This window comes from Bufo gargarizans, chromosome 4 (genome assembly GCF_014858855.1).
Source record: "Bufo gargarizans isolate SCDJY-AF-19 chromosome 4, ASM1485885v1, whole genome shotgun sequence".
NCBI lineage: Eukaryota > Metazoa > Chordata > Amphibia > Anura > Bufonidae > Bufo > Bufo gargarizans.
The window spans coordinates 372,234,271-372,306,359 of NC_058083.1; positions in this window are offsets into that span (position 1 = coordinate 372,234,271).

Sequence of the window (72,089 nt, forward strand, 5' to 3'; positions counted from 1 at the left end):
ATAGTTTTATAGAGCAGATTGTTACGGACGTGGCAATACCTAATATGTATACTTTTTCTTATTTATTTAAGTTTTACAGAATAATAGCATTTCTGAAACCAAAAAAATGATGCTTTAGTGCCTCCATAGTCTGAGAGCCATAGCTTTTTTTATTTTTTGGGCGATTGTCTTAAATAGGGTATCATTTTTTGCGAGATGAGGTGACGGATTGATTGGTACTATTTTTAGGGTCATAAGCCGTTTTGATTGCTCACTGTTGCACTTTTTGAGATGTAAGGTGATGTAATAGCTTTTTTGGCACTTTTTTAAATGTTTTTTATTGTGATATATTTATAGAGACGGTCATTACGGTTATCATGTGATATATTTATAGAGACGGTCGTTACGGACGCGGTGACACCTAATATGTGTATTTTATTTTTTCATTTTTTATAGGAAAAGGCAATTTCTTTTTTTAATTTGCATTTTTATTTATTTATTTTTCATTTTTATTTTCACTTTCTTTTTTTATCAAGTCCCTCTTGGATCATGAAGATCCAGTGGGGCTGATGGCTGTACTATACTTTGCAATGCTCTTGCATTGCAAAGTATAATACTATTAGATGCCCTGTAGGTGGCAACAGCGGATGCTTTTGCAAAGCGTCCGGTTGCCATGGCAACCATAGGGTGCTGCCATCGCAGCACGGCAGCCCCGATGATTCAGAGAGAGAACTCCCTCCCTCTATTAACCCCATGGATGGGGTGTATGGGGTTACAGCAGAGTGTCAGCATAGAGCTGACACTCTGCTGATGGCGGCGGCTCAGGAATGGAGCCCCCATGACACACATCAGGGATACCGGGCCAGCGCTGGAAAGGGGTGGGGGGGGGGGGCGGGGGGGGATGTACGGCCGATCTGGCAGAACACTGGCGACATTGAGGGAGGCTGGGGCAGGAGGGGCGGGGAGAATGAATGGGGCGGGGAGGGGACGGAGGAACGCATCAGGAGATGAGCACAGAAGAGCAGGAGATGAGTGGCAGGTGGACACAAGGGGGGCTTGGTGCACAGATCGGGGGGCACAGATAGGGGGGGCACGAGGACACTATCTGATTTCAGGCTCTGATCTGCAGAGCGCAGATCAGAGCCTTAAACCGGCATTTTAACACTGCCACAATCCGATCGGATCGATTGCCGGCAAGGGGCCACTCTGATTGGTTCCTTGCTGGCATTACTGCACTGTATGCTGTCCGTGACAGCAGCAGGACAAGGGCAGAAGCTTTAATATAAGCGCTTTGCAGCGCTTGGATTAAAGAGCTGGTTTGACGTTTATAGACGTGATAGCTGCACGGGGCATGTGCAAATATCACATATATAAATGTATTGCAGTCGTGAAGGGGTTAATATCTTTATCAGCGAAATTGCAGAAGGCCTCGATGGTAAGGTGTGTCTTTTTGCTGATGACACAAAGATTCCTGGAGGGATACAGCAAATGGAAAAGGATTTAGGAAAACTAGAGGAATGGTCAAGAATCTGGCAACTAAAATTTAATGTTGATAAGTGCAAGATAATGCAAGGGGCGCAAAAAACCCAAGAGCCGAATATAAAATCAGGGATACAGTCCTAACCTCAGTATCTGAGGAAAGGGATTTAGGGGTCATTTTTTCAGAAGACTTAAAGGTAGGCAGACAATGTCATAGAGCAGCAGGAAATGCTAGCAGAATGCTTGGGTGTATAGGAAGAGGCATTACCAGTAGAAAGAGGGAGGAGCTCATGCCGCTCTACAGAGCACTAGTGAGACCTCATTTGGAGTATTGTGCGCAGTACTGGAGACCATATCTCCAGAAGGATATTGATACTTTGGAGAGAGTTCAGAGAAGAGCTTCTAAACTGGTACATGTATTGCAGGATTAAACTTACAAGGAAAGATTAAAGGCCCTTAACATGTATAGCTTGGAAGAAAGACGAGACAGAGGGGATATGATAAAAACTTTTAAATACATAAAGAGAATCAACAAGGTAAAAGAGGAGAGAATATTTAAAAGAAGAAAAACTGATACAAGAGGACATAGTTTTAAATTAGAGGGGCAAAGGTTTAAACGTAGTATCAGGAAGTATTACTTTACTGAGAGAGTAGTGGATGCATTGAATAGCCTTCCTGCAGAAGTAGTAGCTGCAAATACAGTGGAGGAGTTTAAGCATGCATGGGATAGGCATAAGGCCATCCTTCATATAAGATAGGGCCAGGGGCTATCCATAGTATTCAGTAAATTGAGCAGACTAGATGGGCAAAATGGTTTTTATCTGCCGACACATTCTAAGTTTCTATGTTTCAGTTAGATTCAGGTCTGGGCCATTCCAAAACTTTAATCTTCTTCTGGTGAAGCCATTCCTTTGTTGATTTGGATGTATGCTTTGGGTCGTTGTCATGCTGAAAGATGAAGTTCCTCTTCATGTTCAGCTTTCTAGCAGAAGCCTGAAGGTTTTGTGACAATATTGACTGGTATTTGGAACTGTTTATAATTCCCTCTAGCTTAACTAAGACCCCAGTTCCAGCTGCAGAAAAACAGCTTTTGGGAGACTTCAGATGTGTTTTTGAAAAATGTAACCTGGCTTGGATGCTTTTCTTCATAAGAAAAGGCTTTAATCTTGCCACTCTAACCCATAGCCCAGACATATAAAGAATACGGGAGATTGTTGTCACATGTACCACACAGCGAGTACTTGCCAGATATTCCTGCAAGCTCCTTTAATGTTGCTATAGGCCTCTTGGTAGCCTCCCAGATCAGTTTTCTTCTTGTCTTTTTATCAATTTTAGGCCTCATGCACACAACAGTATTTTTTCACGGTCCGCAAAAACGGGTCCGTAGGTCCGCGATCCGTGACCGTTTTTTCGTCCGTGGGTCTTCCTTGATTTTTGGAGGATCCACGGACATGAAAAAAAAGTTGTGTCCGCCTGGCCGTGCGGAGCCAAACAGATCCGTCCTGAATTACAATGCAAGTCAATGGGGACGGATCCGTTTGACGTTGACACAAGATGGTGCCATTTCAAACGGATCCGTCCCCATTGACTTTCAATGTAAAGTCTGGAGTCCCTTTTATACCATCTGATCGGAGTTTTCTCCAATCCGATGGTATATTTTAACTTGAAGCGTCCCCATCACCATGGGAACGCCTCTATGTTAGAATATACTGTCGGATATGAGTTACATCGTGAAAACTCATTTCCGACAGTATATTCTAACACAGAGGCATTCCCATGGTGATGGGGACGCTTCTAGTTAGAATATACTACAAACTGTGTACATGACTGCCCCCTGCTGCCTGGCAGCACCTGATCTCTTACAGGGGGCCGTGATCAGCACAATTAACCCCTCAGGTGCCGCACCTGAAGGGGTTAATTGTACTATCATATCCCCCTGTAAGAGATCAGGGCTGCCAGGCAGCAGGGGGCAGCCCCCCCCCACAGTTTGAATATCATTGGTGGCCAGTGTGGCCCCCCCTCTCCCTCCCTCTATTGTAATAATTATTCGTTGGTGGCACAGTGTGCAACCCCCATCGGCCCCCCCTTCCTCCCTGTATTGTAATAATTATTCGTTGGTGGCACAGTGTGCGCCCCCCATCGCCCCCCCTTCCTCCCTGTATTGTAATAATTATTCGTTGGTGGCACAGTGTGCGCCCCCCATCGCCCCCCCCCCCTTTCTCCCTGTATTGTAATAATTATTCGTTGGTGGCACAGTGTGCGCCCCCCATCGGCTCCCCCCTTCCTCCCTGTATTGTAATAATTATTCGTTGGTGGCACAGTGTGCGCCCCCCATCGGCCCCTCTCCCTCTATAGCATTAACAACATTGGTGGTGGCCAGTGTGCGGCCTCCCATCTCCCCCCCCCCCAATCATTGGTGGCAGCGGAGTTCCGATCGGAGTCCCAGTTTAATCGCTGGGGCTCTGATCGGTAACCATGGCAACCAGGATGCTACTGCAGCCCTGGTTGCCATGGTTACTTAGCAATAGTACAATAGTAAAAGATTCATACTTACCTGGGAGCTGCGATGTCTGTGTCCGGCCGGGAGCTCCTCCTACTGGTAAGTGACAGGTCTGTGCGGCGCATTGCTTTCACTTACCAGTAGGTGGAGCTCCCAGCCGCACACAGACATCTCAGCTCCCAGGTAAGTATGAATCTTTTACTATTGTACTATTCACAGAGAGATAGAGACTTACGGATTGTTCTTGCAATACAGAGGCAGTTGTCTATTATGCAGAATGTCCATGTGGCGTTATTTATATAGGGATAACAACGAGAGCTCTAAAGATCAGAGTTTTGGAGCATACACGAGACATAAAAGTGGCAGGAGAAATAAGTGATCTGGATAAATTTAAAAAACTTAAGCCCATTGCCAAACATTTTAGGTGGGCCCATAATAGATTATATAGATCTGGAACTCCAGCACGTCAACAAGTATATCTGCAAGAGCATCCACTGAGCATAGCATTATAACCATTAGGAGATGGTCTAATGAGTTTAAGTATAGTGGAGACCATTCAATATAGTGGTCGATTAATGTGACATCTATGATCTGGACCATTGAAAACCGTGGAGATTATTCAAAACAACAGCTTGGAGATAGAAGTGGTTAAATGATTGTGTCTACGTGGACTTTTATGTATTTATTGGGTTAGTGATTGACATGAATTTATGTCTTTATAATATTTATGATATTGAATCAGGCTTTTTACACTGCTTTAGTCTTAGGGCTTATATCATTACTATCACTTATTTATAATCTTGTTTTCACTAATCATGTTCAATTATAATAATATTTTGCACTGTCACTTTAAGTTTCATATTATATTGGTATGTATGTATGTATGTATTATGGCATCATTCGCACTTTAGGTTAGTATCCATATTGGGGACATATGTCATTAATTTCACTATTGGTGGTGACATTATGGTTTTGCACTTGAAGTTGCCACTTTAGGAATACTTTGATATTGTTAGAAGTATTATATATTTTTGGTTCGTAGTAGCATTTGTATACAGTACCGTTTAAGATCTGTTAGATGATTGGTGGAGTTCCTGCTTTGATTTGTTATGGCCTCGGTTTGTTTATCTCATTCCTAGGCAACTGATTTGGGCCCGGCATATACAGGTTGGTGGAACGCGTCACCAGGGTGTGCTGCATGTTGGTCACGTGGGAGCGCCGTGACATGTCCTTGTGGGGTGGGCTGGATCGCTTGATATGCATTCCACTCCTCCCCTTGATGATGTCAGCGCTTCTGCGGTGGTGTGACGTGCAGTACCCAGTGGTATGTGCCACATACTTACCACCTGTTTTCTTATTATCACTTTTGGCACCAAGTGGTGTTTAAAAGGACACTATCAGTATGATTGTTAGCCGCCTGACGAAGCAGGAAGCGAAACACACGTCAAGGTGTTTTCTGGCCATTTTGGGTTTTTTACCCCTGTCTACAGGTAGGTTTTTGTGGGTGGGAGATTTTTGGTTAATATGTGACTGAGGTAGCCTCTTTTTATATTATATTCAGAGAGTTTAGTGGACGTCCCCCTCTTTAGGATATTTAATTAGTTTTGTGTGCTACCATTATCTAGGAGTGTAATAATATTCTATTTCTCCTCCCCTCATTTTACCTTGATCTGACATGTTTTACATCTTTTTAGGTGCATTGAAACCAGTGGTCAGTGATTCAGTACAGCCATATTATTTTTTCTGATGTTTTGTCCAATTTTTATGTCTTTGTATTATGTATTTGATTATCTATATAATACATTGATGATATATTCATATATTTCTTTGGGTAAGGTTAGAGTTGAGCGGACACCTGGATGTTCAGGTTCGACGGGTTCGGACGAACTTCACAAAAAAAATTGAGTTTGGGACCCGATCTTGACTCCGAACCTGAACCCCATTCAGAAAAATGTGGTTAAGAGAATGGCAAGTGCTCTGCAAACAAATGTGGATAGGGAAATGACTTAAAATAACATAAACTACATAAAAATAAAAAATAATAATCTTTATCTTGGAGGATGAGGTCCATATGGAGTAGGAGGTACAAGAGGCGGTGGAAGTGGCAGTGTAGGTGGAAGCGGCGGTGGAGAATGAGGAGCCTACACAGCTTTTTATTTATTTGTATTAGGTACACTCCAAAACATTGGGAAATATAACCTGTTATAACCACCTCCAGCCATGCTAAACAAACGTTCAGAAAATACACTGGCTTCAGGGCAGGCCAGCACCTCCAAGGCGTAAAGGGCAAGCTCAGGCCATATGCCCAATTTGGAGACCCAGAAGTTAAAGGGGGCAGACCCATCAGCCTGTGCATGTAGGCATGTGTACACATACTGCTCCACCATGTTGCACGTCCCCGTGATGTCCACCATCCAATTGGATATCTTCTCTATCAACTTTCAATGTTCTTTTCTGCACCTACCATGTTGATCACGGTTAGCGGCGAATCAGGGTTCCACGTCGGAGAGGGAGCGCGAGAAAAGGGAGACCACATCCAAGGGAGGTCAATGGCTGCAATGTGATCAAGCTGAAATGTGGGACAAATTATTGAAACCGAAGCTTCCAAGTAAAGGAGGGGGCGCGTGGCAATTACCCACTCCCGACTTGGTGAGGTAGCAAAGATAAATAACAATGCAGGACTCTTAAGATGCCCTGTTATTGCAATGATTATAAAAAAAACTTAGAAGGAATGTCACTGGGGTACTTAGGACTTGGAAACGTTAGACAGGAGAGGCCCTGCTGCCGCATTGTTAACTCTAGATAACTTCTGCCTGATCGCACGTCCCTGTGACGTCCACGATATCAATAGTTAGGTGGACTTTGCCACGGATGGTGTTGCGCTGTGCACACCTGATTTTGTCCCCCACTTGGTTTTGCAGGAAAGTTTCTCCGAACTAGACAGGTCACTCGCATGACCTTGATTCCATGTGGGGTCGAGGACCCTTATTGTCCTCCACATCATCTTCCAACCAGTCTTCATCCCTGCCCTCCTTGTCGGTCTGCAGATTGCAGAAAGTTACAGCAGTTGGCACCTGTGATTCTTTTTCATCCAAGATGTGCTGCGGTGGTCCTCCCATGTACTCATCTTGAAACATAAGTGGTTGGTCATCGGTGAACTCAATCTCTTTCACTTCTGGGGCAAGGCTAGGTGGATGGCCCTGGGAAACCCTGCTAGCAGAGTCATCAAAAAGCAGAGGAGACTGCTGCATGATTTTGGGGCTCAGACTGCTTGGTTGATTTGCAAGGGGGTGAGGTGAAAGACTGATGGACATCAGCTGCAGGTGCCAACTCTGATCTTTCAGCAGGACACTGGCTAAGAGATAATGTAAAGGAACTGGAGGCACTTTGAGTACTCCACCAACTTGGCCAGTGCCGATAACGCCGTTCTCAGTGCTACTATCCCACTTCTATGCCCCCTTGAAAAAACACTGCTGGCAATGATGGAAGAGGATGTGGCACAGGAAGAGGAGGAGGAAGAGGGATCATTTCGTAGGGTTTCCGGCCAGTCATTCATAAGTGGCTCCGAGGGTTGGTTTCTGCACCCACAAACGCCAGGTACACAATTGTCCAGCCAGGGCACAGTTCTGGAGGATGACTAGGTGGAGAATGAGATGGAGGAGGAGGAACTTTGTTCATAGCAGGGTGGCACCCACACCAGCTCATGGCCATCACTGGTGCGTGGATGGGTGGATACAGAGGATACAGACAATACAACTCCCACAGAGGTCAGCTTTTTGTTTCCTTTGGGCAGCCTGGCACACATGAGCTATTACATGCTGCAGTGTCTCCACAATGACTGCCGAGTTGCCCACATTCTAACTTGTGCTGATTACTGGGTGGCCACGCTGCTGGATCCCCGTTACAAGGATAACGTACCGTCCTTAATTCCGTTACTGGAGCGTGATCGTAAGATGCGAGAGACAAAAAGCGCACGCTAGTAGACTTTCTGCTGGTGCATTCCCACCTGACAGCGGGGGCACAGTGGAAGCACAAGGACAAGCCAGAGGAGGAGGAAGATGTCACCAACGCAGCTGGGGCACCGCCAGCACCTCAGAAGGCAGGGTTAGCATGGCCGAAATGTGGAAAAGCTTTGTCGGCACGCCCCAACAACAAGCACTACCAGCTGATATGGAACCAATATGGTGGAGCAGTATGTATGTGTGCACACACCTACACGTACTGAATGACGGGTATGCCCCCTTCAACATCTGGGTCTCCAAATTGGGCACATGGCCTGAGCTTGCCCTTTACGCCTTGGAGGTGCTGGTCTGCCCTGCAGCCAGTGTATTATCTGAACGTGTGTTTAGCACGACTGGTGGGGGTTATCACAGGTTATATTTCCCAATGTTTTGGGGTGTACCCTAATTTAAAAAAATAAAAAAAAATTTAAAACCAAAAAGCAGTGTAGGCTACCTCCTCCACCGCCGCTTCCACCTACACTGTCACATCCACCACCTTCTCAACCTCCTACTCCATATGGACCATATACAAACCGGATTCCAAAAAAGTTGGGACACTATACAAATCGTGAATAAAAACGGAATGCAATGATGTGGAGGTGCCAACTTCTAATATTGTATTCAGAATAGAACGTAAATCACTGAACAAAAGTTTAAACTGAGAAAATGTACCATTTTAAGGGAAAAATATGTTGAATCAGAATTTCATGGTGTCAACAAATCCCAAAAAAGTTGGGACAAGGCCATTTTCACCACTGTGTGGCATCTCCCCTTCTTGCAACACTCAACAGACATCTGGGGACCGAGGAGACCAGTTTCTCAAGTTTAGAAATAGGAATGCTCTCCCATTCTTGTCTAATACAGGCCTCTAACTGTTCAATCGTCTTGGGCCTTCTTTGATGCACTTCCTCTTTATGATGCGCCATATGTTCTCGATAGGTGAAAGATCTGGACTGCAGACTGGCCATTTCAGTACCCCGGATCCTTCTCCTACGCAGCCATGATGTTGTGATTGATGCAGAATGTGGTCTGGCAGTATCTTGTTGAAAAATGCAGGGTCTTCCCTGAAAGAGATGACGTCTGGATGTGAGCATATGTTGTTCTAGAACCTGAATATATTTTTCTGCTTTGATGGTGCCTTTCCAGACATTCAAGCTGCCCATGCCACACGCACTCATGCAACCCCATACCGCTTCTGAACTGAGCGTTGATAACAACTTTGGTTGTCCTTGCCCTCTTTGGTCCGGATGACATGGCGTCCCAGATTTCCAAAAAGAACTTCGAATCGTGACTCGTCTGACCACAGAACAGTCTTCCATTTTGCCACACTCCATTTTAAATTATCCCTGGCCCAGTGAAAACGCCTGAGCTTGTGGATCTTGCTTAGAAATGGCTTCTTCTTTGCACTGTAAAGTTTCAGCTGGCAACGGCGGATGGCACGGTGGATTGTGTTCACTGACAATGGTTTCTGGAAGTATTCCTGAACCCATTCTGTGATTTCCTTTACAGTAGCATTCCTGCTTGTGGTGCAGTGTCCTTTAAGGGCCCGGAGATCACGGGCATCCAGTATGGTTTTACGGCCTTGACCCTTACGCACAGAGATTGTTCCAGATTCTCTGAATATTCGGATGATGTTATGCACAGTTGATGATGATAGATGCAAAGTCTTTGCAATTTTTCGCTGGGTAACACCTTTCTGATATTGCTCCACTATCTTTCTGCAGAACATTGTGGGAATTGGTGATCCTCTACCCATCTTGGCTTTTGAGAGACACTGCCACTCTGAGAAGCTCTTTTTATACCCAATCATGTTGCCAATTGGTTACCCAATCATGTTAATTGGTCTTCCAGCTCTTAGTTATGCTCAAATTTACTTTTTCCAGCCTCTTATTGCTACTTGTCCCAACTTTTTGGGGATTTGTTGACACTGTGAAAATTTGAATCAACGTATGTTTGGCCCAACCGTCGAACCCGAACATCCAGGTGTCGGCTCAACTCTACTCGTGACGTCTGAGATCTTGCGAGATTTGGGCTTTGGGCTCAGGGAGAAGTAAAGCCCTAATCTTGTGAGATCTCGACGAGATTTGGGCTTTCCTCCTTCCTGCACTGGCTGACATCAAGTCTCATGGTAAGAGAGCAAAGGAGTGCTAAGCAGTGCTCGGGGACTCACTGGGGGTGGCTGTGAGATATATATGTGGACTTTACTTCTCCCTGCGCCGGCCGATAACATCAAGTCCCGCTGAGAGATATCCCAGGTCCTGAGCAGCGCTCAGGTATTCATTGGGGGGGGGGCATAAGATCTATATTTGGCCTTTCCTTCTCCCTGTGCCTCCACACACAGCCACAAAGGCGACCATAAAGGCTATTGAGCCTATTGAAGAAAAAAAAAACATACTGACAGTGAGGCAGGGCTGTGAACTCAGGATAATTGTATAATAAAGCAGACAAGGGAGCATAATAGGAATCTGTGGTAGCAAGCTGTCATACCCTTCATTAACCCCTCACTGTCCGTCACTGTGCTATAATTTAATTATCTGATTGTGCTCCTAGTACTCTCTACATAACTTCTCCCTTCTGACCAACTTTTATAATGGCAACTACAAATAAGAAAGAAAAAGTTGACAGTGAGGGATGCCGCTTCCAGGACAGGTGGAAAGTGGAATATTTTTTTCACTGAAATACGGAATCACTGTGTTTGTCAAGAGACTGTGGCTGTTTATAAGGAATTTAATGTCAAGGGACACTACGAGTCGAAACACAGCACATATAATAAGCTAACAGGGCGCGACCGCGGTGAAAAGTTGAAACAACTTAAAGCTGTTTTAATGTCACAACAGCGATTTTTTTTACAAGAGCCTGTGAGTAGAGTTGAGCAGACACCTGGATCTTGACCCGAACTTGACCCCGAACCCTGTCCCCAGTGAAGTCAATGGGGACCCAAACTTTTGAGCACTAAAATGACTCTAAAAGTCATGGAAAGGGCTAGAGGGCTGTAAATGGCAGCAACATGTGATTAAGAGCATGGCAAGTGCTCTGTAAACAAATGTGGATAGGGAAATGACTTTAAATAACATAAAATATGTAAAAATAGAAAATAATAATCTAGGAGGAGAAGGTCCATATGGAGTAGGAAGTTGAGGAGGCGGTGGATGTGGCAGTGTAGGTGGAAGCGGCGGTGGAGGAGGAGGAGGTAACCAACACTGGTTTTTAGTTTTAATTTTTAATTTGTATTTATTTATTTTTTATTAGGGTACACCCCAAAACATTGGGAAATACAACCTGTGATAACCCCCTCCAGCCACATTCAGACAATACAATGGCTGCAGGGCAAGCCAGCACCTCCAAGGCATAAAGGGCAAGCTCAGGCCATGTGCCCAATTTAGAGACCCAGAAGTTGAATCGGGTAGACCCATCAGTCAGTGCATGTAGTCTTATGCACACATACTGCTCAACAATGTTGCATTTCCCCGTGAAGTCCATGATCCAATTGGATATCTTCTCTATCAACTTTCGATGTTCATTTCTGCGCCCATCATGGTGATCACGGGTAGCGGGGAATCAGAGTTCCACGCCGGAGAGGTAGCGTGAGAAAGGGATACCACATCCAAGAGAGGTCAATGGCTGAAATGTGATTGAGCAGAAATGTGGGCCAAGTTATTAAAGCAGATTCTAATGAAAGGAGGGGGCACGCGTCAATTTAAGACAAATTTTTGAAATTTAACTCCATGTCACCTATGCAGGGGTTTTTCATCGGCAAAAATGGGTTAATGTCACCCATCAATGGAACAGACAATTTCTTTTAATTTCGGTCCCTGTGAACTATGCAGAGCAGGGGTTTATTCACGGCAAAACTGGGTTCATGTCACCCACCAATTGAACAGACTATTTCACAAAAATTTGGTACCAGTTACCTATGCAGGGCAGGGGTTTGTATACGGAAAAATTGGTAAAATGTCACCTGACAATGTAATAGACAATTTTAAGAAATGTATGTCCATGTCACCTATGCAGAGCAGGGGTTTATTCACGGCAAAAATGGTAAAATGTCATCCAAGAATGTAACAGACGCTTTTGCACCCTGCTCCCTCTTTTGCTGTGCTGGTGCCTCTGTGCGACCTCCGCCTCTTCCTCCGATCTAGAAATGTCACTCGCATGACCTTGATTTCATGTGGGGTCTAGTACCTCATCATACTCCACATCATCTTCCACCCACTCTTTAGCCCTGCCCTCCTTGTCGGTCTGCAGACTGCAGAAAGCCGCAGCAGTTGGCACCTGTGTTTTGTCATCATCAAAGATGTGCTGCGGTGGTCTTCCCATGTACTCATCCTGAAACATAAGTGGTTGGGCATCAGTGCACTCTATCTCTTCCACTTCTGGGGCATGGCTATGTGGATGGCCCTGGGAAACCCTGCTAGCAGAGTCATCAAAAAGCATAACAGACTGCTCCATGACTTGGGGCTCAGACTGCTTGGCTGATTTGCAAGGGTGCGAGGTGAAAGACTGATGGCCATGGGCTGTAGGTGCCAACTCTGATCTTTCAGCAGGAGACTGGGTGGGAGACAATTTGAAGGATCTAGAGGCACTGTCAGCAACCCAATCTACTATTGCCTGTACTTGTTCTGGCCTCACCATTCGTAGAGTTGCATTAGGCCCAACCAAATAACCCTGAAGGTTCTGTATCCTACTCGGACCTGAGGGAAGTGTTTCACTTGTGTGTGTGTAGCTGGCACCGATTGACCATGTCCTCTCCCTGCAACAGGAGCTCCACCAGCATTTTTTTTTAATAACAGAAGATAGCAGTATTTAACACTTAACACTTGTATTTCACATTGACAGATGCAGCGAAGGCTGCAAATTTAGTATTTTGCCCAAAAGGAGTGTTTTTTTAAAACCCAGAAAATGATTGCAGTATTTCAAGATTATATTTCACAGTGAAAAATGCAGCATAGGCCCCAGATGTAGGGTATTGCCAAAAATTGGTGCTTTTTTAAACCCAGAAAATTATTGCCGTCTTTCAAGCTTGGATTTAACAATGACATGCAGCAAACGCCGCAAATTTAGTATTTTGCCCCAAAATTTAGTTTTTTTTGGTATCTAATGATGTATTTATTGCAGTATTTCAAGATTGTTTTTCACACTGACAAATGCTGAAAAGTCCACAGATGTAGGGTCTTGCAAAAAATTGGTGATTTAAAAAAAAAACCAGAATATAATTGCAGTATTTCAAGCTTGTATTTGACTGTCACAAATGCACATATGCTGAGCTAGTGCACTGAACTTGCATAAAATGGCTGCTGCTGCCCGCCTAACTAGCAGACAGGTGAGTTATTTTTCTCTGTCACTGGGCTCAGGGCAGGGTAGAAAGATTGTGCAGTGCACCCACAAAACTAAATCTAGGTAGATCACTGAGTTAACAAGCACTTCAGATTAGAGATTATTTCCTATTCTCTCCCTGACAGCAGCAGTATCCTATCCCCACACTAATCAGAGCAGAGTGACGTGCAGCGCTACGTGAATCCAGCTTATATAGAAGCTGGGTCACATGTTGCACTGGCCAATCACAGCCATGCAATTAGTAGGCATGGTTGTGATGGCTTCTAAGAGCACACAAGTAAAACACTTGTTGATTGGCTGCTCTGCAGCCTTTCAAATAGCGCCATTAAATCACCGAACAACAAACACATCAGGGGTCCAAAAATGTTAAAGTTCGGTACGAACCCGAACTTTACAGTTTGGGTTCACTCAACCCTAGGCATGGTGTCTTTGTGCTCCTCTGTGGAGTATTTGTTGTAGGTTTAATTCTAGCGAGTGGAGACGCCCACATAATAAATGTTCATGAGCCTCTGTGTTTTCTTTGAATTTATTTGGGACCTAATCGAACCTGAAATGAATTTTGAGAAATTTGCTTTGTGTAATAGGGCATTCTATATTATTTTTTTTTTATTGAGGGTGATTTGCCTCAAGGTAGGCCTCTGCATTAGATACATGGATAGGAAAGGTGGCCACAGTGGAAGACATTGTCTAGTTCAGACCAGTAAGGCTTGTGTCACATAAATATTTTCTAGCATTTTTAGGGAAAAAAAATTTGTGCATTTTTGCTGTTATTTTCGGCCTCTTGCACACGACCGTATGGCATTTTCTGTATTTTGCGGTCCGCTTTAAATGGATCCATTTTTCTGTTTTTTGTTTCAGTCGTGTTTACGCTTCTGTTCCGTTTTTCCGTTTCATTTCCATTTGTGATTCGTATTTTCTGGATCGCAAACCGAAACGGAAGCATACAATAATGTTTAAACAATAAGTACATAAAAAAATTGGACTGGGCATACAATTTTCAATAAATGGTTCCTCAAAAACTGAACGGAGACGGAAGACATACAGATGCATTTCGTATGCATACAGTTTTTTTGCTGAACCATTGACACGGAATGTGATTTTGGAGCAATAATAGGACATGTTCCATCTTTGAACGGAATGGAAATAAAGAAATACGTTAACAGAATGCATACGGAGTACCTTCCGTTGTTTTTGTGAAGTCAATGGTTCCGCATGCGGACCGCAGCGTTTTCTTGAGGTGTGTTTTGGGGTCTATGTTTTTTTTTCAAATTCACAGCATTGTCTAAGTTTGGCATTTTTTTTTCTTTAAAAAAAATTATGTGTAATGTGTGTTGGTGTCTTTTCATAGCGTTTTACATAGCCAATGTTTTTTTTTTTTTTTTATACAGCTCTACAGAATACGTGACATTACAGGGGAACTCATACTTTCTAAAAAAACACTATGCATTAAAAAAAGTCATTAAAAACACAGTATGTGGCCAAAAATGCCTAAAAACACACATTAAAAAATGTTAATAAAAATAAAAAATGCTAGGACCAAAACTATGCGTGAAGGAGTCCTTATAATACTACCAACACATGCAATTACTCATTTGTGATTCTGTTTTAAAGAGCACCATCGAGCAACACCCAAGCTGTCCCTTAAAATTTTACACAAAATCAAAGATTAAGCTACATACTGTTAGTGTTTTTTTTAGTGAGACAAGTTCAATCCATGAAGGCATACTGTACTATGTTAGGATTACAGAAAGATATTGATTGTTTCTAGTCTTGGAAACTGTACTGGTTTTTAATGTTATTTAAAGTGAAAAACAGAGGAAGCAAAAGAGATTTGGAGGATTGGTAAACAAGGGAATTAAAGCTGCTACATTTACTTCAACCAAGAGTTGATAAAATTTGAAATGTAAAGGCAATAAAAAACACACTAATATGAAATAGAAATATTCACTGCTTAGTAATTAGTACATTTCATACATCACAAATAAACATTGTAATTACATTAAGAATTAAGATATATGATAGATCAATGTGTCAAATCACTTATTTAAAATACATATTTTTAACATGAAACCCTGATCATATAACTTGCTATTGAAGCTTGAATCTAAGATCCTACAATTGTGTTCCTGAGAGATTCCAATTATAACTCTCAGTTAGCATCACTTGGTTCTTTTTGTGTATGAACTAGCTCTTGAACTCTTTGGTTAGTTCTTCTTTGGAATACATTTTAAAGCCTTTAAACCAAACAACTGGATTACTTTCATTGCTATCCTGTGCTTCCCAATGTAATTCAGAGAGACCCGAGCTTTTGATTTCTATAAAAACCCTTTTCCCTTGTTCCGACTTCATTCTTGGCAGTCACATAGATTTTTGATATACTGTACATATGATTTAATTTTGCATACAGCATAAAACTTTATAAAAAAAACTACTCTGTAGAATTTTAACAGTTTTTTTTTTGCATCCTAATTAAATATATATATATATATATATATACAGTACAGACCAAAAGTTTGGACACACCTCATTCAAAGAGTTTTCTTTATTTTCATGACTATGAAAATAGTAGATTCACACTGAAGGCATCAAAACTATGAATTAACACATGTGGAATTATATACATAGCAAAAAAGTGTGAAACAACTGAAAATATGTCATATACTAGGTTCTTCAAAGTAGCCACGTTTTGCTTTGATTACTGCTTTGCACACTCTTGGCAATCTCTTGATGAGCTTCAAGAGGTACTCACCTGAAATGGTCTTCCAACAGTCTTGAAGGAGTTCCCAGAGATGCTTAGCACTTGTTGGCCCTTTTGCCTTCACTCTGGGGTCAAGCTCACCCCAAACCATCTCGATTGGGTTCAGGTCCGGTGACTGTGGAGGCCAGGTCATCTGGCGCAGCACCCCATCACTCTCTTTCATGGTCAAATAGCCCTTACACAGCCTGGAGGTGTGTTTGGGGTAATTGTCCTGTTGAAAAATAAATGATGGTCCAACTAAACGCAAACCGGATGGAATAGCATGCCGCTGCAAGATGCTGTGGTAGCCATGCTGGTTCAGTATGCCTTCAATTTTAAATAAATCCCCAACAGTGTCACCAGCAAAGCACCCCCACACCATCACACCTCCTCCTCCATGCTTCACGGTGGGAACCAGGAATGTAGAGTCCATCCGTTCACCTTTTCTGCGTCGCACAAAGACACAGTGGTTGGAACCAAAGATCTCAAATTTGGACTCATCAGACCAAAAGCACAGATTTCCACTGGTCTAATGTCCATTCCTTGTGTTCTTTACCCCAAACAAGTCTCTTCTGCTTGTTGCCTGTCCTTAGCAGTGGTTTCCTAGCAGATATTCTACCATGAAGACCTGATTCACACAGTCTCCTCTTAACAGTTGTTCTAGAGATGTGTATGCTGCTAGAACTCTGTGTGGCATTGACCTGGTCTCTAATCTGAGCTGCTGTTAACCTGCGATTTCTGAGGCTGGTGACTCGGATGAACTTATCCTCCTCCGCAGAGGTGACTCTTGGTCTCCCTTTCCTGGGGCGGTCCGCATGTGAGCCAGTTTCTTTGTAGCGCTTGATGGTTTTTGTGACTGCACTTAGGGACACTTTCAAAGTTTTCCCAATTTTTCGGACTCACTGACCTTAATTTCTTAAAGTAATGATGGCCACTCCTTTTTCTTAACTTAGCTGCTTTTTCTTGACATAATACAAATTCTAACAGTCTATTCAGTAGGACTATCAGCTGTGTATCCACCTGACTTCTCCACAATGCAACTGATGGTCCCAACCCCATTTATAAGGCAAGAAATCCCACTTATTAAATCTGACAGGGCACACCTGTGAAGTCAAAACCATTTCAGGTGACTAACTCTCGAAGCTCATCAAGAGAATGCCAAGAGTGTGCAAAGCAGTAATCAAAGAAAATGGTGGCTACTTTGAAGAACCTAGAATATGACATATTTTCAGTTGTTTCACACTTTTTTGTTATGTATATAATTCCACATGTGTTAATTCATAGTTTTGATACCTTCAGTGTGAATCTACAATTTTCATAGTCATAAAAATAAAGACAACTCTTTGAATGAGAAGGTATGTCCAAACTTTTGGTCTGTACTGTGTGTATATATATATATATATATATATATATATATATATATATATATATATATATATATGTAATTAAAAAATTTGATGAGCAGCACACAAATCCAGAAGGTGCAATTCCTTGGAGTAGTCCGCGGTCTAATTGAGTATATGTAGAAAAAGAATCCAAGGCAGCACACAGGTACCCGTGAGAAACAGGAGGTATTTTATTCACCCATTTGTGAACAGCAACGTTTCAGCTCTCTCTATGGAGCTTTCGTCAAGCCTAAGGGGAAGGGACTTGATCATCAGTCGTGGATGATGGCTTTCATATCTGACAAGAGTATTTTTATCCGTAGGCTTCACAAAGAGGTCCGTGGACAGAGTCTCCCCCTGAATCACGACCTCTGTATCTAGAAATTGCAGTTTATCATAAGAGTGCATCAAGGTGAACTTAACACTAGGGTAAATCTCAATCAGGAATGAGTGGAAGGCCATGAGGTTCTCTGTGGCGCCCACCCATATTAGAAAAATATCATCTATGTAGCGCCACCACCCCAGCACATGTGGAGCTCTTTGTGAAGCCTACGGATAAAAATACTCTTGTCAGATATGAAAGCCATCATCCATGACCGATGATTAAGTCCCTTCCCCTTAGCCAGATATTACAAGTGGCCAGGACAGTTGGTGAGGGTCCGGTTAGGGACCAAAGATTAACAGAAATGGCTAGGAAGTTTAGATCCAGAGGTTACCCTAAAAAATTGGTTACAGAGAGTATTAATAAAATTGGAGTTAGAATGAAGGATGGTGACCCGGTGAGCTCTAAAATTTCAATACAAAGGGTACCATTGGTTACTGACTACTGTATCAGTAGCCCTCGTCTGTCCTATATTGTTAGGAAGCACTGGCCGATTTTAGCCAGTGGTTTCGATAACATAGAGGAATTCAAAGTTCCCCCGCTGTGTTCTTTTCGCAGAAGTCGCAATTTAGGTGACAAATTAGTCAGGTCAGATGTTGGGTCCGCGAGGGTCGATTGCAGCACGTATTTCGGCTCTACACGTAAGGGCTGTTATCCGTGCTGCAATTATGTTAACTGCCCCTACATGATCAGGGGTGATTCTTTTGTAAATCCAGCCTCTGGGAAGACAGTTCAAATCAAGCAATATCTTACATGTGACTTAACCTATGCAATTTATCTGTTATCATGTCCGTGTGGACTATGGTATGTTGGGGAAACAACTTGGGATGTTAAAACAAGGTTAAATCAGCACAGATGCACTATAAGGAAAAAGAGGCTGGATTTACCTGTGCCCAAGCACTTTACAGAAGCAGGCCATCAGGAACAGGATTTAAAATTTAGGATACTTGAACAAGTGCCACTACCCAGAAGGGGCGGTGATAGGACGATACGTCTAAAAAGAAGGAAGCTCTACTGGATTTTTTAGTTAAAAACTCTTAAACCAGGGGGGCTCAATGTTGACTTTAGGGTAGTATGATGTCTCTGTTTTGTCTTGTATTTTGTTAATTCCTCCCTATACCCTTGTCTATTTGTGTGGGTTTCCCTAGGTTTGTGATGTTACCCCTTTGTTGTGTTGTCCTTTCTGTGGGGTTCTGGCAAATTCCGCTTATCCTCCGTGTAAGGGTGTATATAAGTGCAATTGCTGTATTAAAAATTATTAACTAATAACTTTATAACTTTATAATTAAGTAATAATATTACAATATATATCACAATTGATATACATGACCTTGTCTTTACTATGTATCGTATATTGTATACATTGTATGCACTTTTTTCAATTGTATTGTATGTTATTTTGGTTAACACGCACTGATCTGATTGGGTCACATGATTTTGATGTGGATTTTTTAACCTATATATACTCACCATATGCATATGTTCTTTGCTTGAAAAAGGCTCTAGTATTGAGCCGAAATGTTGTACCGCACGGGTGAATAAAGGAGTTATTTGTTCATGACCTATTGGAGTGCCGTTCATTTTCTGGACTATTTATTGGGGTAAGAAGCCTATTCCCTTAAGAACGTGCACCCAACCTTTCACTTTTTGCCAGTACCGCCATTTTTCTCTGATATATTTTGGCCTATTGGCTGAGCATGGCTCACTGTTTTTTTCACGTATTTTCATCAGTTTATTTTTTTTAATATGTCTGTTCCTGAATCCACTTCACCTGGCGGTTTTGTCTACACACCTAAGGATACCGAGCGCATTTTACAGGGAATTGGCCGAGATGCCACCTTTTTAAATAACCCTTCTATCAAGGAATTGACAAGAAAATTTTAAAATACATCCAGACGTGTAGTATCCCTTCACCTGCACATGATGACGTTGGGGGAGTATTATAAATCTTAGAAGATTCCTAGAGGTATGCTGTCACATCTCCATCCTAATTTATTTCACAGCAATTCTGTTTATTGCAAGAAATTTGAGCCACTTTCTAATCGCTATTCCTTGGACTTTATTTTATTGAATATTGAGTATCTGCAGCATGAAATAACGGCCTTAAATTCCGAATTACGTGACATGGAAGTCAGTCTTCAATCCTTCATGACTACCAATGATTTTGCGAAATACATGGAGGACTCCTCTGTTCAGCTGAAGCAATTTCAGGCTGAATCTGAGGAAAATAAACAAGTTAAATGGCACAGGGACACCAAAGATTACAAGAAAGGCAACGTTTACATGTGGCAAACAGAGATTAAGCAATACCCAGCAGAGAGATATCAGAAAAAGGAGGAAGACCACACAGATACCTTCACTAGAGGATAACGTTTTTTAGAAACAATTGTTTTTTATTAGTTTTTTCAAGAAAGAATAACAGGAATTAAAAGAATAGCATAGCATAGCATATAGTGGACGCAGCCACTCAAGGTAGACATAGAACATGATAGACAACCGCCAGTTATTGGGCGGAACTGATATCCATTCCATAAAAGAGGTGAAGGGCAAACTCACATTAAAAGGAACATATACTTTAAAGTCGCTGACTTAAAAAACAGCGGGATTACCCACTAGAGATAACATATACGTTTGATACTGATGTGAATATTGGAGTGATAGGCTCCCAGGTCAGTAAAACGCCTACATGAACAAAACGGACAGCATCCAATAGAGTGCTGGGATACCAGTAAACCAACAAGCAACAAAAGTGCATAAAGAGACCCATTTATTGACTGTTAATTCTTGAAGAGACCTAGTTACGGGAAAGGCTCAATTAAGAGGACGCAAATGTTACTTTAAGAGGTTCCATAATCAGAAACTTTACAGGTGAGGTACAATCTATAGGGAAAAACGTGGGTGAGACATCCAGGGGACCCACTTACTTTCATATTTCACAGAGAAGAGCATAGTTCGGGTTCGTACCGAATTTTGGGGTGTCCGTGACAGACCTGAACCCGAACATTTTCGTAAAAGTCCGGGTTCGGGTTCGGTGTTCGTCGCTTTCTTGGCGCTTTTTGAAAGGCTGCAAAGCAGCCAATCAACAAGCGTCATACTACTTGCCCCAAGAGGCCATCATAGCCATGCCTACTATTGGCATGGCTGTGATTGGCCAGTGCAGCATGTGACCCAGCCTCTATTTAAGCTGGAGTCAAGTAGCGCCGCACGTCACTCTGCTCTGAACAGTGTAGGGAGAGGTTGCAGCTGCGACTGTTAGGGCGAGATTAGGCAGTGATTAACTCCTCCAAAACACTTAAGTTAGTGATCGATCTACAGCTGTGGATCATTTAACTGCTGTTATTCAATTGCTCACTGTTTGTAGGCTGTCCAGAGCGTTTTTCAGTCACTTTTTTCTGGGGTGATCGGCGGCCATTTTGTGTCTTGTGGTGCGCCAGCACAAGCTGCCACCAAGTACATTTAACTATCAATAGTGTGGTTATTTTTTGGCTATATCCTACATCAGGGGCAAGCTCTCACCAATTGCATTTAACCATCAATAGTGTGGTAATTTATTGGCTATATCCTACATATGGGGCAAGCTGTCACCAAGTGCATTCAACCATCAATAGTGTGGTTATTTTTTGGCTATATCCTACATCAGGGGCAAGCTGTCACCAAGTGCATTTAACCATCAATAGTGTGGTTATTTTTTGGCTATATCCTACATCAGGGGCTTGGCTGTGCTTGCTATTTTATTGAGGGGTGAAATACAATTGCCAAAATAGCAGTACCCTAAATCTGGTGTTTCAGCTGTGGCCAGCCAATTGTAATACTGTCTGCTGACTGGCAAAGGATATATTTTTATTCAGGGTTGAAATACAATTCCCAACTTAGCAATTTCCTAAATTAGTGGTTTCTGCTGTATCAGGGCAACTTTAAATCTATTCATTAAAAGGGTATATTAGATTCAATGTGCTGATAGGGTCATTCTCAATAACTTCACACACACGCTACTGTGCAATTCCAAAACTAATTCTGTTTGTAAACGTATACCTGTCACCCAGCGCCTAAATAATAGGCCTCAAATTTATATTCATCTAAATCTGTGGTTATTGCTGAGGCTGGTCAAGTTATTTTGGGTCCGTCAAAGCACAGTTTTTGTTCTCTGTTGAAATACAATTCCCAACTTAGCAATTCTCTAAATCAGTGGTTTCTGCTGTATCAGGCGTACTTTAAATCTATCCCTAAAAGGGTATATTAGATTCAAGGTGCTGATAGGGTCATCCACAATAACTTCACACGCTACCGTGCATTTCCAAGTCTAATTCTGTCCGTAAACGTATACCTGTCATCCAGCTCCTAAATACTAGGCCTTTTATTTATATTCAGCTAAATCTGTTGTTACTGCTGTGCCTTTATTAGTGTAATACGGTTCCTAAATAGATAGCCAGATAGTGTTAGGTGTCTGTAAAAAAAGGCCTAAATTCTAATTCAATACATTGGGCCAAATAATATTTTTCTTATTGTGGTGAACGGTAACAATGAGGAAAACATCTAGTAAGGGACGCGGATGCGGACATGGTCGTGGTTATGTTAGTGGACCCTCTGGTGCTGGGAGAGGACGTGGCCGTTCTGCCACAGCCACACGTCCTAGTGTACCAACTACTTCAGGTCCCAGTAGCCGCCATAATTTACGGCGATAGTCGGTGGGGCCCAATGCCGTTCTAAGGATGGTAAAGCCTGAGCAGGTACAGGCATTAGTCAATTGGGTGGCCGACAGTGGATCCAGCACGTTCACATTATCTCCCACCCAGTCTTCTGCAGAAAGCGCACAGATGGCGCCTGAAAACCAACCCCATCAGTCTGTCACATCACCCCCATGCATACCAGGGAAACTGTCTGAGCCTCAAGTTATGCAGCAGTCTCTTATGCTGTTTGAAGACTCCGCTGGCAGGGTTTCCCAAGGGCATCCACCTAGCCCTTCCCCAGCGGTGGAAGACATAGAATGCACTGACGCACAACCACTTATGTTTCCCGATGATGAGGACATGGGAATACCACCTCAGCATGTCTTTGATGAGGATGAAACACAGGTGCCAACTGCTGCGTCTTTCTGCAGTGTGCAGACTGAACAGGAGGTCAGGGATCAAGACTGGGTGGAAGACGATGCCACTGACTTTCACAGTTCGGAGGAAGAGGCAGTGGTGAGACCGAGCCAACAGCGTAGCAAAAGAGGGAGCAGTGGGCAAAAGCAGAACACCCGCCACCAAGAGACTCCGCCTGCTACTGACCGCCGCCATCTGGGACCGAGCACCCCAAAGGCAGCTTCAAGGAGTTCCCTGGCATGGCACTTCTTCAAACAATGTGCTGACGACAAGACCCGAGTGGTTTGCACGCTGTGCCATCAGAGCCTGAAGCAAGGCATTAACGTTCTGAACCTTAGCACAACCTGCATGACCAGGCACCTGCATGCAAAGCATGAACTGCAGTGGAGTAAACACCTTAAAAACAAGGAAGTCACTCAGGCTCCCCCTGCTACCTCTTCTGCTGCTGCCACCTCAGACTCTTCTGCTGCAGCCGCTCCGGCCTCTTCCTCCGCCTCTGGAGGAACGTTGGCACCTGCCGCCCAGCAAACAGGGGATGTACCACCAACACCACCACCTCCGTCAACAAGCATCTCAACCATGTCAAACGGCAGCATTCAGCTCTCCATCTCACGAACATTTGAGAGAAAGCGTAAATTCCCACCTAGCCACCCTCGATCCCTGGCCCTAAATGCCAGCATTTCTAAACTACTGGCCTATGAAATTCTGTCATTTAGGCTGGTGGACACAGACAACTTCAAACAGCTCATGTTGCTTGCTGTCCCACAGTATGTTGTTCCCAGCCGCCACTACTACTCCAAGAGAGCCGCGCCTTCCCTGCACAACCAAGTATCCGATAAAATCAAGTGTGCACTGCGCAACGCCATCTGTGGCACGGTCCACCTACCCACAGATACGTGGACCAGTAAGCACAGCCAGGGATGCTATATCTCCCTAACTGCACACTGGGTAAATGTAGTGGCGGCTGGGCCCCAGGCGTTCACATCCTGCCGCTGCTCGCCTGTCTGCGCTACAGCGTAACTTCGTCCTTCCCGCTCACCGCCTTATATGCGATGTGCAAACCAGGTGGAACTCCACCTTGCACATGCTGGATAGACTGTGCGAGCTGCAGCAGGCCATAGTGGAGTTTCAGCTGCAGCACGCATGGGTCAGTCGCACTGCGGAACAGCACCACTTCACCACCAATGACTGGGCCTCCATGCGAGACCTGTGTGCCCTGTTGCGCTGTTTCGAGTACTCCACCAACATTGCCAGTGGCGATGACGCCGTTATCAGCGTTACAATACCACTTCTATGTCTCCTTGAGAAAACACTTAGGGCGATGATGGAAAAGGAGGTGGCCCAGGAGGAGGAGGAGGAGGAGGAAGAGGGGTAATTTTTAGCCCTTTCAGTCCAGTCTCTTTAAAGTGACTCAGAGGGAGGTTTTTTGCCACAGCAGAGGCCAGGTACAAATGTGGCCAGCCAGGGCCCACTACTGGAGGACGAGGAGGATGAGGAAGAGGTGGAGTAGGATGAGGATGAAGCATGGTCACAGCGGGGTGGCACCCAATGCAGCTCGGGCCCATCACTTGTGCGTGGCTGGGGGAAAACGCAGGACGATGACGATACGCCTCCCACAGAGGACAGCTTGTCCTTACCTCTGGACAGCCTGGCACACATGAGCGACTACATGCTGCAGTGCCTGCGCAACGACAGCAGAGTTGCCCACATTTTAACGTGTGCGTACTACTGGGTTGCCACCCTGCTGGACCCATGGTACTAAGACAATGTGCCCACCTTACTTCCTGCACTGGAGCGTGATAGGAAGATGCGCGAGTACAAGCGCGCGTTGGTAGACACGCTACTGAGAGCATTCCCAAATGTCACAGGGGAACAAGTGGAAGCCGAAGGCCAAGGCAGAGGAGGAGCAAGAGGTCACCAACGCAGCTGTGTCACGGCCAGCTCCTCTGAGGGCAGGGTTAGCATGGCAGAGATGTGTAAAAGTTTTGTCAACACGCCACAACTAACTGCACCACTACCTGATGCGGAACGTGTTAGCAGGAGGCAACATTTCACTAACATGGTGGAACAGTACGTGTGCACACCCCTCCACGTACTGACTGATGGTTCGGCCCCATTCAACTTCTGGGTCTCTAAATTATCTACGTGGCCAGAGCTTACCTTTTGTGCCTTGGAGGTGCTGGCCTGCCCGGCGGCCAGCGTTTTGTCTGAACGTGTATTCAGCACGGCAGGGGGCGTCATTACAGACAAATGCAGCCGCCTGTCTACAGCCAATGTGGACAAGCTGACGTTCATAAAAATGAACCAGGCATGGATCCCACAGGACCTGTCCAGCTAATGCAGATTAGACATTAACTACGTCCCCTTAACCATATATTATTGTACTCCAGGGCACTTCCTCATTCAATCCTATTTTTATTTTCATTTTACCATTATATTGCGGGGCAAACCAAAGTTGAATGAACCTCTCCTCTGTCTGGGTGCCGGGCCCTAAATATCTGACAATGGACTGTTCCAGTGTTGGGTGACGTAAAGCATGATTCTCTGCTATGACAGTAAGACTGATTCTCTGCTGACATGAAGCCAGATTCTCTGTTACGGGACCTCTCTCCTCTGCCTGGGTGCCTGGGCCTAAATATCAGGCAATGGAATGTTCCAGTGTTGGGTGACGTGATGCATGATTCTCTGCTATGACATGAAGACTGATTTTCTGCTGACATGAAGCCATATTCTCTGATACGGGACCTCTCTCCTCTGCCTGGATGCCGGGGGCTAAATATCTGACAATGGACTGTTCCAGTGGTGGGTGACATGAAGCATGATTCTCTGCTATGACATGAAGACTGATTCTCTGCTGACATGAAGCCAGATTCTCTGTTACGAGACCTCTCTCCTCTGCCTGGGAGGGCCTAAATATCTGACAATGGACTGTTCCAGTGTTGGGTGACGTGAAGCATGATTCTTTGCTATGACATGAAGACTGATTCTCTGCTGTCATGAAGCCATATTTTCTGTTACGGGACCTCTCTCCTCTGTCTGGATGCCGGGGCCTAAATATCTGACAATGGACTGTTCCAGTGGTGGGTGACGTGAAGCATGATTCTCTGCTATGACATGAAGACTGATTCTTTGCTGACATGAAGCCAGATTCTCTGTTATGGGACCTCTCTCCTCTGCCTGAGTGCCTGGGCCTAAATATCTGACAATGGACTGTTCCAGTGTTGGGTGACGTAAAGCATGATTCTCTGCTATGACATTAAGACTGATTCTCTGCTGACATGAAGCCAGATTCTCTGTTACGGGACCTCTCTCCTCTGCCTGGGTGCCTGGGCCATAATATGAGTCAATGGAATGTTCCAGTGTTGGGTGACGTGATGCATGATTCTCTGCTATGACATTAAGACTGATTCTCTGCTGACATGAAGCCAGATTCTCTGTTATGGGACCTTTCTCCTCTGCCTGGGTGCCGGGGCCTAAATATATGACAATGGACTGTTACAGTGGTGGGTGACGTGAAGTCAGATTCTCTGCTATGGGACCTCTCTCCATGTGATATTGGTTAATTTTTATTTATTTTATTTTTATTCATTTCCCTATCCACATTTGTTTGCAGGGGATTTACCTACATGTTGCTGCCTTTTGCAGCCCTCTAGCCCTTTCATGGGCTGTTTTACAGCCTTTTTAGTGCCGAAAAGTTCAGGTCCCCATTGACTTCAATTGGGTTCGGGTTCGGGACGAAGTTCGGGTCGGGTTCAGATCACGAACCCAAACATTTCCGGGAAGTTCGGCCAAACTTCTCGAACCGGAACATCCAGGTGTTCGCTCAACTCTAGTCACAATCAATTTACCACTGAGGAAAGTGTGTCCCACTATAGGTCTGTAAGTAGGGTGAATGTGGTAAATGCCTACGAACAAGAGTGCTAATTCTGGGGATGGCAATATGACTAGATTCATTAGTTCCCCGAGCAATGTGAATATCTGTCTCCAGAAGGTGGCAATAATTTGGCATGACCAAAGAATGTGAAACAATGATCCCGTGCATCCACATCCCCTCCAACATAAAGGAGAAGTAGAAGGGTATATAGTATGTAACCTCTGGGGCGTAAAATACCAATTTAGGAGCGTCTTATCTCCCGCCTCATAGTGAGTGACAAATTTAAAATTGGAAGTCAAGAAGCCAATAGCAAATGACCAAGAGTCATCAGGGAATGAACACCCTATCTCCTGTTTCCACTTTCTAAAAGGAAAAGTTGTTTCTGAGCAATCCTAGGTTTGGATGATTTCCAAATATATTTAGATAGGCTAGACTGTGCTTTCTTAAAAAATATTGGGGGAATAGAGATTGGGAGAGCTCGAAAGGTGTAAATCAGTTTAGGCATCATTTGTAATGCCGCCACTCTTCCCACCCATGAAATCTCCTTCATGGAAAACTGAGAAAAGTCGGAGGGCATGGTCGAGAGGAGGGGCTCATAATTACGCTTATATAGGAGAGAGCAAGGGAATGTGAGTGTCACAGAAGGTGTACAGGAAACGACAATGCAAAATGAATATATGACTCACTGGATCCGAAACTAAGGAACAAAAGGGAGACCCCTGCATCAGACCTGGCTCTCTCCCTGTCTGCTCAGCCTATGCGAAAATCCCAATGGTGGATGATCGCATATCCACGTACCTCGACTATATACCACCTGAACACCCTACAATAGTGAGGGGACATGACCACCGGCTCCCTACACTAGACACGGAGGGAGTCAGGGTCACCTGGGATCCAGCAAACAGAAAATCACAAATAAATGTACAGCACTTATCTTGTAGAAGGCAGGAAAATAGGATCAGAATGCACACACACTCCAGGAAGTTGTATAAGCCGCACACTAATGCATTATGGGGAGGAATTTAAAGGGATGCAATCAGTCCAACTACATGACAGCTGAGAGAGGCTAACGAGATGAGTAACTGCTGAAATTCAAAACAAAGAAAACTCAAGGAGGAGGTTCTGAAAGGCTTCTGTCAGAGCTTCTCAGCTGTCTGGTTGTGACAGTACCCCTCCCTCTACGAGTGGACTCCGGACACTCAGAGCCCACCTTCTCAGGATGGGACCTATGGAAAGCCCTGATGAGACGAGTGGTCTTAATGTCCGTCACTGGGATCCACATCCTCTCCTCAGGACCATAACCCTCCCAATGAACGAGGTACTGGAGAGAACCGCGGACAAGACGAGAATCCACAATCCTAGAGACCTGAAATTCAATATTCCCATCAACCATAATCGGAGGAGGAGGCAAAGGCGAGGGTACAATGGGTTGAACATAAGGTTTCATAAGGACTTATGAAAAAACATTATGGATCTTCCAAGTCTGAGGAAGATCAAGACGGTAGGCAACAGGATTGATGACAGACAGGATTTTATAAGGCCCAATAAACCTAGGACCCAACTTCCAGGAGGGAACCTTCAATTTGATATTCTTGGTAGACAACCACACCAGATCACCAACATTTAGGTCCGGACCAGGCACACGTCTCTTATCTGCCACACGCTTATATCTCTCACTCGTGCTCTTTAGATTATCCTGAATCTTTTGCCAAATAGAAGACAAAGACGAAGAGAATTTGTCCTCATCAGGTAAACCAGAAGACCCCTCTCCCGAGAAAGTCCCAAACTGCGGATGAAACCCATATGCACCAAAAAATGGTGACTTATCAGAGGACTCCTGACGACGGTTATTTAAAGCAAACTCAGCAAGGGACAAAAAAGAACACCAATCCTCCTGATTCTCCGCCACAAAACAGCGCAGATATGTCTCCAGATTCTGATTGACGCGCTCTGTCTGGCCATTCGACTGCGGGTGGAAAGCAGAAGATAATGACAACCGAACCCCCAAGCGAGAACAGAAAGCCTTCCAGAATCTGGAAACAAACTGCGTGCCTCTATCAGAGACTATGTCTGAAGAAATACCATGCAATTTGACAATGTGATCAATAAATGCCTGCACCAGCGTCTTAGCATTGGGCAAACCAGGAAAAGGGATGAAATGCACCATTTTGCACCAGAATCACAGTCTTCCCCGAGGAACGAGGCAGGTCCGTTATGAAGTCCATGGACTAATGTGTCCAAGGACGGGAAGGAATGGGTAAGGGAAGGAGAGGACCTGATGGCCGTGAATGAGGGACTTTGGCATGAGCGCAAGTCTCGCAGGCTGCCACAAAACCCTCAACCGACTTACGAAGCGCAGGCCACCAAAATCTCTGAGCGATGAGATCCACTGTGGCTCTTGCCCCCGGGTGCCCAGCAAGGACCATATCGTGGTGTTCCTTAAAAATCTTGTGTCTTAAAGCGAGAGGCACAAACAACCTCCCAGGAGGACAAAGATCCGGAGCCTCTGACTGGGCTGCCTGCACCTCTGCCTCCAATTCAGGAAAAAGAGCAGAGACCACCACACCTTCAGCCAAAATGGGACCGGGTCTTCAAAATTCCCACCTCCCGGAAAACAACGTGACAGGGCATCTGCCTTCACATTCTTAACCCCAGGGCGGAACGTGACAACAAAATTAAACCTTGAAAAGAACAAAGACCATCTGGCCTGTCTCGGGTTCAGACGCTTGGCTGACTCCAAGTAGGCCAGATTTTTATGGTCAGTAAACACGGTAATAGGGTGTCTGGCTCCCTCTAGCCAATGGCGCCATTCCTCAAAAGTCAACTTGATGGCCAACAATTCCCTATCTCCCACATCGTAATTTCTCTCTGCGGAGGAGAGTTTCTTCGAGAAAAAGGCACACGGTCGCCATTTGACAGGAGAGGAACCCTGAGACAAGACCGCACCCACACCCACCTCAGAAGCATTAGCCTCAACTATGAAGGGTAGAGAAATATCAGGTTGTACCAAGATGGGAGCGGAAGCAAAACTCTCCTTGATATTAGAAAAGGCCTTACGCGCCTCTACCGACCGGGAAGAAAAATCTACCCCCTTTCTGGTCATATCAGTGAGTGGTTTAACAATAGAGGAATAATTCAAAATAAACCTCCTGTAATAATTGGCAAAGCCCAAAAAACGCATCAGCGCCATCTGATTCTCAGGAAGCTCCCACTCAAGCACAGCGCCGACCTTCTCGGGTCCATGCGAAAACCAGAAGCGGAGAGAAGAAACCCCAGAAATTGAATTTCTGGAACCGCAAACACACATTTTTCCAGTTTCGCGTATAATTTATTCTCCCGCAGGATGAGCAAGACCTGACGTAAGTGTTTCTTATGAGTTTTGAAATCAGGAGAAAAAATCTAAATGTCATCCAAATACACTAATACAAATTTTCCCATTAAATGATAAAAAATGCTGTTCACGAAATGCTGAAAAACGGCTGGGGCATTCATCAAACCAAAAGGCATAACCAAATTCTCAAAATGGCCCTTAGGGGTATTGAAGGCCGTCTTCCATTCGTCTCCTTCTCTGACCCTGACCAGGTTGTATGCCCCTCTTAGATCTAACTTGGAAAAGACTTTAGCCCCAACAATCTGGTTAAACAGGTCCGGGATCAGAGGAAGCAGAAAAGGGTCACGAATAGTGATACTGTTCAGCTCCCTGAAATCCAGACAAGGTCTTAAAGAACCATCTTTTTTCTTAACAAAGAAAAAACCAGCGGCAACAGGTGACTTCGAGGGTCGTATGTGTCCTTTTCTCAGACTCTCAGAGATATAAGCACGCATAGCGACCCTTTCAGGTTGGGAGAGGTTGTATAAACGAGATTTAGGCAGCTTGGCGCCTGGGATGAGATTAATAGGGCAATCGTACTCCCTGTGCGGGGGCAAATCCTGAACTCCACTCTCAGAGAAGACATGTGAAAATTCAGAGAGAAAAGATGGTACAGTCTTAGTAGAAACCTCAGAAACAGATGTCGTGAGGCAATTCTCTCTGCAAAAGTCACTCCAACCATTTATTTGCCTCGCTTGCCAATCAATGGTGGGGTTATGTTTAGTGAGCCAGGGTAGCCCCAACACAAGAGGAGTAGGTAATCCGCTAAGGACGAAACATGACACATCCTCAACATGAGCATCACTCACAATTAAACGAATATTGTGAACTATGCCCTTTAATGATTTCTGAGAAAGTGGAGTGGAATCAATAGCAAAAACAGGAATATCCTTTCCCAAAGTGCACACCTGGAAACCATGAGTTATCGCAAAATGATTATCAATGAGATTGACAGCTGCTCCACTATTTATAAAAATATCACAAAAAATGTTCTTGCTCTCTAGCGCCACCCTGGCAGGCAGGACAAAACGGGAACTACAAGCAAACGGAAAACCTTCAATTTCCGCCTCAACCCTGCCAATAGTAACAGATGGAACATTTTTAAAAGATTTTTTCCTTTTTGTTTCTTTATTACTCCCAGAAAACTGCCTGAATCTCCTAGAGGGACAAACATTTGCCAAATGATTTATACCTCCACAACAAAAACAAACCTTCCCATGCGGGCTGAATCTTCTATTGTCAGAGACAATCAACCCCAGCTGCATGGGCTCCTGCTCAGAAGGGGCTGACAGCGACTGAGACCCCTGCGCATAGAATGAGACCGCTGCACTGTCCTGGGACTGAGTATGACAGGAAGGAGAGATCTCTCCTCTCTCTCTAAGACGCCTGTCAATACGAACGGCCTGAGACATAGCACAGTCCAAGGAGATAGGCCTCTCATGAAAGGCAAATGCATCTTTCAATCCCTCTGAAAGACCATGGCAAAATTGACTTCGGAGTGCAGCATCATTCCAACCAGTATCAGCTGCCCATCTCCGAAATTCTGAGCAGTATATCTCTGCGGATTGTTTACCCTGGCATAACAGACGTAGTCTAGACTCAGCCAAAGCAACATGATCCGGATCATCATATATCTGACCCAGGGCTAAAAAGAAATCATCCACTGAACGGAGGGGCCGTGCCCCCACCGGCAGCGAAAAGGCCCATGACTGAGCGTTACCCCTGAGCAGCGATATAATGATCCCCACCATCCGTTCCTCATCACCAGAGGAATGGGGTAGAAGGCGAAAATGGAGTTTGCAAGCCTCTCTGAAACGCACAAAATTCTCACTACCCCCGGAGAACGTATCCGGGAGCGAGATCTTAGGCTCAGAACAAACTCCATGAACGCAAGCTGAACTGGTCACTAGAAACTGAGAGTCTTATGGAGATCAGCTACCTCCAATGAAAGACCATGGAAACGTTCAGTCAAAAGTGAAACCGGATCCATGCTTGAGACGGTTTTGGCGGCTTATAATGTCATGGAAGGTGTACAGGAAACAAGACAATGCAAAATGAATATATGACTCACTGGATCCGAAACTAAGGAACAAAAGGGAGACCCCTGCATCAGACCTGGCTCTCTCCCTGTCTGCTCAGCCTATGCGAAAATCCCAATGGTGGATGATTGCATAGCCACGCACCTCGACTATATACCACCTGAACACCATACAATAGTGAGGGGACACGACCACCGGCTCCCTACACTAGACACGGAGGTAGTCAGGGTCACCTGGGATCCAGCAAACAGAAAATCCCAAATAAATGTACAGCACTTAACTTGTAGAAGGCAGGAAAATAGGATCAGCATGCACTCACACTCCAGGAAGTTGTATAAGCCGCTCACTAATGCATTATGGGGAGGAATTTAAAGGGATGCAATCAGTCCAACTACATGACAGCTGAGAGAGGCTAACGAGATGAGGGACTGAAATTCAAAACAAAGAAAACTCAAGGAGGAGGTTCTGAAAGGCTTCTGTCGGAGCTTCTCAGCTGTCTGGTTGTGACAGTGAGCTTGATTCCTAAGTATGAAGTTCTGATTCCTGCCAATCTAGGGGGTACAGGGATTTTAACAGTGTCACATCACTTTGAAGGATATTGATCGGTAGGGCTTGGGACTAAAAACTGTTGATTTTATAGTAGGATAACATGTCAAATTGTTTTATGATATCTAGGGCAAAGCGTAAGGACGTGAGAGGGTTTTACAGAGTCAGAATTATGTCGTCTGCGTGAAGTGAATTTCTGTGATTTCGTCCACCTATATCTACACCGTGAATGAGGGGGGTATTTCTAATGTGTTGGGCAAGGGGTTCTAGGGCTAAGATAAACAAGAGGGGTGATAATGGGCACCCTTGACGGGATCCATTCGTGATTTGGAAAGGGTTTGATAACACCCCGTTTACCCATACTTTGGCCATGGGAGAACCGAAAAAGCGAATGACCAGTGTAAGCGGTCAAACGCTTTCTCGATGTCAAGTGTCACTGCCAGCAAGGGAAAACCCCTCTGCTCAGCATAATTAAACAGATCCACAAATCTTCTGGTATTATCTGATGACAATCGGCCCTTAACAAACCCCGTCTGGTCATCTTTGATTAGGGATGGCAGTATAGGTGACAATCTATTGGCAATTAATTAGGCAAATATTTTTATGTCCGAATTGAGCAAAGATTGGGGATTTGCCTGGGGATTTGCCCTGCGGAAGAGACATGATCAGCTTTTGAAGTTCTGTAGACGTGAGGGGGCATTTAATGATTGCAATTGTGATGGGGAGACATTAGGTAGGTTAAATTGTGCCCAAAAATCCTCCACAAGGCTAGGGTAATCTTTTGGTAGAGGGACACTGTCCTTGAGATTGTACAGGGCATGGTAATAGGCACAAAACTGTTCTGCGATATCTCTAGGATCCAGCAGTTTAGCTTTAGAGGTAGGGATGAGCGAACCCGAACTGTATAGTTCGGGTTCGTACCGAATTTTGGGGTGTCCGTGACACAGACCCGGACATTTTCGTAAAAGTCTGGGTTCGGGTTCGGTGTTCGTTGCAAAGCAGCCAATCAACAAGCGTCATACTACTTGCCCCAAGAGGCCATCACAGCCATGCCTACTATTGGCACGGCTGTGATTGGCCAGAGCACCATGTGACCCAGCCTCTATTTAAGCTGGAATCACATAGCGCCGCCCGTCACTCTGCTCTGATCAGCATAGGGAGAGGTTGCGGCTGCGACAGTAGGGTGAGATTAGGCAGATTAACTCCTCCAAAGGACTTGATTAATTGATTGATCTGCAGCTGTGGATCAATGAGCTGCTGATACTCAATTGCTCACTGTTTTTAGGCTGCCCAGACCGTTTGTCAGTCACTTTTTTCTAGGGTGATCGGCGGCCATTTTGTGTCTTGTGGTGTGCCAGCACAAGCTGCGACCAAGTGCATTTAACCCTCAATGGTGTGGTTGTTTTTTGGCTAATTCCTACATCAGTGTGAAGCTGTCACACAAAGTGCATTTAACCAACAATAGTCTGGTTATTTTTTGGCCATATACTACATCAGGGGCAAGCTGCGCCTGTCACCAAGTGCATTTAACCCTCAATGGTGTGGTTGGTCAAGCTGTCACACCAAGTGCATTTAACAATCAATAGTGTGGTTATTTTTTGGCCATATCCCAGTCTAATTCTGTCAGTAAACCTATATCTGTCACCCAGCGCCTAAATACTAGGCCTCAAATTTATATCCAGCTAAATCTGTCGTTACTGCTGTACTGTTGTGGCTGGTCAAGTTATTTAGTGTCCGTCAAAGCACATTTTTTGTTCTGGGTTGATATACAATTCCCAATTTAGCAATTTCATAATTTAGTGGTTTCTGCTGTATCAGAGCTATTTGAAATCTATCCCTAAAAGGGTATATCATATTCAAGGTGCACATAGGGTCATTCAGAATAACTTCACACACACGCTACTGTGCATTTCCAAGTCTAATTCTGTCAGTAAACCTATACCTGTCACCCAGCGCCTAAATACTAGGCCTCAAATTTATATCCTGCTAAATCTGTCATTACTGCTGTAGCTGGTCAAGTTATTTAGTGTCCGTCAAAGCACAGTTTTTGTTCTGGGTTGAAATACAATTCCCAATTTAACAATTTCCTAATTTAGTGGTTTCTGCTGTATCAGGCCAACTTTAAATACATCCCTAAAAGGATATATCAGAATCAAGGTGCTGATAGGGTCATTCTCAATAACTTCTCAAAAACGCATACCTGTCACTCAGCGCCTAAATACTAGGCCTCAAATTTATATCCTGCTAAATCTGTCGTTACTGCTGTATTGTTGTGGCTGGGCAAGTTATTTAGTGTCGGTCAAAGCACAGTTTTTGTTCTGGGTTGAAATACAATTCCCAATTTAGCAATTTCCTAATTTAGTGGTTTCTGCTGTATCAGAGCTATTTGAAATCTATCCCTAAAAGGGTATATAATATTCAAGGTGCACATAGGGTAATTCTGAATAACTTTACACACATGCTACTGTGCATTTCCAAGTCTAATTCTGTCAGTAAACCTATACCTGTCACCCAGCGCCTAAATACTAGGCCTCAAATATATATCCTGCTAAATCTGTCATTACTGCTGTACTGTTGTGGCTGGGCAAGTTATTTAGTGTCCGTCAAAGCACATTTTTTGTTCTGGGTTGAAATACAATTCCCAATTTAGCAATTTCCTAATTTAGTGGTTTTTGCTGTATCAGGCCTACTTTAAATACATCCCTAAAAGGGTATTTCAGAATCAAGGTGCTGATAGGGTCATTCTCAATAACTTCACACACACACACTACTGTGCATATCCCAGTCTAATTCTGTTTGTAAAACGTATACCTGTCACCCAGCGCCTAAATACTAGTCCTCAAATTCATAGTCGGCTTAATCTGTGGTTACTGCTGTGCCTGTATTAGTGTAATACGGTACCTAAATAGATAGCTAGATAGTGTTAGGTGTCTGTAAAAAAAGGCCTGAATTTGAATTCAATACATAGGGCCAAATAATATTTTTGTTGTTGTGGTGAACGATAACAATGAGGAAAACATCTAGTAAGGGACGCGGACGTGGACGTGGACATGGTCGTGGTGTTGTTAGTGGACCCTCTGGTGCTGGGAGAGGACGTGGCCGTTCTGCCACATCCACACGTCCTAGTGTACCAACTACCTCAGGTCCCAGTAGCCGCCAGAATTTACAGCGATATATGGTGGGGCCGAATGCCCTTCTAAGGATGGTAAGGCCTGAGCAGGTACAGGCATTAGTCAATTGGGTGGCCGACAGTGGATCCAGCACGTTCACATTATCTCCCACCCAGTCTTCTGCAGAAAGCGCACAGATGGCACCTGAAAACCAAGCCCATCAGTCTGTCACATCACCCCCATGCATATCAGGGAAACTGTCTGAGCCTCAAGTTATGCAGCAGTCTCTTATGCTGTTTGAAGACTCCGCTGGCAGGGTTTCCCAAGGGCATCCACCTAGCCCTTCCCCAGCGGTGGAAGACATAGACTGCACTGACGCACAACCACTTATGTTTCCTGATGATGAGGACATGGGAATACCACCTCAGCAAGTCTCTGATGATGACGAAACACAGGTGCCAACTGCTGCGTCTTTCTGCAGTGTTCAGACTGAACAGGAGGTCAGGGATCAAGACGATGGGTGGAAGACGATGCAGGGGACGATGCAGGGGACGATGCAGGGGACGATGAGGTCCTAGACCCCACATGGAATGAAGGTCGTGCCACTGATTTTCACAGTTCGGAGGAAGAGGCAGTGGTGAGACCGAGCCAACAGCGTAGCAAAAGAGGGAGCAGTGGGCAAAAGCTGAACACCCACCGCCAAGAGACTCCGCCTGCTACTGACCGCCGCCATCTGGGACCGAGCTCCCCAAAGGCAGCTTCAAGAAGTTCCCTGGCATGGCACTTCTTCAAACAATGTGCTGACGACAAGACCAGAGTGGTTTGCACGCTGTGCCATCAGAGCCTGAAGCGAGGCATTAACGTTCTGAACCTTAGCACAACCTGCATGACCAGGCACCTGCATGCAAAGCATGAACTGCAGTGGAGTAAACATCTTAAAAACAAGGAAGTCACTCAGGCTCCCCCTGCTACCTCTTCTGCTGCTGCCGCCTCGGCCTCTTCTGCTGCTGCCGCCTCGGCCTCTTCCTCCGCCTCTGGAGGAACGTTGGCACCTGCCGCCCAGCAAACAGGGGATGTACCACCAACACCACCTCCGTCACCAAGCATCTCAACCATGTCACATGGCAGCGTTCAGCTCTCCCTCTCACAAACATTTGAGAGAAAGCGTAAATTCCCACCTAGCCACCCTCGATCCCTGGCCCTGAATGCCAGCATTTCTAAACTACTGGCCTATGAAATGCTGTCATTTAGGCTGGTGGACACAGACAACTTCAAACAGCTCATGTCGCTTGCTGTCCCACAGTATGTTGTTCCCAGCCACCACTACTTCTCCAAGAGAGCCGTGCCTTCCCTGCACAACCAAGTATCCTATAAAATCAAGTGTGCACTGCGCAACGCCATCTGTGGCAAGGTCCACCTAACCACAGATACGTGGACCAGTAAGCACGCCAGGGACGCTATATCTCCCTAACTGCACACTGGGTAAATGTAGTGGCAGCTGGGCCCCAGGCGGAGAGCTGTTTGGCGCACGTCCTTCCGCCGCCAATTATCGCAGGGCAACATTCTTTGCCTCCGGTTGCCAACTCCTCCTTCTCGGCTTCCTCCTCCTCTTCTTCCACCTGCTCATCCAGTCAGCCACACACCTTCACCACCAACTTTAGCACAGCCCGGGGTAAACGTCAGCAGGCCATTCTGAAACTCATATGTTTGGGGGACAGGCCCCACACCGCACAGGAGTTGTGGCGGGGTATAGAACAGACCGACGAGTGGTTGCTGCCGGTGAGCCTCAAGCCCGGCCTGGTGGTGTGCGATAATGGGCGAAATCTCGTTCCAGCTCTGGGACTAGCCGGTTTGACGCACATCCCTTGCCTGGCGCATGTGCTGAATTTGGTGGTGCAGAAGTTCATTCACAACTACCCCGACATGTCAGAGCTGCTGCATAAAGTGCGGGCCGTCTGTTCGCGCTTCCAGCCTTCACATCCTGCCGCTGCTCGCCTGTCTGCGCTACAGCGTAACTTCGGCCTATACGCTCACCGCCTCCTATGTGACGTGCCCACCAGGATGAACTCCACCTTGCTCATGCTGGACAGACTGTGCGAGCAGCAGCAGGCCATAGTGGAGTTTCAGCTGCAGCACGCACGGGTCAGTCGCACTGCGGAACAGCACCACTTTACCACCAATGACTGGGCCTCCATGCAAGACCTGTGTGCCCTGTTGCGCTGTTTCGAGTACTCCACCAACATGGCCAGTGGCGATGACGCCGTTATCAGCGTGACAATACCACTTCTATGTCTCCTTGAGAAAACACTTAGGGCGATGATGGAAGAGGAGGTGGCCCAGGAGGAGGAGGAGGAAGAGGGGTCATTTTTAGCACTTTCAGGCCAGTCTCTTCGAAGTGACTCAGAGGGAGGTTTTTTGCAACAGCAGAGGCCAGTTACAAATGTGGCCAGCCAGGGCCCACTACTGGAGGATGAGGAGGACAAGGATGAGGAGGAGGTGGAGGAGGATGAGGATGAAGCATGGTCACAGCGGGGTGGCACCCAACGCAGCTCGGACCCATCACTGGTGCGTGGCTGGGGGGAAAGGCAGGACGATGACGATATGCCTCCCACAGAGGACAGCTTGTCCTTACCCCTGGGCAGCCTGGCACACATGAGCGACTACATGCTGCAGTGCCTGCGCAACGACAGCAGAGTTGCCCACATTTTAACGTGTGCGGACTACTGGGTTGCCACCCTGCTGGATCCACGCTACAAAGACAATGTGCCCACCTTACTTCCTGCACTGGAGTGTGATAGGAAGATGCGCGAGTACAAGCGCACGTTGGTAGACGCGCTACTGAGAGCATTCCCAAATGTTACAGGGGAACAAGTGGAAGCCCAAAGCCAAGTCAAAGGAGGAGCAAGAGGTCGTCAAGGCAGCTGTGTCACGGCCAGCTCCTCTGAGGGCAGGGTTAGCATGGCAGAGATGTGGAAAAGTTTTGTCAACACGCCACAGCTAACTGCACCACCACCTGATACGCAACGTGTTAGCAAGAGGCAACATTTCACTAACATGGTGGAACAGTACGTGTGCACACCCATTCACGTACTGACTGATGGTTCGGCCCCATTCAACTTCTGGGTCTCTAAATTGTCCACGTGGCCAGAGCTAGCTTTTTATGCCTTGAAGGTGCTGGCCTGCCCGGCGGCCAGCGTTTTGTCTGAACGTGTATTCAGCACGGCAGGGGGCGTCATTACAGACAAACGCAGCCACCTGTCTACAGCCAATGTGGACAAGCTGACGTTCATAAAAATGAACCAGGCATGGATCCCACAGGGCCTGTCCATCCCTTGTGCAGATTAGACATTAACTACCTCCCCTTAACCATATATTATTGTACTCCAGGGCACTTCCTCATTCAATCCTATTTTTATTTTCATTTTACCATTATATTGCGAGGCTACCCAAAGTTAAATGAACCTCTCCTCTGTCTGGGTGGCCTAAATATCTGACAATGGACTGTTGCAGTGGTGGCTGACTTGAAGCCTGATTCTCTGCTATGACATGCAGACTAATTCTCTGCTGACTTTAAGACAGATTCTCTGTTACAGGACCTCTCTCCTCTGCCTGGGTGCTGGGCCTAAATATATTCCAATGGACTGTTGCAGTGGTGGCTGACGTGAAGCCTGATTCTCTGCTATGACATGCAGACTGATTCTCTGCTGACATGAAGCCAGATCCTCTGTTACGGGACCTCTCTCCTCTGCCTGGGTGCTGGGCCTAAATATTTGACAATGGACTGTTAGTGGTGGCTGACGTGAAGCCTGATTCTCTGCTATGACATGAAGACTGATTCTCTGCTGACATGAAGACAGATTCTCTGTTACGGGACCTCTCTCCTCTGCCTGTATGCTCGGCCTAAATATATGCCAATGGACTGTTGCAGTGCAGGCTGACGTGAAGCCTGATTCTCTGCTATGACATGCAAACTGATTCTCTGCTGACATAAAGACAGATTCTCTGTTACGGGACCTCTCTCCTCTGCCTGTGTGCTGGGCCTAAATATATGCCAATGGACTGTTGCAGTGGTGGCTGACGTGAAGCCTGATTCTCTGCTATGACATGAAGACTGATTCTCTGCTGACATGAAGACAGATTCTCTGTTACGGGACCTCTCTCCTCTGCCTGGGTGCTGGGCCTAAATATATGCCAATGGACTGTTGCAGTGGTGGCTGACGTGAAGCCTGATTCTCTTCTATGACATGAAGACTGATTCTTTGCTGACATGAAGCCAGATTCTGTGTTATGGGACCTCTCTCCTCTGCCTGGGTGCCGGGGCCTAAATTTATGATAATGGACTGTTACAGTGGTGGGTGACATGAAGCCTGATTCTCTGCTATGACATGAAGACTGATTATCTGCTGACATGAAGCCAGATTCTGTGTTATGGGACCTCTCTCCTCTGCCTGGGTCCCGGGACCTAAATTTATGATAATGGACTGTTGCAGTGGTGGCTGACGTGAAGCCTGATTCTCTGCTATGACATGCAGACTGATTCTCTGCTGACATGAAGCCAGATTCTGTGTTATGGGACCTCTCTCCTCTGCCTGGGTGCCAGGGCCTAAATTTTTGACAATGGACTGTTACAGTGGTGGCTGACGTGAAGCCTGATTCTCTGCTATGACATGCACACTGATTCTCCGCTGACATGAAGCCAGATTCTGTGTTATGGGACCTCTCTCCTCTGCCTGGGTCCCGGGACCTAAATTTATGATAATGGACTGTTACAGTGGTGGGTGACGTGAAGCCTGATTCTATGCTATGGGACCTCTCTCTAATTGATTTCGGTTAATTTTTTTTTTAATTCATTTCCCTATCCACATTTGTTTGCAGGGGATTTACCTACATGTTGCTGCCTTTTGCAGCCCTCTAGCCCTTTCCTGGGCTGTTTTACAGCCTTTTTAATGCCGAAAAGTTTGGGTCCCCATTGACTTCAATGGGGTTCGGGTTCGGCCGAACTTCTCGAACCCGAACATCCAGATGTCCGCTCAACTCTGGTTGTGACCATTAGTTGCGTTGAGGAGAAGTCAGTTGGATACACAGCTGATAGTCCTACTGAATAGACTGTTAGAATTTGTATTATGGCAAGAAAAAAGCAGCTAAGTAAAGAAAAATTAGTGGCCATCATTACTTTAAGAAATGAAGGTCAGTCAGTCAACCGAAAAATTGGGAAAACTTTGAAAGTAAGGGCTATTTGACCATGAAGGAGAGAGATGGGGTGCTGCGCCAGATGACCTGGCCTACACAGTCACCGGACCTGAACCTAATCAAGATGGTTTGGGGCGAGCTGGACCGCAGAATGAAGGCAAAAGGGCCAACTAGTGCTAAGCATCTCTGGGAACTCTTTCAAGACTGTTGGAAGACCATTTAGGGGGCCTACTTCTTGAAGCTCATCAAGAGAATGCCAAGAGTGTGCAAAGCAGTAATCAAAGCAAAAGGTGTCTACTTTGAAGAACCTAGAATATGACATATTTTCAGTTGTTTCACACTTGTTTGTTATGTATATAATTCCACATGTGTTAATTCATAGTTTTGATGCCTTCATAGTCAGGAAAATAAAGAAAACTCTTTGAATGAGAAGGTGTGTCCAAACTTTTGGTCTGTACTGATTATATATATATATATATATATATATATATATATATATATATATATATACACTCACCTAAAGAATTATTAGGAACACCTGTTCTATTTCTCATTAATGCGATTATCTAGTCAACCAATCACATGGCAGTTGCTTCAATGCATGTAGGGTTGTGGTCTTGGTCAAGACAATCTCCTGAACTCCAAATTGAATGTCAGAATAGGAAAGAAAGGTGATTTAAGCACTTTTGAGCGTGGCATGGTTGTTGGTGCCAGGTGGGCCGGTTTGAGTATTTCACAATCTGCTCAGTTACTGTGATTTTAACGCACAACCATTTCTAGAGTTTACAAAGAATGGTGTGAAAAGGGAAAAACATCCAGTATGCGGCAGTCCTGTGGGCGAAAATGCCTTGTTGATGCTAGAGGTCAGAGGAGAATGGGCCGACTGATTCAAGCTGATGGAAGAGCAACGTTGACTGAAATAACCACTCGTTATAACCGAGGTATGCAGCAAAGCATTTGTGAAGCCACAACACGCACAACCTTGAGGAGGATGGGCTACAACAGCAGAAGACCCCACCGGGGACCACTCATCTCCACTACAAATAGGAAAAAGAGGCTACAATTGGCACAAGCTCACCAAAATTGGACTGTTGAAGACTAGAAAAATTGTTTCTTGAACATGACAATGAGTTCACTGTACTAAAATGGCCCCCACAGTCACCAGATCTAAACCCAATAGAGCAACTTGGGGATGTGGTGGAACGGGAGCTTCGTGCCCTGGATGTGCATCCCTAAATCTCCATCAACTGCAAGATGCTATCCTATCAATATGGGCCAACATTTCTAAAGAATGCTATCAACACCTTGTTGAATCAATGCCACGAAGAATTAAGGCAGTTCTGAAGGCAAAAGGGGGTCCAACACCGTATTAGTATAGTATCGTGTTCCTAATAATTCTTTAGGTGAGTGTGTGTGTGTATATATATATATATCTTGAATCCCATGCAAATAAGTGGGGGATGTATGTAATGGTTGGGGACGTTGACCGGAATGCTGAATGATGTTTGCAGTTTATGTAGATATAAACGTGTGAAATCATCTGGTGACATCATACATCAGTACCGCGCTGTGTGTATAAATATATATATATATATATATATATATATATATATATATATACATACATACACACACACACACACACACACACACACACACACACACACACACACACACACACTCGAAACAAGAAGATTTTGTAGATGTCACAACAGGTATTAAGTAATCATTTGAAAAGGGATGAAACACGGATTTAGTTGAGTTAACACACATGCTTTATGAGATGTGTTATGTAAACTTAAGGCAATTAAATGTGTTAAGATATTTTAAAAATACCTTGTTTTAAGATTACGTGATAAGTTAAGAAATTTGAGTTAAGAGGTTGTGTGTTAACCATACTACATCTGTATGGATTAGTAGCATAACTGAATATATACATTACTGAGTGTTGTAGAGAGAAATACAAAAATCATGTAAGCATTGTACCTGGGCATAATCGCCAACTATACTCATCAACCATTTTGGGGTTTAAGCGCTTCAGGTCACAATACTTTTTTTGAATGGCCTTGTGGTCGTGCCATATGCTACTTTTTAATTTCAATTCGGTTTGGACAGACCGTACGATAGCCTCGTTTTCTACCCTCTTGCTGGTCCAAGGGTATCCCCGCTCCAGAAAGCGCTGAAGGATAAAGATGAAGGCATATCATCACACTTTTTTTATGATACAAATATTCAAAGAAATATCCACACAAAAAAATAATCTAAAAGTAGTTATGCCTTTAACCCCTTCACACATTATCACGTAAAGGTATGTCATTGCGTGACAGGGGATGTATGGAGCGGGCCTCTGCAGTGAGCCGCTCCATACGAACGATCTGCCGGCTATATGATACAGCCGACATCCGGCCGCACTAACAGGAAGCAGCGATCCCGCCGCCCCTGCCATTCAACCCCTCAGGTACCGCGATCAAGGCTCATCGCGGCACCTGTGACATGATGCGCCTCCATCTTCCTTCCAATCGGAGCCCCTGCAGTGAAATTGCGTGGCTCTGATCGGTTGCCATGGCAGCATGGACGCTGCTGAAGCTATTCAGGCCTGCCATGGCTTTTTCCATACTGAGCTATGCACGAGGCACAGCACAGAATGGAGTGTGTAAAAATCCTATTCACCGTAATAGATCTCTATTATCGTGAATAGGAGACGGGATCAAAATATCCCATCCCTATGGGGGCTAATTGCTGTAAAAAAAAAAAAGTTTAATAAAGTTTCATAAACACCACTATATTAAAAGTTTGAATCACCACCCTTTCCCAATTTTACATATAAAACAATTTTTTCTAATGCAAAACATGGTAAATTAAATGGTGGCATTAAAAAATGCATCTTGTCCCGCAAAATAAAAGTCTCATATAGCTATGTGAACGGAAAAATAAAAAAGTTATGGCTTTTGGAACATGACGGAGGACAAAACAAAAATGTAAAAATAAAAATAGGCCTGGTCTTGAAGGGGTTAAAGGGAAAATATTAGATTTAAAGTTACCGATATAAGATCGGATTGTATTGTGATTATATGTATGGTCTGAGCAATCAGATATTGGTATTTAACTGAGAAAATTCTTAATGGGTAGTTGTATCAAAGAACAATATCACTGGGGCCAACTACCTAAAATATAACTTTTAATCTAAAAATCTTTAAAAAAAATACACAAATGGGTCCCTCACGTGGGGACTGATAGACATACAAAAAACATACAGACAGAAAGAGCCAATTCAAGGACTAGGTGGAGGAGGCTGTATATGGTGGTACACCAGGGCCAGAACCATATGGGTCCCTAATGTGTCCCTATGGTGTCCTTGCGCTTGTCTCAGCCCAGAGATGCACCCTAATGGTGGGAGCACTCCGTCCCCGTACCTTACCTACCTGTCCTTAATTTGCCCTTATGACATAGCGACCCATATGGATGTCTGGGTCCTGCAACGATACTGTAACAAAATATTTCATCCTAATTGAAGGTCCAGGAGGATCCCTGGATCAAACAATAAGAAAACCACAATTTACATAGATAGTTATAAATTAATGCTCTGAGTCTCGACGCATTTCCCCTTAATGATACGGTTCATCAGGAGACTGAAAAAGTATATAGACGAATATGTCGCTGCCACAATCCAGCGACTACATAACAATGGTTTAAATGGACCCGTGATCACAGTCAAAAAAGTGAAATGAAAAAACCAAAGTTGCTGGAGCACGTCCAGGCGGCACTACACTGCTAGAGAAAAAGCATACAGCTATACAGATCAATGCGGGTACTACTGATAATAGTAAAGTACTTATCCGTTCCTATGGATCCTCTCCAACCAGTGGACCGTGGCCTGGGGTGCTCCAGGGGGCAAACAAGATAAGGTTTCAAGTTTTAAACCAACAGTGTGACTATTTATACCCTAAATGGGGCGGGCCCCCTCCATCTTGCACTAATCACCATGCCTCCTTGTTGTCATGTGACCAAAAAAAACACACAAAAAAAACACCTAGTAACTTATGGGGCTCAGTGATGATTAAACCTAAACCTATTTGCATACACTAATATTTAGCAACACTCAATCTACATATAAATAATAAGTCAATGTGGACAGATCCGTTTGAAGTTGACACAATATGGCTCAATTTCAAACTGATCCGTCCCCCATTGACTTTCAATGTAAAGTCTGGACGGATCCGTCTGAGCAACTTTCACACTTTGAATTTTTTCTGAAATATAATGCAGACGGATCCGTTCTGAACGGATCCCATCGTCTGCATTATAGGAGCGGATCTGTCTGTGCAGACACCAGACGGATCCGCTCTGAACGCAAGTGTGAAAGTAGCCTTAGATGTAGGTCGAGTGTTGCTAATGCTAATATTGTTCTGACATGCATGCAATATGAAATAAAATACAGTGCTGTAATACAATATTACTTACAGTGAGAAGAATTTCTTCTTCATCCTTTTGAAATCGAATTTTGCCCATTTTCGATCGCCGATTTTAAGATAGAATGCACGCCAAACTCCACTGGAAGCAATGCAAAACCGAAACCAGGGCACATGTCACGTGACACGATTACGTCACTCATAAGATCGATTCCTCATGCGATCATTCATAACATTCCCGCTTTTCGGGTAGAAATCAGGAATTCGAATAACAAGATCGATTCCACCCTGCTTCTTGCGATATAGCGAATATTCGAAAAAATGTAGAATCGATCGATTTAGCTAATATAGTGGTATAGTCTTATTTGTGAGCCAATGACTCATTGGCCCACAAGCAAGAAACAGGGAGGGATCATGTTTTTTCATATGTTTAAAATTTACGAATATTCGATAAAGCGAATATATAGCACCATATTCGAAATATTCGCGAATTCTCGAATTTGCGATATTCGAGAAAAAAAATTGCAATTCGAATATTCGTGCTCAACACTAGTTAAGAGCATGGCAAGTGCTCTGCAAACAAATGTGGATAGGGAAATTACTTAAAATAACATAAAATACGTAAAAATAAAAAATAATAATCTTGATCTAGGAGGACCAGGTCCATATGGAGAAGGAGGTTGAGGAGGCGGTGGATGTGGCGGTGGAGGAGGTAGCCTACACTGCTTTTTGGTTTAAAATTTATTTTTATTTTTTTAAATTATGGTACACCCCAAAACATTGGGAAATGTGCTAAACACACGTTCAAACAATACACCGACTGCAGGGCAGGCCACCACCTCCAAGGCGTAAAGGGCAAGCTCAGGCCATGTGCCCTATTTGGAGACCCAGGAGTTGCAGGGGCTGACCCCTGTCAGTCAGTTCGTATAGGCGTGTGCACCCTAAATGCCCCACCATGTCGCACGTCCCTGTGATGTTCACCATCCAATTTGATATCTGCTCTATTAACTTTCGATGTTCTTTTATGCGCCTACCATGGTGATCACGGGTGGTGGGGAATCAGGGTTTCCAGGCCAGAGAGGGAGAGTGAGAAAGAGAGACCACATCCAAGAGAGGATTTATTTTTTCAAATTTAAAATTAGAGTTTAAATATGGGAGAAATTATTAAAGCATAAAAGTGTGACAACTTTTCAAAGTTTAAGCATTGAATGAAAGGATGTGGTGCGCATTAACTACTGAATAATTTATTAAAATTTATTCCCTGTCACCTATGCATAGAAGGTTTTTATTCACATCTAAAATTGTATATTGTATTGTATGTCCACCCAAGAATGTAACAGAAAAATTCTTGAAAATTATTAAGATGTCAACTAGGTAGAGGAGTGGTACATCACACCCAAAAATTGATGAATTTCACCAGAATATATAACTGACAATTTTTTTTGTTTAACCTGTCTACTAGGTAAAGCAGTGGTACTATATACCCCAAAATTAGTTAATTTCTCCAGAAAATGTAACTGACAATTTTTTTTAACCAGCCTACTAGGTATAGCAGTGGTACTATACACCCAGAAATTTGTTAATTTCACCCGAAAATGTAAATTACAAAGTAGTGAAATCATATAAAATAAAACACATAAGTACAGAAAAAAATAGATTTATGAGGTGGAGTTCCATATGGAGTAGGAGTTTGAGGAGGCGGTGGACGTAGCGGAGTAGGTGATAGTGGTGGTGGAGGAGGACGAGATAGCCAACACAGGTTTTTGGTTTTAATTTTATTTAGTAAAATTGTGGTACACTCCAAATGAGTGTGAAATATGCAAAATACAAACATGCGCAATTGCGCTGCAGTATAACAATGGCTGCTTAGTGCCGGTATACATGTCTATTCTGCACAAGGTACGGACAAGTCCTGAGGGATCCATGCCTGGTTCATTTTAATGAACGTGAGCTTGTCCACATTGGCTGTGGACAGGCGGCTGCGCTTGTCTGTGATGACGCTAAACACACGTTCTGACACTACACTGGCTGCAGGGCAGGCCAGCACCTCCAAGGCGTAAAGGGCAAGCTCAGGCCATGTGCCCAATTTGGAGACCCAGAAGTTGAAGGGGGCAGACCCGTCATTCAGTACGTGTAGGCGTGTGCACACATACTGCTCCACCATGTTGGTTAAATGCTGCCTCCTGCTAAGACATTCCATATCAGCTGGTGGTGCTGGTTGTTGTGGCATGCTGACAAAGCTTTTCCATATTTCGGCCATGCTAACCCTGCCTTCTGAGGTGCTGGCGGTGCCCCAGCTGCGTTGGTGACCTCTGCCTTCGCCTTGTGCTTCAACTGTGCCCCCGCTGTCACTTGGGAATGCCACTAGCAGGGCGTCTACCAGCATGTGTTTGTACTCGCGCATCTTACGATCACGCTCCAGTGAGGGAATTAAGGACGGTACGTTGTCCTTGTAACGGGGATCCAGCAGCGTGGCCACCCAGTAATCAGCACAATCGGCGGTCGTTGCGGAGACACTGTAGCATGTTATCGCTCATGTGTGCCAGGCTGCCCAGAGGCAACGAAAAGCTGTCCTCTGTGGGAGGTGTATCGTCTCTGTCCTCTGTGTCCCCCCATCCACGCACCAGTGATGGCCATGAGCTGATCTGGGTGCCACCCTGCTGTGAACAAGGTTCCTCCTCCTCCTCCTCCTCCTCCTCCTCCTCCTCCTCATCCTCCACTTCCTCATCCTCCAGAACTGTGCCCTGGCTGGACGATTGTGTACCTTGGGTTTGTGGGTGCAGGAACCCAACCTCGGAGCCACTTTCGAATGACTGGCGGGAAATCCTACGAAATAATCCTTCTTCCTCCTCCTCCTGTGCCACATCCAATTTTTACAAGGAGGCATAGAAGTGGGATAGTAACGCTGAGAGCGGTGTTATCGGAACTGGCCATGTTGGTGGAGTACTCGAAACAGCGCAACAAGGAACACAGGTCTCGCATGGAGGCCCAGTCATTGGTGGTGAAGTGGTGCTGTTCCGCCGAGCGATTCACCCGCGCGTGCTGCAGCTGAAACTCCACTATCGCCTGCTCGCACAGTCTGGCCAGCATGTGCAAGGTGGAGTTCCACCTTGTGGGCACGTCGCATATGAGGCAGTGAGCGGGAAGGCCGAAGTTACACTGCAGCGCTAACAGGCGAGCAGCAGCAGGGTGAGAACTCCGAAAGCGCGCACAGACGGACCGCACTTTAGGCAGCAGCTCTGACATATCGGGGTAATTTTTACGGAATCATTGCACCACCAAATTCAGCACATGCGCCAGGAAAGGGATGTGCGTCAAACCGACTAGTCCCAGAGCTGCTACGAGATTTCGCCTATAATCGCAAACGACCAGGCTGGGCTTGAGGCTGACTGGCACAAACCACCCATCGGTCTGTTGTTCAAGGCCCGTCCACAGCTCCTGCGCGGTGTGTGGTTTGTCCCCCAAACACATACGTTTTAAAACTGCTGCTGTCGTTTACTCCTGGCTGTGCTGAAGTTGGTGGTGAAGGTGTTACACTGACCAGATAAGGAGCTGGAAGAGGGTGAGGAAGCAGAGTAGGAGGAGGAAGCAACAGGAGGCAAACCGAAAGGACCTGCAATCCTCGGTGGTGGAAGGACATTTGCCAAACTGCTATCTGCCTCAGGCCCAGCCGCCACTGCATTTACCCAGTGTGCTGTTATGGAGATATAACGTCCCTGACCGTTCTTACTGGTCCACGTATCCGTAGTCAGGTGCACCTTGCCACAGATGGCGTTGCGCAGGGCACACCTGATTTTGTCCCCTACTTGGTTGTGTAGGGAAGGGATGGCTCACCTTGAAAAGTAGTGGCGGCTGGGCACGACAGGAAAATACAGTTTTTGAAGAAAAAAAATTTGTTTTTTAAACCCCAGAAAATGATGGGTGTATTTCTAGCTTAAATTGCACACTGACTAAGGCTGAATGCACACGGCCGTTGAACCGCGGCCTAGATTCCTCCTGAGAGCAGGAGCGCACGGCGTCATGGGTTGCTATGACGTCATGCGCTCCCTGCTGCCGCCACAGTACAGTAATACACTGGTATAGATCATACCAGTGTATCACTGTATTGCGGCAGCAGGGAGCGCACGGCGTCATAGCAACCCATGACGCCGTGCGCTCCTGCTCTCAGGAGGAATCCAGGCCGTGGTGCCACGGACCGCTCACAGCCGTGAACAACGGCCGTGTGCATTCGGCCGAATCCAGATGTTGTAGTTTGCCCAAAAAATTGTGATTTGCAATGTCCCAAAAGCTCAGATGCAGTGCTGGTGCACTGAGCTTGCATAAAATGGCCGCCGCCGCCCACCTAACTAACTGAATTATATGAGCTCAGGGCAGGGTAAAACGATTGTGCCCTGCACCTACACAAATATTTGTCTGTAGATCGCTGAGTTAGAGTCTCTCCTACTCTCTCCCTGAAATCACAAGTCCAGGAGCATCCTCTTCCTACACTTGTAACAGCAGAGTGGCGTGCAGTGCTACGTGACTCAAGCTTACATAGAGCCTGGGTTACATTCTGTTCTGGCCAATCACAGCCATGGCCTTAGTAGGCATGGCTGTGATGGCCTCTTGGAGCAAGTAGTATGACGCTTGTTGATTGGCTGCTGTGCAGCCTTTCAAAAAGCGCCGAACACTGAACCAAAACTTTGACGGAATTGTTCGGGTTCAGGGTCCAAAAGTTCGATACGAACCTGAACTTTTCAGTTCGGGTTTGCTCAACCCTACCTGTAACCAAACAATGCTCATAATTTTGACAAAAAACTCAGAACTCGTAACAAATGCAAATTCACCCCTTTTCACCTTTCTGCCCAGCCCATTTTTAGCAAATCTGACATGTGTCACTTTATGTGGTTGCAACTTTTAAATGCTTTTACTTATCCAGCCCATTCTGAGATTGTTTTCTCGTGACATATTGTATTTTATGACAGTGCAAAAATTCTAAAAGCAATAAAGGACCGGCACTCACTATAAGTTATCTGAAAAAGGTTCTTGTTTATTGTCACATAATCCTGTGATACTTTTTGACACTCGCAGGTGTCTTTATCAAACAGAAATAATGACCTGCAGTGCCGACCTATTGGACTTACTAGTGCTAACATTCTGTCACAAAATGTTATTTTTATTTTTGTAATACTTCTGTATTGTAATGCATTGGCTATAATTGTATTACCAGTGTAATACTGGGGGCTGGATTTCACAGGCCTTCCCGGAAGGCAACCACGATGCCTAAGGAATGCATTGGGCTACCTGGAGGTAGCGGCAGCATCAGGAGGCACAATGACAGTGTTTTGGGGTGTCAGCAGTATGAGGAGGCCATCGAGTGGCACAATCACAGAGTATGTAGTTTGCAGCAGTATGGGGAGGACAGCGAGTGGCCAGGTTGGAGATGGCATCTGGAGGCTAGAGTGGCAAGGTGACAGTGTGGACATGGCAGCATCAGTAGGCCACAGAGTGGCAAGATGACATAGTGTGGAGGTAGGTGGCAATACTAGTACTCGCTGAAGATGGTGGGTGAAATAATGAGCACTTGGCATCAGATTTTTGGCATCAGGCAGGTAACAGCATCAGAATAGTAGCTGAGGCAGGTAGCCAGAATAAAACGGTCTCTTTTGTCAAAATGTTGGTGTGGCACCATGGATGATCTATACTCATGCATCAGGCATTGGTGTGTTGAAATCCTGGTGTCACGGATGGTGTTGCAGAAAGCTTGAACTTATAAATAAACATCTGACTGGCTTGATCCCAAACTAAGGAGCATATGGGTGAGCCCTATAAAACCCCTAGAGCTCTCCCTGACTGCTATGCCTATGCAAAGGTCTTTATAGTAGATGATTGCATGTCCACGTACCTAATACTATTTGACACTTGAAAACACTATAATAGTGAGGGGACACGACCACCGGCTCCCTGCACTGAATACGGACGGAGTCAGGGTCACCTAGAATCAAGCCGGCAAGGAAACACAAATACACAAATGAGGAATCAGCAGAAGCAGGCTCCAGCAGTGAACAACTCATCCAGGAAGAAGTATAAACAGCAAAGTGAGGCAGTATGGGAGGGAATATAAAGGGAGACAATTAGTGTAAATAGGTGACAGCTGGGAGAAGGAAAGGAGATGACAAAGTGAAACCAAAACAAAGAACGTCATGCAAGAGGTAGAGCAGAACGTCTAACAGACCTTCTCACAGACCTGGCGGTGACAGTAACCCTCTCTCTACGGGTGAACTCCGGACACTCAGAGCCCACCTTCTCAGGATAAGATCTATGGAAAGCCCTGATGAGACGCGTGGCATTAATGTCCGCCACTGGGACCCATATCCTCTCCTCAGGACCATAACCCTTTCAATGAACGAGGTACTGGAGAGAACCGTGGATAATGCGAGAATCCACAATCCTAGAGACCTGAAATTCAAGATTACTATCAACAACAATTGGAGGAGGAGGCAAAGAGGAGGGTACAGTGGGTTGGACATAAGGTTTTAATAGGGACCTGTGAAAAAAATTATGGATCTTCCAAGTCTGAGGAAGATCAAGGCGGAAGGCAACGGGATTGATGACAGACAAGATCCTGTAAGGCCCAAGAAACTTAGGACCCAACTTCCAGGAGGGAACCTTCAGTTTGATATTCTTTGTAGACAACCACACCAGATCACCCACATTCTGGTCTGGACCAGGCACACGTCTCTTATCTGCCACACGCTTATATCTCTCACTCATCCTCTTCAGATTACTCAGAATCTTTAGTCAAATAAATGACAGAAGAGGAAAATCTCTCCTCATCAGGTAAACCAGAAGACCCCTCTCCAGAGAATGTCCCAAACTGCGGATGAAACCCATATGCACCAAAAAATGGTGACTTATCAGAGGACTCCTGGCGACAGTTATTTAAAGCAAACTCAGCAAGGGACAAAAAAGAACACGAATCCTCCTGATTCTCCGCCACAAAACAGCGCAGATATGTCTCCAGATTCTGATTGACTCGTTCGGTCTGACCATTCGACTGCGGGTGAAAAGCAGAAGAGAACGACAACCAAACCCCCAAGCGAGAACACAAGGCCTTCCAGAATCTGGAAACAAATTGCGTGCCCCTATCAGAAACAATGTCTGAAGGAATGCCATGCAATTTAACAATGGGATCAACAAACGCTTGCGCCAGCATCTTAGCATTGGGTAACCCAGGAAAGGGAATGAAATGCGCCATTTTGCTAAAATGATCCACTACTACCAGAATCACAGTCTTCCCCGAAGAACGAGGCAGGTCCGTAATGAAGTCCATGGACAGATGCGTCCAAGGCTGGGAAGGAATGGGTAATGGGAGGAGAGAACCCGATGGCCTTAAATGAGGGACCTTGGCACGAGCGCAGGTCTCGCAGGCTGCCACAAAACCCTCAACAGTCTTATGAAGAGTCGGCCACCAGAATCTCCGAGCAATGAGATCCACTGTGGCTCTGCTCCCCAGGTGCCCAGCAAAGACAGTATTGTGGTGCTCCTTAAAAACCTTGTGTCGTAAAGCGAGAGGCACAAACAACCTTCCAGGGGGACAAAGATCAGGAGCCTCTGCCTGAGCTACCTGAACCTTGGCCTCCAAATCAGGATAAATAGCAGAGGCGACCACCGCTTCAGCCAAAATGGGAACCGGATCTTCAAAGTTCCCCCCTCCCAGAAAACAACGTGACAGGGCATCCGCCTTCACATTTTTAACACCAGGGCGGAAAGTAACAACAAAATTAAACCTAGAAAAAAACAAAGACCATCTAGCCTGTCTCAGGTTCAGACGCTTGGCCGATTCCAAGTAGGCCAGATTCTTATGGTCTGTAAACACGGTAATAGGGTGTCTGGCTCCCTTTCTAAAAAGCTAATTTGATGGCCAACAACTCCCTATCTCCCACATCATAATTTGAGAAAAATACATACGGTCGCCATTTGGCAGGAGAGGGACCCTGAGATAAGACCGCACCCACACCCACCTCAACAATAAAAGGTAGAGCGACATCAGGTTGTATCAAAATGGGAGCAGAAACAAAACTCTCTTTGATACTAGAAAAGGCTTTAAGCGCATCTACCGAAAAGAAAAATCTATCCCCTTTTTAGTCATATCAGTGAGTGGCTTAACAACAGAGGAATAATTCAAAATGAACTTTCTGTAATAATTGCAAAACCCAAAAACCGCATCAGCACCTCCTGATTCTCAGGAAGCTCCCAATCAAGCACAGCGCTGACCTTCTCAGGGTCCATGCGAAAACCAGAAGCAGAGAGAAGAAAGCCAAGAAATTGAATCTCCGGAACCGCAAACACACATTTTTCCAGTTTAGTGTACAATTTATTATCCCTCAGAATCAGCAAGACCTGACGTAGGTGGTCTCGATGAGTCTTGAAATCAGGAGAAAAAATCTAAATGTCATCCAGATACACCAGTACAAATTACACCAGTACAAATGCTCCGGTCGTTGGAAGACGACCGGAGCATTCATCAAACCAAAGGGCTTAACCAAATTCTCGAAATGACCCTCAGGGGTATTGAAGGCCATCTTCCATTCGTCCCCTTCCCTGACCCTGACTAGGTTGTATGCCCCTCTTAAATCCAACTTAGAAAAAACCTTAGCCCCAACAATCTGGTTAAACAGGTCCGGGATCAGAGGAAGCGGATATGGGTCACGAATCGTGATATGGTTCAACTCCCTGAAATCCAGACAAGGTCTTAAAGAACTATCTTTTTTCTTAACAAAAAAAAAAAAACAGCGGCAACAGGTGACTTCGAGGGTCGGATGTGTCCCTTTCTCAGCCTCTCAGAGATATAGGTACACATAGCAACTCTTTCAGGTTGAGAGAGATTGTATAAACGTGATTTTTGCAGTTTGGCGCTTGGGAGGAGATTAATAGGGCAGTCATACTCCCGGCGTGGGGGCAACTCCTGGACACCACTCTCAGAAAACACATTCAAAAATTCAGAGAGAAAAGGTGGCACAGTCTTGGTAGAAACCTCTGAAAGAGACGCCGTGAGGCAATTCTCTCTGCAAAACTCACTCCAACCATTTATTTGCTTTGCTTGCCAATCAATGGTGGGGTTATGTTTAGTGAGCCAGGGTAGCCCCAACACTAGAGGAGTAGGTTAGGACGAAACATGACATATCCTCAACATGAGCGTCACCCACAGTCAAACGGATATTGTGAACTATGCCCTTTAACGATCTTTGAGAAAGTGGAGCGGAATCGATAGCAGAAACAGGTATATCCTTTTCCAAAGTGCATACCTGGAAACCATGCGTTATTGCAAATTGATTATCAATGAGATTGACAGCTGCTCCACTATCTACACAAATCTCACAAACAATGTTCTTGCTGTCTAGCGCCACCCTGGCAGGTAGGAGAAAACGGGAACTACAAGTAAATGGCAAACCTTCAATTTCCGCATCAACCTTGCCAATAGTAGCAAATGGAAAGTTTTTAAGTTTCTTATTTGCCTTTCTGCAGTGAATTTACATTGCTATACAGCCATATACAGGGTGTATTAATTAGGAAATATACATACGTCCTATTAAAGGCGTTGTCAGAGCTGAACCCGGAGATCCCTCTATTTTCACCCCGGCAGCCCCCCTGACATGAGCATCGGAGCAGTTCATGCTCCGATGCTCTCCTTTTCCCTGTGCTAAATGGGCATTTTTTGGAGTTCTGGTGACGTACCGGATCTATCCATGGGGTTGCCAGGAACCCCGGTGACTTCACCGGCACTGATGGGCGGGATTTAGCTCTGCCCTAGCCAGTAAAACAGCTAGGGCAGAGCTAAAGCCTGCCCCTCAGAGCCGGTGATGTCACCGAACACACTACCGAGCAGAAGTTACCGCCCGGCAGTGTGTTATTGAAACAAAAGAGCCTGTGCCCTGCACGATTTAGCGCAGGGCAAGGGAGTACATCGGAGCATCAGATGCTCCAATGCTAGCCTCTTGGGAGCTGCCTGGGTGAAAATAAGGGTATGTCCGGGTTCAGCTCTGAACCCGGACAACCCATTTAACCATTCTGCAGTGACGTTACATTGCTATATAGCCAATTATGGGGTGCATTAATAGGAAATATACGTACGTTCTATTAACCATTCTGCAGTGATTTTACATTGTTATATAGCCATTTACGGGGTGTATTAATAGGAAATATACCTACGTCCTTTTAGCCATTCTGCGATGAATTTATATTGTTCTACAGATTTTGTGGGGGTGTATTAATAGTAAAAGAAAACATTCATTTTATTTGCCGTTCTGCTGTTACAAAGTTACATTGCTATACAGCCATTTACTAGGTGTATTGGTAGGAAATATACGTACGTCCTATTAACAATTCTGGGGTGAATTTACATTGATATACAGCCATTTACGGGGTGTATTAATAGGAAATATACCTACGTCCTATTTGCCGATCTGTGTGAATTTACATTGTTTTACAGTTTTTTTTTCAGGTGTATTGATAGAAAAATAAAATTTCTTATTTGCCTTTCTGCAGTGAATTTACATTGCTATACAGCCATATATAGGGTGTATTAATAGGAAATATACATACGTCCTATTAACCGTTCTGCGGTGAAGTTACATTGCTATACACCCATTTACGGGGTTTTATGATAGGAAATATACTTACGTCCTATTAACCATTCTGCTGTGAATTTACATTGTTCTACATTTTTTTTTCAGGTGTATTAATAGGATACAAAAATGTCTTATTTGCCGTTCTGCAGTGAATTTACATTGCTATACAGCAATTTATGGGGTATATTAATAGGAAATATACGTACGTCCTATTAGCCATTCTACGGTGAAGTTAGATTGTACTACAGCCTTTTTTGGGTTGTATTAATTTACTTTTAATTAAATTTATTTTACAGTAAGTGACAGGCTATTCAAAGGGAACGGGCAGTGGCCAAAATGTTTCTGTTGCAGGCAGAAGTAGCAGCAGAAGAAGGGGGGGTGGCAGCAGGAGTCGCAGCAAGAGGCCTGAGCTCCCAGTGTCATCTAGCGGTTGTGTCTTGGCCAGCAACCCAGGGGGTGCTTGAATGGTTGACTCGGTCTTCGACTTCATCGCAAGTGACATCAGACACTCCCATCCAAGAGTTCCTTGGACACAACACTTAGTTGGCATGGCCCGGGAGCAGGCCATGTGCCCCCAACTGTCCTCAACCTGCCTCTGTCATTTTCTGTTCCCTCAGATTGAGAAGTATTATATGCCGTAGGCTCGGGTCCAATTTCCAACAAATACAAGCTACTAGAGGTCAGCAGCTACTGCCCAGCCAAGATCTGGAGTTGACATCCGCAGCTTCCTCCGGTAGGTGTGGCAAGTAGTGATAATGAGAGTTGTGTGAGAGCTGGTGTTGCGAGCAGTCAGGCCCCTGGCCCTGAGACTGTTGAGGGTGACATCAGTGAAGTTCAGACAGTAGCGGATGATGATGATGATGATGATGTAGTCAATCACACTTGGAAGCTGGGTGAAGAAAGAGTTTCATCATCAGGAGAAGAGGGTGGCAGCTTATGTGTGAGGCAGCAGCTGAGCCAGCAAGGTGGTAGCATGGCTGTGAGTCAGCAGCGCAGCAGCAGTGGGAGGTCAGGGGCCAAACATGACAGGGGTAGACCACCCACCTCGCAGGAGCCTACCTGCCTGGAAAGTAGCGATGCAGGGGTTCACGGAGGCAGCGGTAGCAGGCAGTCAGTGCGGAGTGTTGTGGGGGGGGGGATACTTGGTGGTCTGGCAGTTTTTTAAGCCGCAACAGGAGGTGAACATGGCCATTTGCCGAATTTGTGGGCAGAAGGTGAAGCATGGCCAGGGTTCCCACTTTGGCACCATAGCCCTGCATCAACACATGTAGCATCACCATAAAGTGGCCTGGGAGAACCGTGGCTCCGATGTGGTGGTCCCTTCTGTCGCAGTAACCGCTGCATCACCCAGTGGCACAAACCCGTTTTTCATGCAGTCAAGGCTCCACCACCTCAGCCGAAGGGAGCTGTCTGTCCTTCCCATCATCTGCTGGTCCTGATGCTCTTGCTGCTTTTACTCCTCATCAGTCATTTCATCAGGAGTTTATTATCAAAGCGATTGTCAAGAGACAACAATACGTGTGTGCTCATCCAACGGCGCAGAAGCTGAACGTTCTCCTGGCCAAGTTGCTGGTACTGCAGTGCCTCCCTTTCCAAGTGGTTGACCTTTCAGAGAACTGATGCCTTGTGCTGAGCCGAGGTGGAGAGTCCCAAACCATCATTTCATAGCGAAAAAGGTACACATATGTAGAACAGAAGGTGGGACAGTCTTTGAGACTCAGTGTCTAACAAAGTGCACGGCAGCGCCGACGTGTGGAGCGGTAACTGCTGTCAAGGACAATATATGTCCTTTATGGCCTAATGGTAGGGATGAGCGAACCGAATTTTGGGATGTCCGTGACACGGACCCGAACCCGGACATTTTCGTAAAAGTCCGGGTTCGGGTTCGGTGTTCGTCCCTTTCTTGGCGCTTTTTGAAAGGCTGCAAAGCAGCCAATCAACAAGCGTCATACTACTTGCCCCAAGAGGCCATCTCAGCCATGCCTACTATTGGCATGGCTGTGATTGGCCAGAGCACCATGTGACCCAGCCTCTATTTAAGCTGGAGTCACATAGCGCCGCCCGTCACTCTGCTCTGATTAGCGTAGGGAGAGGTTGCAGCTGCGACATTAGGGCGAGATTAGACTGATTAACTCCTCCAAAAGACTCCATCCAGTGATCGATCTGCAGCTGTGGATCATTGAGCTGCTGATACTCAATTGCTCACTGTTTTTAGGCTGCCCAGACCGTTTGTCAGTCACTTATTTTTGGGGTGATCGGCGACCATTTTGTGTCTTGTGGTGCGCCAGCACAAGCTGCGACCAAGTGCATTTAACCCTCAATGGTGTGGTTGTTTTTTGGCTAAAGCCTACATCCGGGTGAAGCTGTCACACCAAGTGCATTTAACCAGCAATAGTCTGTTTATTTTTTGGCCATATACTACATCAGGGGCAAGCTGCGCCTGTCACCAAGTGCATTTAACCCTCAATGGTGTGGTTGTTTTTGGGCTAAAGCCTACATCCGGGTGAAGCTGTCACACCAAGTGCATTTAACCAGCAATAGTCTGTTTATTTTTTGGCCATATACTACATCAGGGGCAAGCTGCGCCTGTCACCAAGTGCATTTAACCCTCAATGGTGTAGTTGTTTTTGGCTAAAGCCTACATCAGGATGAAGCTGTCACACCAAGTGCATTTAACCAGCAATAGTCTGTTTATTTTTTGGCCATATACTACATCAGGGGCAAGCTGCGCCTGTCACCAAGTGCATTTAACCCTCAGTAGTGTGGTTGGTCAAGCTGTCACACCAAGTGCATTTAACCAGCAATAGTCTGTTTATTTTTTGGCCATATACTACATCAGGGGCAAGCTGCGCCTGTCACCAAGTGCATTTAACCCTCAGTAGTGTGGTTGGTCAAGCTGTCACACCAAGTGCATTTAACCATCAATAGTGTGGTTATTTTTTGGCCATATCCCAGTCTAATTCTGTCAGTAAACGTATACCTGTCACCCAGCGCCTAAATACTAGGCCTCAAGTTTATATCCAGCTAACTCTGTCGTTACTGGTGTGGCTGGTCAAGTTATTTAGTGTCCGTCAAAGCACATTTTTTGTTCTGGGTTGAAATACAATTCCCAATTTAGCAATTTCCTAATTTAGTGGTTTCTGCTGTATCAGAGCTATTTGAAATCTATCCCTAAAAGGGTATATAATATTCAAGGTGCACATAGGGTCATTCTGAATAACTTCACACACACGCTACTGTGCATTTCCAAGTCTAATTCTGTCAGTAAACCTATTTCTGTCACCCAGCGCCTAAATACTAGGCCTCAAATTTATATCCTGCTAAATTGCTGTGGCTGGGCAAGTTATTTAGTGTCCGTCCAAGCACAGTTTTTGTTCTGGGTTGAAATACAATTCCCAATTTAGCAATTTCATAATTTAGTGGTTTCTGCTGTATCAGAGCTATTTGAAATCTATCCCTAAAGGGGTATATCATATTCAAGGTGCACATAGGGTCATTCAGAATAACTTCACACACCCGCTACTGTGCATTTCCAAGTCTAATTCTGTCAGTAAATCTATACCTGTCACCCAGCGCCTAAATACTAGGCCTCAAATTTATATCCTGCTAAATCTGTTGTTACTGCTGTACTGTTGTGGCTGGGCAAGTTATTTAGTGTCCGTCAAAGCAGTTTTTGTTCTGGGTTGAAATACAATTCCCAATTTAGCAATTTCCTAATTTAGTGGTTTCTGCTGTATCAGGCCTACTTTAAATACATCCCTAAAAAGGTATATCAGAATCAAGGTGCTGATAGGGTCATTCTGAATAACTTCACACACACGCTACTGTGCATTTCCAAGTCTAATTCTGTCAGTAAATCTATACCTGTCACCCAGCGCATAAATACTAGGCCTCAAATTTATATCCAGCTAAATCTGTCATTACTGCTGTAGCTGGGCAAGTTATTTAGTGTTCGTTCAAGCACAGTTTTTGTTCTGGGTTGAAATACAATTCCTCGGGGCGGAGCTAACGGCCGTGGAGATAGGTCGCATTGAACTGCAGCTCCTGCTCTATATAAAAGAATCCAAAGACATCAAGTCACCAAAGAACCCAAAAGTGTTTTTTAACGCTATTATACAACTAATCCTATCTTTACGGATACAAATATCCCTCCATTGGATCCAGAGCTTAATCCGGGAGGTTTCATAAAGTCGGGGCCTAAAGAGCCTGATTTGAGTAGGCCGGACGGCCGGATGATAAAAAGGATATCTCTTTAAATAATATCTCGAAAGGAGACCCTCCCCACGAATTAATCAGAGGCCAAAGAAGAAGACATCAGCCGTTCACTTAGGCCGAAAGCTGAAATAGAAGACGCGGCTGGCTAAAGTTCGAGGAGAGCGGAACAGCTGAATATCCCCCAGGAGCGGTGAGCCTATAAACATACCGCGGAGGGGCTTCCTGCGCAAAGTCCATACACCGGAGGTCTGAAAAGTGCGCCCGACGGTCACCGCAACCATATTGGAGGTGAAAAATAACCTCTGCAGCTGCGCCGGACACTGAGGCCTAGTCCGGGCCCAAAGCCGGGGGCTAAAGTTATAACGTGCGTTCGCAACGTCACGGAGTAGGGCCAAAGAAGACGCTTAGCAGCCGCAGGCGGGCCCAGAGAGAAGAAGTGTACTTACCGGATTGGAAAGGGAGGAAGAATCATACTGCAGGCAGCCTCACTGAAGTTTTGTACCTCCAGCTGAAGGTTAGAGCAGCGGTCTGGCTGGGGGCACAGAAAATAAGCAGAAGCAGAGAGTCACAGAAGAAAGTCACAGCTACAATAATCACCAACAGATGGGGTAAAGTACAGCTGCTCCTTAGTATCTACCTGTATTAGGTTGATTCCGGTGTAGTCTACTCAATTAGTTCGGTGGATTGTTTTTTGCCACATATACCCTTTACAATTGGCAGCTTATCCATCCAACGGTTTAAGTAATTAAAGCAGGTGTGGCAGCCCCTGTGCCGACCAGGTTCCCCTGAAGATTGAAGATTGAGGGTTAAATAGGTGAACTTTTGAAGTCCAAAGTTTGTTTCATTCTTTCTTCTTAAAGGGGTAGTACCACATTTGAAAAACACAGAACAACATGGTCATTGTTGCTTAGATCCTCCTCATGGGGTCAGTGAGAAGAAAAAAATCAACAGATGTACATACATATTGAGTGATGTGACAATTTATTTATTTAGCAGTTCTATGAAGCAGTGAGTAAAGTGCTGGTTGGGCCAGATCATTAGCACTTATGGTGAAAATCGGCAGATACAAGGGGACTGATCAAGACCCTCAGAAACAACCAAAAGGTTCTTCTCTTGCACAAACAGACCTTGATAGATTCATGATGAAAAAAAATCCAAATATACAAGGGGCCTCTCAGTCAACCCCCAAAAATGCCTCACAAAAACAGCACTGTCCTCAGCTAGACAGAGATAGTGAGGAAGAAGAACAAATAGATGCCACCCCTGATCTTCCAATTTCAAGGTCCTTCATATCACAAGCTTTATCCAAGGCCTTAAATCCGGTGTTAGAAGAGCTTTCTGAGATAAAAAGAGAAGTGAGACAAATAGGTCAAAGGGTTGAAGCACTGGAGTCTAACCAGTCAGCCGTAGCTGATTACACTAGTAAGAACTCTGCTGCTCTTTCGGTCTACCAACAACATATAGACCATTTATATGATTACCTGGAGGACCAGGATAACAGGGGTAGGAGGAATAACATTCGTATTATAGGCGTCCCAGAATCTGTCGCCATGGAAGCGATTCCTTCTGCAACAAAAGAAATATGCCTAGCATTATTAGGTGAAGATTACACTGACCCGATGATAATAGAAAGAGCTCATCGTGCCCTCCGTCCTAAACCTAAACAAGGTGATCCACCAAGAGATATCATCTGTAAGCTCTTAAATTTTGCGCAGAAGGATCTAATAATGAAAAGAGCAAGAGAAAAAGGAAATATCGTATATGAAGGATCACAAATCTTCCTGTTCCAAGATCTGGCCCCAGCCACCCTTAATAAAAGGCGTGCACTAAAGCCTCTCACAGAACACCTCAGACAAAAACGCATTCCTTTTAGGTGGTTATTCCCATTCGGAATGTTGATCACACACAGAGAAAAAAAATATGTCCTGAGAGCTCCAAGGGATCTTCCGGATATTCTTACAGCCCTAGATATACAAGATGTGGTCATTCCGGATTGGTCAGTCACCAATGACATTCTAATCCCACATGAGATTATACCTCCTACATCTTGGGAAACGGTTGGGGGTAGTAAGCCACAGAGATCCAAGAAGAAACAAGGGAAACTTACCCCAAGACGCATCCTGACTGAAGAGGATTAAGCACATCTTTACGGAATGTCATTTCTACTGTAATGCAATGTTTATTTAGATTTGTTAACATGTTCGGTGAGCTGAGTGAGATTGGGTGTTGCTGGCCATGTGGGCCCCTTGGGTCATCCGTTTCGCTTTCTTGGTATCAGAGTTGGCTTTTGCGAGTCTGAGATGGGGGACCCAGGTGGCCAGCGGCATAGGTCATAGATAGTTTAGAAGAGGCTCTGTGATACCCTCTCTGGCTCACACACCAGCAAGTATCTGTGAGAGTATCAACATAATTTTTGCTATCTATAACACTCACTGCTTCATCACTTTTTATGTTTAACTCATATCATTACAATCTTTAGATTTATATATTTGCAAGTCATAGACAGGTTTATGTGTATAATACCTCTGCTTTCTCTGACCTCAACGGAGGTTCTGACCTAATTGGGTCCGTTAAAGGGACAATGTTTTCCCTGGTCACCATTGTATGCAGAGGGACGTTACTGTTCGCTCCTTTTTTGTTATTTATGTTATTTCTCTTACCTTTCAGCCCCCTTCCATCCCTATATGTCCTTACTATTTGTGAACTAGCGAATCCTCAACACTTTCGGGGTCCAGCAGTCTCAACATCAAATTATTGCACCCGGGGTTATGTAAGTACTAGATCTCATTATCCTCACACTTAAAATGACGGAAATACATCTAGCTACATACAATGTAAGAGGCCTTAAATCTCCCGCAAAAAGAAGTCAGATTCTTCATTTCTTGCACAAAGAAAGGAACAATGTGATACTCCTACAGGAAACACACTTTAAAAACAAAAAGATCCCTAACTTAGCTAGATCACATTATAACCTTTGGTTCCATAGTTCTTCCGAACATTCAATAAACTAGGTGTAAGTATTGGCTTTCACAAACACATAGACTTTAACATGAAAGATTTAATAACCGACACCAATGGAAGATTTTTGTTTGTAAAAGGGACTATAAACTCCCAAACCTACACATTTGCCAACCTTTATGCCCCAAATATTACCCAAATATCCTGGTTCAAAAACATTTGGCAGCAGTTCGAGGAATTCAGGGAAGGAACAGCCATTATAGCAGGAGATTTTAACGTTGCACTAAATCCTCAAATAGATACCTCTATAGGCAAGTCCTCAGTCTCGATAAATAAGCTCAATACTATTAAGAGGTTAATCAATAAAAGTAGCCTTATAGACGTCTGGAGAGCCAATAATCCAAATACTAAGGACTTCTCCTTTTACTCTCACCCGCATAACACGTATCATAGAATCGACTATATTCTAATCCCTGTAGCTTTGTTACATTGTTGTACGGAGACACGTATTGGAAATATAATACACTCCGATCACGCACCCACATTCCTCTCCTTTAAATTACCTGACGCGTCTCCCAGGACATTCAATTGGAGGCTCAATGAGACTCTTTTAGATAGTTCACAGGTCAGAGACAAAATCGAAGCAAAGCTTAAAGATTACTTCTTATTGAATAATGTAGGATCAATATCTCCTTTGATGTTATGGGAGGCGCATAAATCAGTGATCAGAGGAGAAATCATCTCAATTGCCTCTCACGAAAATAAACTAAGACGAGCTAAAACAGATGATCTTTACAAGAAAATTTCTAAGCTTGAATCCATGCACAAAAAATCCCTAAACAAGCAACTATTACTAGAACTTTCTGCCACTAGAGAAGAACTTAGAGAACTCCTTAATAAATACTCAGCCAAGATATACCTAGCCACCAACTATAAATTTTACGCCCATGGAAACAAACCTACCAAATTTATGCTGGCAGTAATAAAGCAGCGTAAAAGGAAATCTAGGATTTCAGCGATTCAGATAGACGGGAACACAGTAGTTAATAAAGATCAGGAAATAGCAAAGGCCTTCCATATTTTCTATTCAGATTTATACAATATAGAGAAGTCTAACACCGACACCCTCATAGAAGAAAAAAGAACCATCACAAAAGAATTTCTTAGTAAAATTCAGCTCCCTAATCTGAATCAAGAACAAGCGGATAGCCTATGCGCACTGATCAAACCTTCCGAACTATCAGACACCTTTAACCACTTCAGCCCCGCTAGGTGAAACCCCCTTCATGACCAGGCCACTTTTTACACTTCGGCACTACACTCCTTTCACCGTTTATCGCTCGGTCATGCAACTTACCACCCAAATGAATTTTACCTCCTTTTCTTCTCACTAATGGAGCTTTCATTTGGTGGTATTTTATTGCTGCTGACATTTTTACTTTTTTTGTTATTAATCAAAATATAACGATTTTTTTGCAAAAAAATGACATTTTTCTCTTTCAGCTGTGAAATTTAGCAAAAAAAACGACATCCATATATAAATTTTTCGCTAAATTTATAGTTCTACATGTCTTTGATAAAAAAAAAATGTTTGGGCAAAAAAAAAATGGTTTGGGTAAAAGTTATAGCATTTACAAACTATGGTACAAAAATGTGAATTTCCGCTTTTTGAAACGGCTCTGATTTTCTGAGCACCTGTCATGTTTCCTGAGGTTCTACAATGCCCAGACAGTAGAAAACCCCCACAAATGACCCAATTTCGGAAAGTAGACACCCTAAGGTATTCGCTGATGGGCATAGTGAGTTCATAGAACTTTTTATTTTTTGTCACAAGTTAGCGGAAAATGATGATTTTTTATTTTTTTTTTTTTCTTACAAAGTCTCATTTTCCACTAACTTGCGACAAAAAATAAAAAATTCTAGGAACTCGCCATGCCCCTCACAGAATACCTTGGGGTGTCTTCTTTCCAAAATGGGGTCACTTGTGGTGTAGTTATACTGCCCTGGCAATTTAGGGGCCCAAATGTGTGAGAAGAACTTTGCAATCAAAATGTGTAAAAAATGACCGGTGAAATCCGAAAGGTGCACTTTGGAATATGCGCCCCTTTGCCCACCTTGGCAGCAAAAAAGTGTCACACATGTGGTATCGCCGTACTCAGGAGAAGTTGGGGAATGTGTTTTGGGGTGTCATTTTACATATACCCATGCTGGGTGAGAGAAATATCTTGGCAAAAGACAACTTTCCCATTTTTTTATACAAAGTTGGCATTTGACCAAGATATTTTTCTCACCCAGCATGGGTATATGTAAAATGACACCCCAAAACACATTCCCCAACTTCTCCTGAGTACGGCGATACCAGATGTGTCACACTTTTTTGCTGCCAAGGTGGGCAAAGGGGCACATATTCCAAAGTGCACCTTTCGGATTTTGCAGGGCATTTTTTACACATTTTGATTGCAAGGTACTTCTCATACATTTGGGCCCCTAAATTGCCAGGGCAGTATAACTACGCCACAAGTGACCCCATTTTGGAAAGAAGACACCCCAAGGTATTCCGTGAGGGGCACGGCGAGTTCCTAGAATTTTTTATTTTTTGTCACAAGTTAGCGGAAAATGATGATTTTTTTTCTTCTCTTTTTTCCTTACAAAGTCTCATATTCCACTAACTTGCGACAAAAAATAAAAAATTCTAGGAACTCGCCATGCCCCTCACGGAATACCTTGGGGTGTCTTCTTTCCAAAATGGGGTCACTTGTGGCGTAGTTATACTGCCCTGGCAATTTAGGGGCCCATATGTGTGAGAAGTACTTTGCAATCAAAATCTGTAAAAAATGACCGGTGAAATACGAAAGGTGCACTTTGGAATATGCGCCCCTTTGCCCACCTTGGCATCAAAAAAGTGTCACACATCTGGTATTGCCGTACTCAGGAGAAGTTGGGGAATGTGTTTTGGGGTGTCATTTTACATATACCCATGCTGGGTGAGAGAAATATCTTGGCAAAAGACAACTTTTCCCATTTTTTTATACAAAGTTGGCATTTGACCAAGATATTTTTCTCACCCAGCATGGGTATATGTAAAATGACACCCCAAAACACATTCCCCAACTTCTCCTGAGTACGGCGATACCAGATGTGTCACACTTTTTTGCTGCCAAGGTGGGCAAAGGGGCACATATTCCAAAGTGCACCTTTCGGATTTTGCAGGGCATTTTTTACACATTTTGATTGCAAGGTACTTCTCACACATTTGGGCCCCTAAATTGCCAGGGCAGTATAACTACGCCACAAGTGACCCCATTTTGGAAAGAAGACACCCCAAGGTATTCCGTGAGGGGCATGGCGAGTTCCTAGAATTTTTTATTTTTTGTCGCAAGTTAGTGGAATATGAGACTTTGTAAGGAAAAAAGAGAAAAAAAAAAAAATCATCATTTTCCGCTAACTTGTGACAAAAAATAAAAAATTCTAGGAACTCGCCGTGCCCCTCACGGAATACCTTGGGGTGTCTTCTTTCCAAAATGGGGTCACTTGTGGCGTAGTTATACTGCCCTGGCAATTTAGGGGCCCAAATGTGTGAGAAGTACCTTGCAATCAAAATGTGTAAAAAATGCCCTGCAAAATCCGAAAGGTGCACTTTGGAATATGTGCCCCTTTGCCCACCTTGGCAGCAAAAAAGTGTGACACATCTGGTATCGCCGTACTCAGGAGAAGTTGGGGAATGTGTTTTGGGGTGTCATTTTACATATACCCATGCTGGGTGAGAAAAATATCTTGGCAAACGACAACTTTTCCCATTTTTTTATACAAAGTTGGCATTTGACCAAGATATTTTTCTCACCCAGCATGGGTATATGTAAAATGACACCCCAAAACACATTCCCCAACTTCTTCTGAGTACGGCGATACCAGATGTGTCACACTTTTTTGCAGCCTAGATGCGCAAAGGGGCCCAAATTCCTTTTAGGAGGGCATTTTTAGACATTTGGATCCCAGACTTCTTCTCACGCTTTAGGGCCCCTAAAAAGCCAGGGCAGTATAAATACCCCACATGTGACCCCACTTTGGAAAGAAGACACCCCAAGGTATCCAATGAGGGGCCTGGCAAGTTCATAGAATTTTTTTTTTTTCGCATAAGTTAGCGGAAATTGATTTTTTTTTGTTTTTTCTCACCAAGTCTCACTTTCCGCTAACTTAGGACAAAAATTTCAATCTTTCATGGACTCAATATGCCCCTCAGCAAATACCTTGGGGTGTCTTCTTTCCAAAATGGGGTCAGTTGTGGGGTGTTTGTACTGCCCTGGCATTTGAGGGTCTCCGCAATCATTACATGTATGGCCAGCATTAGGAGTTTCTGCTATTCTCCTTATATTGAGCATACAGGTAATGAGATTTTTTTTTCCGTTCAGCTTCTGGGCTGAAAGAAAAAAATGAACGGCACAGATTTCTTCATTCGCATCGATCAATGTGGATGAAAAAATCTCTGCCAAAAAAAAAAAATGGAGGGGAAAGGCGTCTGCCAGGACATAGGAGCTCCGCCCTACATCCATACCCACTTAGCTCGTATGCCCTGGCAAACCAGATTTCTCCATTCGCATCAATCGATGTGGATGAATAAATCATTGCCGGGATTTTTTTTTTTATATATATATATATATATATATATATATATATATATATATATATACAAAATGCTTGCCAAAGCATAGGAACGCCGCCTCCTCCTCAGCTCGTATGCTTCGGCAAACGTATCTGTCACTGCAGAGGAGAAAATCCCGTCTTGCAGCGCCGCATACACCGACTTGCGTGTAATCTGACAGCAGCGCAATGCTTCTGTCAGAATGCACATCGGTGCTGCAGCTAGTTCATCGGTTGGTCCACCTGGAAGGTAAAAAGAAAAAAAAAAAAAAAAAGAAAAAACCAGGCCACAACGCAATAATTTTATTAACTTTGGAACAGAACATGTAACTTTAACTTTTGGAACTAAACATTAACCTGTTTGCTTACCTGTTTTTTTTTTTTTTTTTTGTTTTTTTTTTTTTACCTTTATAGAACAAACCTCTCCTCCCCCATGGGTCAATGTGCAAATCGCCCAAAGATGTGGCGAAGTGCGTTATGCACTTTGTCCCATGTGAAAGGAGACGTTTGCAGCAGCTGTGTGAGTGAATGGGCCCTAATAGCCCTGTGTGCCTATCCTGGTGAGATGTGATCCCTATGCTAGGTGTACCTGTGTGTGGTACTTTCGGAAACAATCCCCTAAGCATAGGGCAGGGTGGTCAGGACAGTCAGGACAGAAATACCGGGTGTCACGCCTTATTCCACTCCTGCTACAGACACGACATCTTTTTCGGGGTGACGGTTGGGTTGAGGTACCAGCAACGACATTGGGGAAATGTCGCTCGTGTAGACGGCTAACTACACTGGTGGATGGGGCCACGGAACCTTCTGGATACAGGAGGTTCTCAATGATCTCTTCCTGAAATTTGAGGAAGGATCCAGTTCTCCCAGCCTTACTGTAGAGAACAAAACTATTATACAGCGCCAATTGAATCAAATATACAGACACCTTCTTATACCAGCGTCTGGTTCTGCGGGAAACTAAATACGGAGACAACATCTGGTCATTGAAGTCGACCCCTCCCATGTGGAGGTTATAGTCGTGGACTGAGAGGGGCTTTTCAATGACACGGGTTGCTCGCTCAATTTGTATTGTCGTGTCTGCGTGAATGGAGGAGAGCATGTAAACGTCACGCTTGTCTCTCCATTTCACCGCGAGCAGTTCTTCGTTACACAGTGCGGCCCTCTGCCCCCTTGCAAGACGGGTGCTAACGAGCCGTTGGGGGAAGCCCGCGCGACTAGTTCGCGCGGTACCACAGGCGCCAATCCGTTCTAGAAACAAATGCCTAAAGAGGGCCACACTTGTGTAAAAATTGTCCACATAAAGATGGTACCCCTTGCCGAATAAGGGTGACACCAAGTCCCAAACTATCTTCCCACTGCTCCCCAGGTAGTCAGGGCAACCGACCGGCTCCAGGGTCTGATCTTTTCCCTCATAGACACGAAATTTGTGGGTATAGCCTGTGGCCCTTTCACAGAGCTTATACAATTTGACCCCATACCGGGCGCGCTTGCTTGGGATGTATTGTTTGAAGCCAAGGCGCCCGGTAAAATGTATTAGGGACTCGTCTACGCAGATGTTTTGCTCAGGGGTATACAAATCTGCAAATTTCTGGTTGAAATGGTCTATGAGGGGCCGAATTTTGTGGAGCCGGTCAAAAGCAGGGTGGCCTCTGGGACGGGAGGCGGTGTTGTCACTAAAGTGCAAGAAACGCAGGATGGTCTCAAATCGTGTCCTGGACATTGCACCAGAGAACATGGGCATGTGATGAATTGGGTTCGTGGACCAATATGACCGCAATTCATGTTTTTTTGTCAGGCCCATGTTGAGGAGGAGGCCCAGAAAAGTTTTAAATTCGGAAACTTGGACTGGTTTCCACCGGAAAGGCTGGGCATAAAAGCTTCCCGGGTTAGCGGTTATAAATTGTGTGGCATACCGGTTTGTCTCTGCCACGACTATGTCTAAGAGCTCCGCAGTCAAGAACAGCTCAAAAAATCCCAGGGCCGAACCGATCTGAGCTGTCTCAACCCGAACTCCAGACAGGGCGGTGAAAGGGGGAACTACAGGTGCGGCTGAAGTTGGGGGCTGCCAATCAGGGTTTGCCAGCACCTCTGGGATTCTAGGGGCTCTACGGGCACGTCTTTGCGGTGGCTGCGACGGGGTCACTACTGCTCGTGCCACCGTACCAGCTTCAACTGCCCTTCTGGTGCTCGCTACTTCACCAGGTTGTACGGCAGTGCTGGTACTAGGTCCAGGATGGGCTGGTCTGCTGGTGTATGCCTCACCACGTAATCCGGCAGCACCAGCCCCACTCTGATGCTCTTGAAGCGGATCCTGCGCAACCTGCGGTCTAGCAACACGGGGCCGGGTACGCCTGGTTCTATCAGGGACCTCAGCCTCCTCGTCCGAACTTTGGGTCAGAGAGCCGCTGCTTTCTACAGGTTCGTATTCTGACCCGCTGGATTCATCAGATGAGGGTTCCCACTCCTCATCCGACTGGGTCAGAAGCCTGTAGGCCTCTTCAGAGGAATACCCCCTGTTTGACATGTGGGCAACTAAATTTAGGGGTATTCCCTGAGACTACCCAGGTAAAAAAAGCAAGCCTGTCTTACAAAGGGGAGGCTAGCGAAGTACCGGAGGCCGCTGCGGTTGATAAAAAATATCAAGTGATTTTTTTATCGCCGCAGTGCGTGTAAAGTGGATGTGCAGCGATCAAAAAAAAATTTTTTTTTGTCACTGCGGTGGGGCGGGTGTGGGCGAACGCACGTGTGGGCGACCGATCAGGCCTGATCGGGCAAACACTGCGTTTTGGGTGGAGGGCGAACCTAAAGTGACACTAATACAGTTATAGATCTGACCGTGATCAGTTTTGATCACTTCCAGATACTATAAAAGTACAAATGCTGATTAGCGATACGCTAATCAGCGAATAACGGACTGCGGTGCGGTGGGCTGGGCGCTAACTGATCCCTAACTACCTAACCAAGGGACCTAAACTATACCTAAAACCTAACGGTCAATACCAGTGAAAAAAAAAAGTGACAGTTTGCACTGATCACTTTTTTTCCTTTCACTAGTGATTGACAGGGGCTAGAAGGGGTGATCAAAGGGTTAATAGGGGTTCAGGGGGGTGATCTGGGGCTAAGTATGTACTGTTGGTGTACTCACTGTGAAGCCTGCTCCTCTGCTGGATCCAACCGACGAAAAGAACCAGCAGAGGAGCAGGCAGCCATATAACAGATCATATTTACAAATATGATCTGCTATATGGCTCTGTGATTGGCTTTTTTGAAAATCAGCAACCTGCCAGCCAATGATCGCTGGCTGGCAGGTCCTGACGAAATACTCCTCTATGAAATGCCGGCCCGCGATGCGCATGTGCGGGCCGGCTGCGGCGAAATCTCGCGTCTCGCGAGATGACGCGCCGATGCGTCCAGGAGGAGAAAAGCAACCACCTTCCGGACGCATCGGCGCGTTAGGCGGTCCGGAGGTGGTTAATAAGATGGCTAAAGGAAAGTCTCCTGAACCGGATGGTCTCCCAATGCTGTATTACCTCTCTTTTAAAGAGACTTTAAAGCCTCACTTACTCAATTCCTTTAATGAGGCCTTTAGGGGTAGGGCTTTCCCGCCTCAGTCGGTTGGTGCACATATCACTCTGATCCCCAAGCCACAAAAGGACCCTACCTTGTGCTCCAGTTATAGACCTATATCGTTGCTGAACTTAGACATCAAAATATACGCCAAGATTCTGGCTAATAGAATAAAACCTTTATTAAAAGATCTTTTACACCCGGACCAGACAGGATTCGTACCTGGACGTGAAGGTAAAGATAACACGTATAAAGTTATCAACGCTATAGCGCTTGCAAAAAAGACTGGGACTCCTTTTGTGGTATTGGGGACGGATGCTGAAAAAGCATTTGACAGGGTGGCATGGGCCTTTGTCAAAAGCACCTTGGTACAGTTTGGTTTCCCAACTCCTTTTATAGACGCAATTTTTTCTATGTACACATGTCCGAGCGCCAATATTAAAGTTAATGATACCCTCTCTCAGTCAGTTTTGATAAACAACGGAACCAGACAGGGTTGTCCCTTGTCTCCGATTCTCTTCATTCTAACGATTGAACATCTTCTTCAATGCATCAGACAATCCAAAGAGATAAAGGGCTTGACATGTGGTCAATTGGAGATCAAGCAAGCCGCATACGCCGACGATCTACTCTTAATGATCTCAAATCCAACACAAGCTTTCCCTGCGATAATAGAGAT